The 72,089-nt window shown below is 37.2% G+C and overlaps 1 protein-coding gene and 3 pseudogenes across 2 annotated transcripts; 1 reads left to right on the forward strand and 3 right to left on the reverse strand.

Moving 5' to 3' along the window:
- Nucleotides 1-483: 483 nt before the first annotated feature.
- Nucleotides 484-1,226, reverse strand: LOC143579997 (14 kDa proline-rich protein DC2.15 pseudogene; annotated as a pseudogene).
- An 11,055-nt stretch (nt 1,227-12,281) lies between these two features.
- On the forward strand, nt 12,282-16,145 carry LOC143579994 (protein NRT1/ PTR FAMILY 6.3-like). The gene is made up of 4 exons (XM_077063151.1): nt 12,282-12,414; nt 12,507-12,724; nt 13,356-13,927; nt 15,106-16,145. Exons 1-4 carry the CDS (start codon nt 12,294-12,296, stop codon nt 15,971-15,973), a joined length of 1,779 nt encoding a protein of 592 aa, XP_076919266.1. The 5' UTR covers nt 12,282-12,293; the 3' UTR covers nt 15,974-16,145.
- Nucleotides 16,146-17,190: 1,045 nt separating this feature from the next.
- On the reverse strand, nt 17,191-20,613 carry LOC143579995 (oxysterol-binding protein-related protein 2A-like; annotated as a pseudogene). The gene is made up of 8 exons (XR_013143567.1): nt 20,374-20,613; nt 19,789-19,944; nt 19,538-19,705; nt 18,577-18,717; nt 18,275-18,496; nt 18,051-18,164; nt 17,303-17,490; nt 17,191-17,228 (listed from the first exon to the last, which is right to left on the reverse strand). The product of XR_013143567.1 is annotated as an oxysterol-binding protein-related protein 2A-like (transcript).
- A 22,887-nt stretch (nt 20,614-43,500) lies between these two features.
- On the reverse strand, nt 43,501-44,031 carry LOC143579993 (secreted RxLR effector protein 161 pseudogene; annotated as a pseudogene).
- Nucleotides 44,032-72,089: the final 28,058 nt, after the last annotated feature.

The raw sequence follows: 72,089 nt of genomic DNA on the forward strand, positions 1-72,089 counted from the left end.
TAATCAAAAACCGTTACTAACGGTCCGGCTTACAGTTTGAACCAAAAACATAAAAACCGGACTGTGAACACCCCTAAGTTGCAGGGCCGGCCTGGAAAAGTGATGAGGTGGGTCGTCGTGCTAGGATCCGGGAAAAGTGTTGGTTTATGAAAACAAAGATTTGGGGTTCAAATCCTAGGAGTGACCATCTTTTAAAATTTTTGAAGGACCTGTTTTTTACTCGCCCTAAAATATTTAGTGGTTCTCAGAGACGGCCCTAGTAAACTAAGCAGTAATTTCACTATTACAGTCAAGACTCATGACTAATAAGCTGCTGTCCCGATTGATGAATTATCGCTGAAATACATGTTTGACAATTAAGAGTGTCACAAACATCTCACCTCACTGGTGTAGTCAGTTAACAACCATTGACTTTCTAATCCTAGTATAGTTTTTGTGGCCACTGAATAAAGAAGTTAGAAAGTAGTACCAGAAAACCAAACACAACATAAACAAATGACTTTCATTTCCCCAAACCATTACAAAAGTCAACCAGGATTTAATACAATCAAAACATAATCACACGAACAATCACGCTAATTAAGCATACATACAAAACACACATATGACTTCATAAATAATGTAATAAGTAGCCGATCCAATAGTTAGCATACCCTTACTCGGATCATCCAGACAGACATGACCGAAAAGACTCAAACTTAAATATAGCATAACTTCGAATACGAGTGAAGTTACGAGCCATATGTATCCAATTTAATTAAGCACACTTGTAGCCACTTGGGACTTTCTTGCCACAAGCACTAAGAAGCAAGCTAAGAGAGACAGGCACATTTAGTTTGGTCCCCAAAACCTTAGCTTTGATGGCAGTGCATAGGCAAACCGCGGCCTCAAGGTCAGCAAGGTCTTTGATGAGGGTGCAACACGGTTTAGTTGGTGGTGAACCCGCTTCGACTACACCCAAACTTAGCAAACTGGAACACACCCCAAGCTTCAAGGTGTCTTTAGGGCAAGTAGCCTCGGTTGTCTTTGGCTTTGGCTTTGGTTTCGGTTTTGCGGTAGGGCTACCACAAGTCCCACAGCCACTCACCGTGGCAAAAAAGAATAGATTGAGTGCTAGAAAGAGAATTAGTGCAACATTGCCCTTTGAAGCCATCTTAAAGTGAGCTAATACAAGCCCTTTAAATTTAGGTATGATTGTGTAGTTGAGGATGATTTGTGGTTGAAGGGTTTATATAGGTGTAAAAGCTTGGGTTTTGGCCAAGATTTGCTGGCATCATGATCTAGAGGTACACATTAACATGCAAATCACCATCAAAGGTACACATTAACATGCAAATAGCCACTGGCCTAGCTTGTTTGTAATAATGAATAACTATCTTTTCTATACTAGAGATACAATTATTGAAATATTCCTCTAGATGCATTGCTAGGGTTATTGTATCTAAGTGTATGTTTGTGATTGCTAGCATGGTGGACCAATAAAAAGACAAATGTTGATGATGGTGATCATCATCATGATAATGATCGATATATGACGATAGCAACGAAAATGTTTAATCTTAATGTTTTATACCAATATACTTAATTACTATACCATGGACACCATGATTGTGTACAAGGAGAAAGTACAAACATAATATTAGGGTGATCATCATTTTTGTTGAAATGAAAAGAATAGAATGAATTATTGAATTCGTCCAAGCACTAGCTTCCATGGTTCCTTTTGTCTTGTTTAACCACTAAAACGAAAGTCTTTCCGTATTAATATTAGCTTCTTCGTTGTGGGAAGTCCTCTGGTTTTCCGGTTTTCCTTTTAGTTTTCTTTAATTAGTTTAGTATTTTGAAAAAGTATAGATGATAAGCACAAGTATATATGCTGTGAAGGCTTTATTTGCATGTTAATTAGGGTAGTTTCATAAATTGGTGCATGTTAAAAACAAGATCGGTGAGGTTTTGGTTAGGTTTAGTTCGGTTTATTAAAAAAATATCGGTTATTAGTTTGGGTTGGTTATTTTGTTTCACTTTTGTCGATTATTTCAGTTTCAATTCGGTTAGGCTAACCGGTTTTCCCTTGTCCCTAAGTCGAACCCTTTTCTTGCTACTTTCATATGTCTAGTTGGTCCAAATTATATGGTCTCTTGAATCAACTCCTTATCAGTTTGTAAGGTGACTTAAGAGAATATCTTGATCGCATGCATGTCTCGTATAGCTCAAGTCATCTTAGTCGTGCCTCGTTAATTCATAGTTTAGTATCTTAGTTTTCAGTATCCAGCAATGCTTTATGGTCTATGATATATCATACACAATGTAACTTTCTTTAAGTTCCTATTGTGCACGGATCAACCGAAAGTTGCAAATCTCAGTAAGTCATCAATCACCCACATCTTTTTAATCTCTTTATTAACTTTTAGTTCATCATTAACTATAAGTTATATTAGTACATTGGATATGATCATAATGTATTATAAATTTCTGGATTGACTCGAGATTAATAAGTCAACCGGGGTCGCCATTCTACACATGCAGTTTCGTCCTGGTTCTCATCGATTCACCCGACGATTGTGATTGATTTTGTTCATGTTTTGGCATCTTTTGAATTAAGTCGTCCCTCATGAATTTGGTCCTTTCAATTTGTTGTCCAAATTTGATATTTTCTCAATGGAAAAGAAGAGGCTATAAGAATTTGTATACTTGTTCAGTTGTTCACAAATCACAAGTTGTAGGTTTGTGGCATTATATGTGGCAATGTGCAATCCAAAGAATTAAATGGACAATAGAGATGTGTGGTCCTTGATGCTACGATTCGATGTTCATTCATTTCTTTGTGTCTTATCAATCTAATTATTATTTTTGTTAAGAATGCATTCCATGTGTCTGTTAATAGGGACCGCAAAACAACAAAAAGCCGATGAGAAAATCCGAAACTCTAAAACATTCCAGATGAATAAGGAGTGGGACGGGGTATTTAAGTACGAAACGGATATGAGATTAGTTATAAGTTTTTTATCTGAGTTTGGGACGGTATGGTATCAGGTGATGCTTAATTACCCAAAATTGGTCTCACACCCGTTTACTAACATTAAACTAAATTACTATACAATATAATCTTAAAATTAATGATTTGAAATTGCTAGAAACTTGGTATAATTGAAATAATCTTCATATATTAAATAAAATGATCTAATTACAATAAAGATGTTGTATCGCCAACGGGTGATAAAAAAGTAGTAAAAAATCACATATAATAGCAGAATATCACGGTATAGCGTCGTGAAGCGGGTCCATCAGTGATTGTATTTCGGTAAGTGAGGTGTGGGTAATGCATATACCAATTCAATTTACCAAATGATCATTGAAGGGGAACATAGCTAGGAATTGACGGTGTTAGTGATAGGAATAAATGTTGTATCACCGATGGGTGTTAGTGACAGGTACCTTTTGCAACCAAAATTGCGGTTGCAAAACCTCCATATAGAATAATATATCAGTTTGCAACCAAGTTGCAACTAACTTTGCGGCAGATTTGCAACAAAAACAATGGTTGCAAAACACCGTTGTGATTTGTTTTGCGACTGGCAGCTGTTTCGCGACTGGTTTTATCAGTTTCGCGACCGAGAGTTATTTTGCGACTGGTTTTAGCGACTGAGGTTGCAGTTGCAATATTATGACAGCCCTATTTTGCGACAGATTTTTGACTGTCTCTTTTTGCTACTAGATTTTTGTAGCAAATTCGTCGCAAGTTTGTGATTTATTATTTAAAAAAATTGCTCTTTATTGATATTTTTTACATACTAAAAAAAATTTCCGGTAGTATACATATATGATGCATATAAATCTATTCAGCCCAAAATGAAAAGGAAAGTTTTTATTGTGGGCAGCGCATTATTTTGCTCATGAGAATGCCACTTTGATTTTTTATCTACAGCTACAAGATAAGTAATTAAAGCTTGATTATATTATTATCATGAAATAATCTAAATTTCTTAAGATTGATCTTAGCAAGAATAATAGCAATAGGAATGCCAATAATAACACTTTTTTTTAACATAAACTATCGTTCATTCGTTCTTTGTCCTAGACCATCTTCGTATTGACCTTTTACGGGTTACTATTTTCTCGGAATCGAATCTAACGAATCGAATCAACGTGGAGAAGAGTCAAGTTTTCGACTTGCTTTCCTAGCTACTAGCTTCTCTCGCCAGCAGCCTCAAGAAGTTATAATTCTCAGCAGGCTTCGAAGGCCTTTTTCTCTTGTGGCCCTGGCCCACTTATTTCCTTAAAATGTTTCTTTTAGCCTTCACGTAACTAGCCTGTTAAAGCAGCCCACATGTAATTGCCGTAATTAATTCTAGCCCAAAGTATTATTAATGTGTGTTCAAACTCTCAAATAACCCAAAGTAACTTGTAAAATTTGATTTGGAGACATATTGATCATTTTAGTCCATTTGTTACGTTCTCTCGTCAATTAGCTAGCTAGTTATCGTTGTAAACCTGCAAACTATAATAATTATAATAATAATAATAATAATAACACTATAAAGTAATATCCATCTATACTATATTTAATAAAGATTGCATGAGCAAATTAAGTCGTCTTGTTTTTTAGTTTATACAAGTTATAATACGTATTTTACACTCCATAAAGCAAGCTAGTGTACAAGAGGAGCAAAGTTGTCTTTTGAAATGCCCCAAATCCAGAAACTGCTGAAATATTGGGTTTACACATGCAACGTCTTTTTTTAAACTTTGAATATATAGTAATGCAGCGGAAACATACATCTGATACTCATAGGGATCACAACCAAATCTATTACAACTTTCAAACCTTTTCCTAAACATAAACATAGCATTGCCTTAATAAAATAAGAACAATTAAAAACTTTTTTTACCTTAGACTTATTATATGTAAGTTTCTTTAGTAGGATAACCCGCCTCAACTCCAAGCACCAGCCATTCCTTATATAAACATCAAGTCTACCTGTAAATCTGATTTGCATACTAAAAGTCAGATACGATTAGTGAGTTCTAAGTTCAAAACATTCATTCACAACAATCATTATCATAGTAATAACCCATAATCTCCCAAAGGCACAAAACATAGCATAACATCAAATCTCATATTTCCGTACTTTTGGCATGTATAAAACCTCGTTTATACACGTTTACAAGTCTAAGTTCAATATCCAAAACTTTCACCTTTTAGAGGTCATGATCCACCTAAGAATGAATGTAGTCACTTACTTTTAGCTGTTTTACGTCTGTCAATGCCACAAAGGTATTGCCGTATTTTACATATGTCACTACTAAAATAACTAATCCTAGTAGTATAAAATAAATTGGCACCGTTTCCACGTCAACTAACTAATGCTCTAGGCACTTGTCGTTGATGAGTATTCTTATCACGGAGCGAATATACTTAATGTGCTCCATCTTAACATCTCAATTGCCCACAACAAAATAAATGTCAAGGTTATGAAATGCATAGAACAATCTCCTTTGAGGAATGTGTCACGTTTATCTTATGTTTCAAACATATGTTCATTATATGCCATTTTGAGTCTTGGGGAAGCCTGCTCCATGCTATTTTGGTCCACATAAGGTGCTTGCAAATGTAGGTCCAGTGACATATAAGTTAGATTTGCCATATTGATCTTAAATTCAGTATGTACGCATGGTTAGGCTTATGGAATTGCAATTTTTTTCACATATATGCGAAAGTGAAAGGAATACTAACTATGCTCAAGCGAATGTTTGCCTAAAACATTAGAAAACGCTCTTTTTTGGTCCTTTAACTTTTAACCATCCATAACTTTAAAACAAACTTTATTACATTGACGATAGCACTTGAAAGTTACATAGATAGAGAAGCTGATATGAATGCTCTGAAACATCTAAAATTTGAAGATTAGGAAAGATATAAAGACTTCAATCATCATCATCATCATCATCATCATCATCATCATCACCGTACTCAGTATATCCCACCAATAACAAAGCTATGGTAAGGTCTGAGGAGGGTAAAATATAGACAACCTTACTTCTATCTCATAGGGATAGAGAGGTTGCTTCCGGTGAGACCCCCGACTCGATATAGAGACTTCAATGTGAGTGCTAGTTAGGGACATCGAGTTATAATAAAGACAATAATGTGTTGCGAAGCATGTAGTCGTGCCAACCTGTTTATAAATTATTTAACTATGTTTAGCATGTTTGTTACAACCGACAAACATGTTTAGCATGTTTGTAATTTAATTACAACTTATTAAGAACTTGTCAACCTCATTTAGATAAATGAGTTAAACATGGTGTTGATATTACCTTGTGTCATTAATCAAGGTTTAATTATCTCTTAAACTTAGAGGTTAACTTGTTCACGTTACCCATTTAACTAACGACATGACAATTCAAAGATGAAGAACTTTATATTTAAAACCACAATGACCCTTAAACTGAGTGCAACTTAAAAGTTGTTTGTCCATGTCTACATTTCTTTAAAATGAATTAATAAGGTATTATCAACCAAATCTAGAAACTTCACGCAACTAAATTATGCAAATCTCATTAATTAGTTCACTTAGAGCTATATTCTTTTCCCTTTTTAGTTGTCAATAAAAGGCATCAAAATATCAACTAACTAAAACCAACTTTATATATACCAAGTAACTATATTGAATCAAATATGAAGTAAAATAAAGGCGAATTGGATTTTAATAATCTCACAATTTTTATGGTTAGTACTTAGTCGATAATAATCTTATCTTAAAAAATTATTGTCGCCAATCATATATTTCACCTATTTTTTCTCATTTAACCCCGTTAAGAAAAAACTTAAATATGTTTTTTTCAAATTTCATAATGATGTTTAGGGTTTTTGATCGGAAGTAGTATATAAGTCGATTGATGTAAAACTTAATTCAAAATTAACAGTGCTCCAAATGACAAAACGGTGCTTTAATTCGGGTGTTTAAACTCCAATTAACAAAATTCAAGTCATTTGGAGCATCGTTTCAAGATAAGTTTTATATCAATCGGCTCGTATCATTCTTCTGATTGAAAACCCTAAATCATCAGTTTGAAATTCAGATAAAAAAATAAAAAAACTTAACAGAGTTAAGTTGTTTTTAACATATAAATTATAGGCCCATGAGAAAAAAAAATATATGGTGAAATGTGAGACAAGTAACTTTTTAAGGTGCAATAAAATTCAATTTGCCGAAGTAAATGATGTGAATCTACCATTTATCAAGATAAATAATAACTATAATTCTAGGGGTGTCACATGTACACTACAGAAAATTAAATGGCTGGTAGGTGCAAAATAAGAAAGATTAGTTAATTGTTATGGTTGACTTTACGTAGTTTCACTTTTTTCCCCTTCAATTATCTATTTTTGTACGCCATAATTACTAACAAAAACTTATTTATAATATAGTGGATTCAATTGTTTTTAAGTCGACAATAGTATTACTATATAAAAGTAATAAAAAGTGATTTTTTTTAAAATGTAATATGCATCCATGGCGTAATGATAAAACACATATTGCGCAATCCTATTTTTGATTGCGTAATTATTTATATGTGTTTTGCAATATTGCGCTTGCTCATATACGTTCATTATTAGTTGTATATGTTTTTTTAAATTGTCTATAGTTATTTGAAATTATGCATAACCAGGCCCGGCCCATAGGGTGGGCAGGGAGGGCTACGGCCCAAGGCCCATCGATTTTTAGGGCCCATAATATTATTCTGGCATTTATTAATGATAGAGAAAGCATACTCAAGTCTCTAAAAGTAAGTTGGTTCCACTGGTAGTTTACTTTTACATCAAAAAGAATGCTCAAGTTCGAACCTTGCATTTCACAGTTTTTGGATTTTATTAGTTTAAAATGTATGGCAGCAAAGGTCTCACTGAAATGCTGAATATTGTGTCCAATTTTAAATTAAGCTTCCCTCCTTTTCATCTAATGAGTTTCATGTTTTGTTAATGTTTTTTTTTGTCATATTATTAAATTTTTTATATTTAAAGATCAAAAATACTTTTTATTTAAAACAAAAAATGTTTGAAGAGACTCATGATTCTTTTAAGTATTCAAAATAGATCGTTGATAGAATAATTTTTTTTTGGTAATTGTTATCATAATTAGCGTTGTAATGTCTGCTTTTTATATACAAATTATTGAAATTTTATTTTTGGGCCTATTTTTCAATTCGCCCCAAAACCTCGAATTTTTTAAGGATTCTCAGAGATGGCCATGTGCATAACTATGGCGTGATCGTAGTACCTATTGCACAGTTGCACCAAGTCATCTGCCGTATCATGGTGGCTTCACACTTTTGCACGCAAAATCGATTTCCTACCATAATTCACCCGTGTGTATAAACAATTATCATTTCGATTTTTTTTAAGTTAGAAAAAGTAAAGAATGGTAGCCACAAGAAGGTAACCCTGATGAATCCCGTGGTTAAGAGCATTGTCAAGTTAGTTGGACTTGATAAAAGCAACACTGACCAACATCTGTATGGCTTTAATTGTTAGCCGATGCTTCTTTCAAGTAAAATACAAGTAACTACAATTAAATTGGGGTCCAAGTGACTGAATTGTACCTTCAATTCTTACAAGAATCTAAAAATAATTACATTAAATGTTAACTTTTATTTAGAAGAGACTCGATCAAGAAAAGAACATTAGTCTATTTTAACCAAAAACCTTCAAATCTAAAGGATTTATCTTTGCTCTAGATAATCGAGTCAAGCCGAGTGACGGATCCCGAAATCTTTTTCCAGTGCATTGGCAATTTTAAATGCTCTAATTTCATTGTGTTGGACATATAAAAAATAGGGTTGGTTTGACGGTTCTGGTTCTAGTTAGACAGAGGCAGCTCAACCTTTCTAGGCCCTAGGGCATGAAGCAAACAAAAATCCGAAGCTTTTTACAAAATATGTGGGATGCAGGTTAAGTTATTACAACTTGTAAATGCTTACTTTGAATTTTCAATTTTTAGTAGGATATGCAATTAGGGGTGTTCATTCGATTCGAATTCGATCATTAAGATTCGAATTCGGTTTAAAAAATTCGAATTCGTATTCGAGTATTTAAATCGAATACAAATTAATAATTTTTTATTATTCAATTCGATTCGAAATTCTAATTCAAATTATATATACATGCATATGTGTTTGTGTGTGTAATTATATTTTTTTTTAATTTGTGTCAAATACATAAATAACACATGTCCATTACAAATTAATAAAACACATACTAATATGGGTGTTATTGACTTCTCATTTTGAATATTTGAATTTTAAGCTAATTGTAGTTTAGTTTTGAACTTATTTTCATGTGATATTGTAGTTACTTTAAATTTATATGTGCAATTATGATTATGGTTTTCAAAGTTTTTGGCATAGATGAACTTGAATCAGATCGAATTTATTCAAACTCAAATCGAATTTATTCGAATCGAATATCGAATTTTGCATATAATATGAATACGAATACGAATCGAATAGTTCAACTTTTAATCAAATACGAATAGTGGCAAAAAAAAGTTATTCAGATTATTTGATTCGATTTAACTCGAACATTCGTTATTCGATTCGATGAACATCCCTATATGCAATTAAAAATTGATCCGCCTATGGTCAAACCAACCTCAGTCCTCAGCTCATCTAACCTCAAACCTAACTCATTTAATTTAAATAATTTGAACTTAATTAAGCTCAATTTGCTTCAAGCTATATGTTATGCATAAACCTCGAGCTCAACTTATTAATAAATCGTCGGCTCAAGCCTAGTTTGCTTCAAGATATTGACAATATCTAAACGGATTTATAATTTTCATTAAACCTTAATAACCTCTTTTTCACTAATGCATAACCCACTTAATGACGTGAGTTACACTTAATATGTTGCATTATTCATATTTTGACGTGTCAAATTTTTAGCGGTGTTTCTAAAATCTACTTAAAATACTTCACGTTTTGGGAAAATAAAGTCGTTTTCTGTTAATCACTTTTGTACACAATTTGCATGTTAAGTAGAACGATCACATGATCATTTAATATAAAAGTGCATGCTACTGTTTCAATTCTTTTAAAGTTAAACAAAGACAAATTTTGTAATAAAACTTGATAAGTAATGGAAAATGTTAAATTATAATAAAACACAAGTAGTTTCATTTATTATTTATAGGTTTGCTTGTTGAGTTTGCGTTATTATTTTGGGATACATGCCGAGTATGAATTTTGTTTGATTTCTTGAAAACTATCAAACAAACCATCCGACAATAAATGTTTTTTTTCTCAAACTAGTGTACTTAAAAAAAGTATTTAACTACCAAATATGTTAACTTGACAAATTTGTTGTTTACGTTTTAATGTTTGGGTATTACCAACGTTGCTTATACCGTAACGAACGTTCTGATACTGATCTTAAATTCACGTTGACTCGTCGTCGTAACACTCGATTTTTACCCTAGGGTTTTAGCAACACCCTAGTTTCAACGATCGGGTGTTACTAATGTTGGGGGTTTATTGACCGAATAAATGTCGTTTCAAATATTTTAATTTTTTATATATATTAATCAACCGAACCCACATTAGTTCACCACTGCAACACAACGGGTACATAAATAGATGACTTACCTGGTGTGTTATGCAACCTGCCCGGCGCGACGCGCCGGTAAAACACAAGTTGAATATAACTAATAAAAGAATATTAAAAAAATAGGCGCGTTGACTCACTAGCCTTTTCAAGCCTGTTAAGTTATCCTCAGGCTCGTTTATTAAATAAACAAGTTGAAACTCATTAAAACTTAACTTAATTCGAATTATTAAAATACCGATCCCTAGCAACAATTCTCAAGGTAAAAAAAAAGAATAACTACAATAAATTACTTATAGAAAGTTTTGGTATATTCTTTTTTAAAAACTATTCTTTTAAGCCATGAATATTAATAATAATCCTTAGCAAAATGAAGGGGGATGAATAGGAAAAAAGTGATATTATGTAACACGTAAAAACTTTAAATGTGATATTGTCATGGCTATGCCTATGTGCTGAGTTTGTATTTGATTTACAAACACTTATTAGTTTTTATCCTAACACATAAAATATTATCATAACTATGTGTTGAGTTTGTAGTCATTTTTTTAATTAATAAAGTATACACTTTAGATGATGGAATATAAGTTTTAGGGGGTGTTTAGAATTTTTATTTTACCCTCTTATATGACTTTTTGTTAAAAGTTAATAAGTCAAAATATTTAGACTTATTAACTTACTCTCTTACAACATAAGCAATCACAAATAACCCCTTAAAGACTCAAACTATTAATAATATTATAATTTTATTGTGTATTGTATTTTGTTTATGTTTATAACTATTTATTATATGTTATATTTTATTAAAAACCACATGTAGTGCATGAGTCAAAAGATATTATAATATACCCCAACAGCATAGAGCTTGGGAAGCTCGGACCCGGTCAAGATCCGAACAACAAGGAGCACAACTCGTTGGCTCCGCGCTCTATTCGGTCGGAACCCGGTTCGTCGAGAACCTTTGTTTAATACCCATTTCCAGGAAGCTCAGAGATATAGCATATATTATTTAAATACTTTTTCATAATTATATTATATATAACAATGATAATATATAACATAACTATAATCTCAATACATTGAATATAATTAATAAAAGAATATTAAGAAAAGGCTTGTTGACTCGCAAGCCTTTTCGAGAATGATAAGTTAAACTCCATCTCGTTTATTAAACAAATTTAATTGTCGAAGCTCGTTTAAACTTAACATGATTTAAGTTTCTGGCCCTAGAGGCTGTAAAATTCTTGAGTAGGGTTCAGCGCGTCGTACGCGGAACCTCTTCAGCTTCTAGGTCACAAAGCTTCGTTTTTAGCAGGATTGGCTTTGCTATTCAAAATGGGGTTACGGCGCAACTTGTTGCCCGTTTGCCTGCCACTTTATTGTAATCGTTTTATAGTAAATTATATTCTATTGAATAAGTGTAATGAAATAAAAAAAATCTCAAGGTAAAAAAGAACAATTACAATAAATTACTTATAGAAAGTTTTGGCATATTCTTTTTTAAAAACTATTCTTTTAAGCCATGAATAATAAATAAGCAAAATGAAGTGGGGATGAAAAGGTAAAAAGTGATATTGTGTAACACGTAAAAACTTTGAAATGTGATATTGTCACGGCTATAAAAGACAGGTCAGTCTTCCTCCAATTTTATAGCCTTTGTACTTGAATATTCTTCATAGTTCACAAAACTATGGTTCTCTCTGATCCTGAGTCACAAGTCGCCAAAACCGTACCCGATGCTTGGGACTACAAAGGCCGGCCGACGGCTCGTTCCACCACCGGCGGCTGGACCAGTGCCGCCATGATTCTAGGTCCAATTAACACTTTGTTAATATTTTTTTTATTTTTTATTTCTTTTTGTTACGATTATTAATATTATCATATTTTGTATTTTAAAATGCAGGGGTGGAGGCATGTGAAAGACTAGCAACGTTAGGAATTGCGGTTAATATGGTGACATACTTAACCGGTACCATGCATTTGGGAAATGCTAACGCTGCTAACGACGTTACGAACTTCATGGGTACCTCGTTCATGTTGTGTCTCCTAGGTGGTTTTGTTGCTGACACCTTTCTCGGTCGGTATCTTACTATTGCAATATTCACGGCTGTTCAAGCATTGGTTAGTATTCTTTTTTACACTTCCAAGTTCCTAGGGCCAATGTTATTTAATTGTTATTATTATTACTTATGTTGTTTTTGTTTTGTTTTATTTTTGTCTTTATAAACTTTTTGTTTATATTTTTAAAGGTATGATAATGGTTTTTTTAAATCACTTGTTTAGTTAGTGGGCTAATGAGTTGAATTGTTTAACTTGAACACAACTCGTATTTTATCTGTGTCATAAGTATCAATCTTAACTCGCGCTAACTTAAAATTGTGTAATCAAAACACGAAATGTTTAACCCATTTATCTAAACGGGATGCCGGTTGAAGGGTGATCATAAACTAATAACCAAGTTGTAAAAGCGCAACCGAATTGGTGTGTTGCAAAAAAATTGGGCTAGATATGTCATAAACATGTTAGTGGGTTCACTTGCTTAGCTAAAAGGGAATATTTCATCTTGAACACGCGTCATTTAGTTAAACAGTTAAACCGGCATACAACTTGTTTATTAAACATGATAGTTATGTTAATAAAAATGATTCTTTTCATGTCATGTTCTCATAACTTCTCTATGTTTTAAACTTTTAATGTGTATGTTACTTCGTTAGTTTTTTTTATAATTTATATTTTGGTTAATAATCAACAGGGTGTGACAATATTAACAATCTCAACTGCCATTCCAAGTTTACAACCACCAAAATGCACCCAGACGGGCGGCTCCTGCATTCCAGCCACCGATCTTCAACTAGCCGTCCTATACCTCGCGCTCTACCTAACCGCTCTTGGAACTGGAGGACTCAAGTCCAGCGTATCAGGTTTCGGGTCAGACCAGTTTGACGAATCCAACAAGGAAGAAAAGGCACAAATGACCGCTTTCTTTAACTGGTTCTTTTTCTTTATAAGTATCGGGTCACTAGCCGCGGTTACGGTTCTAGTTTATATTCAAGACAATCTCGGACGTAGATGGGGTTATGGGATCGTGGCGTGTTGTATCGTGTTGGGGTTTGTAATATTCATGTCGGGTACTAGAAGGTACCGCTTCAAGAAACTGGTAGGTAGTCCGCTAACTCAAATAGCATCGGTTTTTATTGCGGCGTGGAGGAGAAGACATTTGGAGTTACCCTCGGATCCTAGTTTGTTGTTTAATGTTGATGATGTTCCGAATGCTGAAGATCCTAGGAAACTAAAGCAGAAGTTGCCCCATAGCAAACAGTTCCGGTTAGTCTTATTATTATTATTATTATTATTATTATTATTATTATTATTATTATTATTATTATTATTATTATTATTATTATTTCTTATAAGTTACTAAAACACAACATGTTTAATACGTGTGAGTTAAAGTAACGCATAATGATAAAACAAAAGTACAAAATTTATTATATCTTTGTACTTTTGTTGTCATATGTCAAGCAGTGAATCTATCCAAACAAATAGGCCAAGGAAACAAATGTGTCCAGACTATCAACAGTAACTTTTCAACCTTTGGATGGTTGTATAACATAAGTACATAACTTCAAAAGTTTTTTTATACCATCATGTGATATTACAGGACGAGAATGCATATTTTGACCCCTATAAGGTTTTATAAAAAATTACAAACTTTTACTGAAACTGAATGACGTGACAGTGATGGGTTAATATAGAAGTTATGCAGCCTGTTGAAAATTTGTTTTATATGACCTAATTTTATAGATGTGACATGCGATATGCAAAGGTTATACGAACCATATAATGTCACACGGTAAGTATAATGTGACGAAGAAGCTAGTGTATAGCATAACCCTTAATAAATCAATTGGCATGGAACTCATTTTGCATAAGTATAAAAGAATACATGTATAATAGATGTAAATAAAATAATTTTATTTAATATAATAATTGCACGTTACATAAGAAATATCTCATTAATACAATTAAGATAAAATTAAAAATATTTTATAACATATATAGTTATATATGGAAATAGTTATATGTATATATAAACAAACTAATTAAGAAAGGTCGAGTCTGAGCCAAACTCAAGATTGAAAAATTACTTACGGACCAAGCACAAGTTTTATATAAAATTTGAAAAAATCCATATTAATTTAACTTTTTGAGTCCAGCTCAGCTCCGACAAAGCTATGATACCTTTGAGTAGGAAAACATATATGAGTTAAAATTCTATCGCAAAGATAAATCTTTGTATTGACGTATATTATAAATCATATACCTACAAAGAACATGTTTAATCTATTGACGTTTTCAGTCAATTGTCAGTACTTTTAGCTAAAAATGTATTGATATGGTTGACTAACGAGTTTACAGATTGACCTATTTAAACTTTTAAATCATTTGTTTTTATATGTTTCTAAATAAATCACATAACTCATTGATTTCTATAATTGTAGTTTTCTTGACAAAGCAGCAATCAAGAACAACGAAAAACCAGGTGAAATTTCGAAGGCAAGCAAATGGTTCCTCACAACTTTAACCGACGTAGAAGAAGTAAAAATGGTGATCACAATGCTCCCAATTTGGGCCACCACAATCATGTTCTGGACCATATACGCCCAAATGACCACTTTCTCCGTGTCACAAGCCACCACCATGGACCGACACATAGGCAAATCCTTCCAAATCCCCGCAGCCTCCCTCACAGTCTTCTTCGTGGGCAGCATTCTCTTAACCGTCCCCATATACGACCGAATCATAGTCCCAATCGCCAAACGTTTCCTAAGAAACCCACAAGGGCTAAGCCCACTTCAACGCATAGGTGTTGGGCTAGTCATGTCCACATTTGCAATGGTTGCAGCCGCCTTGATCGAGATCAAGCGGCTCCACATGGCTCAAACCCATGGTTTGGTTGATGACCCATCAAAGGTGGTCCCACTTAGCGTGTTCTGGTTGGTCCCACAATTTTTCTTTGTGGGGTCCGGTGAGGCATTTACTTACATAGGACAACTTGATTTCTTTTTAAGGGAATGTCCTAAAGGGATGAAAACAATGAGTACCGGGTTGTTTTTAAGCACGTTGTCGCTGGGGTTCTTTTTAAGCTCGTTGTTGGTGACCATAGTGCACAAAGTGACTGGAAACGGGCACCCGTGGCTAGCGGATAATTTGAACAAGGGGAAACTTTATAACTTCTATTGGTTGCTAACGGTTCTAAGTGTTATAAACATGGGGTTATATTTGTTAGGGGCAAAATGGTACGTTTATAGGGAGCATAGGGTTGCTGGGGAGAATATTGAGTTGGAAGAAGAGCAAGTGAAGAAGTGACTTGAATATTTTATCCCTCTCCTTTATTTAACTATCTTGTCTAATATTAGTTGCTTTGTATAAGTTGAAGATGATGATGATGACGACCAAAATAATGGAGATGTAAAAGTGCACCCACCCATTATTTCGTGTAGCTTAAACAAATGATGATCATATTTAAAGTTTATATGTATATCCATTTTTATTATAGTTTTGTGGTGTGCTTTACTTTCTTTTTCGGTTAAGAAAAAGTGAAAACAAGCAGCGTGGTCATGTCTAATTCCGTCGGTTTTGATGAAAATTCTTGATCAAACCGTTAACTAGGCATTCGGGGAATGACAAATTGTAGGCAAAATGGTACCAGTACCAATACCGAGATTTTGAGAAAATTGAGATCGATACGGATCTCATCCCTAATTGAGATACTGCAAATGGTTGGGCCTAGATCGTTTATCAATTAATTAGAATTGTTCAGGCTTAGGCCCAAATTCGTTATTTTGTTTATCAATTAATTAAATAGTAAGGCATATGTTATCACTAATCTATTAGAATTTAGAAGATCCAAATTCATTATTTTGTTTATATTTGGGTTTTTTTATAACTTTTAGACCCTTTATATAAGCACATAGTTTTTTAATATATAAAAAAAGACCCCCAACAGAAACAGGATTGAGACGGCGGCCAAGCCATGTTTGGGGTCTAGGCGGGCCTAACAAAATGAACCGGCCGGTTTAGCTGTTTAATGGTTTGGCTTTAGTGGATTGAACAATTCCTTTTTTCAATATTAATATTTTTTATTAAAATCAACGGTTCATAACTATATAACATAAATAACAAAGGTTAAACTGCCGAGTCCACGTTCTAAACCGTACCGAACTGTAAATGTTTAGATCTTAAACCGACCGATTTACATTAGTTTACACTCTAGATATTTTCATTTATAAGAAAATCCTACATAAAGCTTGAAACCAAATGAAATTAGGGACTTCCCAAATGAGCTAGTAAAGTAGTAAACAATACCATACATAAATAATTATATATATATATATATATATATATATATATATATATATATATATATATTGACAAAAACATACACTATATTTTCTGTTTTTCTAAACAACTTGTGTGGACAATTTCCTTTTGACATTTTTGGGAAATTAACTCTCTTTTCCTTGTTTTATTTTTGTATACAAATAACTTGTAAATTAAGTAAGGCTAACTTAGTGAGTCTGAAGATCTTGAGAATAACATTCTTCCAAAACATAATTATGTCCTGCTGCATTCACCATGTTTTTTTAAGGAATCTAGCTTAAGTATATTATAAGATAAAGGAACAAAATTCATTACCTTATAATTCATGATCTGCTTTTGGAATCACTAATATCTTGGCTAACCTCACCAAATATATTTAGGCAACCGTCCCATCTACGCTCATCTCGTGTTTCCCAGTATCCGCCTATGTATCGATAGGCACCACTTTCACCGTCTTTTTGGAACCATCGCGGCTTCCATCCGTTTTCTTGTAATTTTCTCGACTGCAAAGTTTAGAGCAGATAACGTCATAACGATAAACTTTTAATAATAAGTTGATAAGAAGAGTTATTAGTAATTGTTACTAATTAGAGTAAACTGCGATTTTCGTCCTTGTGGTTTGTCCAAATCTGCGGTTTTAGTCCAATAATTTCAAATCTGCGATTTTCGTCCATGTGGTTTCATTTCACTTGCAATTAAACCCGACCTCGCTAACCCCGTTAAGTCCGATCGTTAAACTCATCAGCGTGCCCCTCACGTGAGGGGCAATTTTGTCCTTTTTTTCCCAAATACACCTCAGCCTCTCACGCGAGGGGACTTGCGAATTAGGGTTGGGGTTTATTTGGTGAGAAAAAGGACAAATCTGCCCCTCACGCGAGGGGCATGCTGATGGGTTTAACGACCAGACTTAACAGGGTTAGTAGGGTCGGGTTTAACTGCAAGTGAAATGAAACCACAGGGACGAAAATCGCAGATTTAAAACCGTTGGACTAAAAACGAAGATTTGGATAAACCACAGGGACGAAAACCGCAATTTACTCTAGTATATGTTATTAACTGTTACCATTCTCTGTCTGGTCTCGAGACGTAACTTTTCAGCGTTTGCCATGTCATATTCCCCGTTCTCTAGGTGACGCTGATCTGGACGGAGTCTTGAATCCGTAGGTGGAAGCTTCTCCTTAACCCGTTCTCAAACACCAAATATAATTAGAAACAAACACAAACTAAATATAATAACTAATAAATAAACATATATTTTTCATTTATCTTTCATCATGTCCCAACTACCTGCAATCCTGGTGTTAATTCATTCAATGTGATAGCAAAAGCCGTTAGATTGTATCGAGTGAGATTACTTGGAGGCAAAGATCTTTTCCATAAAAGATTCGCATCACTCAAATCCTTTGGCTTCACATTTGCAACTCCGTTTATGTAATACATGCTATCATCCCACTTCCCGAATAAAGTTGCATATTTCTTATGACTAACGTCTTCAACAAACCCGTGTACCTAAAAAAATAAATATTGATAAAAAATAAAGTAATCATTTGTTAAAGTCATGACTAGTATAGCATTTTAAAAGCGGTTACCTAACGAGGATTTCTTTCAAGAAAAGACTGTTTTTCGAACTTCAGTTGGCACGAGTATTCTCGGTTACCTCGGATATGCATTGTTCCATGATGATCACAATAAACTTTACCAAAAATAAGATTGTAAATGTTGGTTGTCACCTGACAGTAGATACAAAATTATACCAAGTAAAAAAAAAGGAAATTGCCAAAATAGCAAGTTTGACCATTGACTTAGACAAAACTGGCACATGACTTATTATTAACTCATATATCATTTGACTTTTTTTTAACTAAGAAAAGGTATGTTGGTTTTTATTAATCCCAACTATGATCTTTTGGTCACTGCTGGTCCCAACTAATGAATTGGTTGTTGACGGTTCCAAGTTTTAACGTATGGGTTCCTAACGGTCCGTGACTAACAGAATCATAACGGCGTTAGTTTCAGGTCACCGGAAAAACGTTTTTGGCCGGAAAACTCACATTGTTTTCCAAAAATCTTGGTAACTTTGGATCGGACCTTTAGGAACCTTTTTCTAGTAAAAGCCCCAATTATTAAGGTCGGCGTAACCCTAGAACCATTTTCGGAATCTGTTGATGGTGCTCAAGTGGTGGTGGTTGGTTGGCGGTGAGTCAATTGGTGGTGGCGGCGGTGGCGGTGTTCAGGTTGTGTTTTTCGACAAAAAAATGACTTTCCGGCCAAAAACGTTTTTCCGGCAACCTGAAATTAATGGCGTTAGGATTCTGTTAGTCGTGGACCGTTGGGAACAAATACGTTAAAAGTTGGGACCGTCAACAACCAATTCGTTAGTTGGGACCGACATCGACCAAAAGACGATAGTTGAGATTAATAAAAACCAATATACCTTTTTTTAATTAAAAAAATGGCACCAGATGAACTCAAATATTTATTCATGACACGAAAACGCGCCGTGTCGGACACACTTATAATTGTGTCATGTATGTGTCCTAATATATGTACCTTGCTCCACTGGAACACCTCTCCATCATCAAATTCTAGTGTAAGAACACCGACCGGATCAAGCTGAATAGACGGTCCCCAAAATCTTGTTCTGATGTTGGTATCCCCCCAAAACTTCCACCCTTTACCTTCCGAGTGACACGCTATCACCGTCGGATGATGACTAACCTGTTTTCAAAAAAAAAAACATGACCTTTAAAATTGTAACAATAAATAAATAAATAGCCTGCACACTTTGTAAAACAACAAACCTTCTCGGAAATAAAACGAACACCTTTCTCAGGATAATCAGCTTCATAAGTTTCCCCTAATAACGGATTAAACGGTTTGCAATGTCGTCCTTCTGAAGAAGCGTATCCGGAAACCGCGAACGCAGCAACATTTAATATTCTTTGGAGACTATTTCCCTATAACCACATCATAAATAATATTAAAACATAAGTCCATACATATGCATAAACGTAACACGAATGGTCTCTGACATGGACGGACGGACCAAGGGTATTTTGGTCATTTTGAAAATTTTAACAGAAAAAGTTAACTTCCACTCAACACGAATGGTCTCTGACATGGACGGATGGACCAAGGGTATTTTGGTCATTTTGAAAAATTTAACAGAAAAAGTTAACCTCCACTCACAACGAATGGTCTCTGACATGGACGGATGGACCAAGGATATTTTGGTCATTTTGAAAAATTTAACAGAAAAAGTTAACCTCCACTCAAAACGAATGGTTTCTGACATGGACGGATGGACCAAGGGTATTTTGGTCATTTTGAAAATTTTAACAGAAAAAGATAACCTCCACTCAACACGAATGGTCTCTGACATGGACGGATGGACCAAGGGTATTTTGGTCATTTTCAAAATTTTAACAGAAAAAGTTAACCAACACTCGTGTCAGAGACCATTCGGGAAAATAAACGGGAAGACACACTCGCGTGAGATCCTTACCGACATTGTCTTTGATCAGAGACCACAGACTCACCCCCTTTTCTTTCTCTGATGGATCCGGAAGCTTATTTCGCCTTTCGACTTCACACATTTCATCGGGTCGGGTTTTTAATTCGGGAAAACAATCTTGCGTGTCGAAAAAGTAAATATAAATATTCTCATGTTCTTGTTTCTCAACCTGAAACATGCAAAATATGCTTGCTTGATATATGATATATATATTATATAAATATGAATAATATTATGGTATTATGTTACATACCAAATGTCAAATGCATGATCAAACACAAAGTTGATCAACCAGCATATCAACTACTTATAATATATATACAAGTGACCCGTGTACAACGTGACCGATATAATGAAATGACAGTAGTAAGTTTTTTTAAAAGTGTTGTATAGAATTTATTATTGGAAAATTGGATTTTAATAATCCCAACTTAATGCAGTTGGCCGATAATAATCCCAACTTTGAAAATAGCTGTCACTGGTCCCAACTTTCACACTATTTGTTTTCACTGGACCTCTGTTAAAAAAAAAATTTCAAATTTCAAACTGATATTTTAAGGCTTTTGATCGGAATGAGGATACGAGTCGATTTATGTAAAACTTACCTTCAAACGGTTGTCCAAACGACTAAAGGATGCCTCAATTCTGGTGTTTAAACTTTTATTTAACAAAAATCAAGTTGTTTGAAACGGCGTTTCGAGTTAAGTTTTACATAAATCGACTCGTATCCCCATTCCGATCAAAAGCCCTAAAATATCAGTTTGAAATTTGAAAAAAACTTAACTTCGTTAAGTTTTTTTTAACGAAGGTCCAGTGAAAACAAATAGTGTGAAAGTTGGGACCAGTGACAGCTATTTTCAAAGTTGGGATTATTATCGGCCAACTGCATTAAGTTGGGATTATTAAAATCCAATTTTCCTTTATTATTTGTGGTTCTTAAATGATGAATTATTAGAGTTAGATAAGTCCAACCACATGGGTGGGCCTTCAAATTTTATACATGTATAGGATTTGAAAAGGTTACACCTTTGATGATATATAAATCTTTGTTCATATTAGACAACTACCAAGTAAAAAAACACTGGTCCAACTTGTAGATATTTTTTGAAAAATATAAAAATACAAGGGTTAACGTAGGGGCGTCAACCGTTGATACAACCTGAACCCGAAACACCACCCGAGTCCGACACGAAAAACAGGTTTTTGGTTGACTGACACGACCCGTTTAAAAAACGGGTTGAGTTCGGGTTGACTAACACAACCTGTTTAAAACAGGTCGGGTTCGGGTTGACCCGTTTAAGTAGTTCAAATCAAGCGTAATCAAGCGCTATAATTATATTTTTGTTTTTGTTTTTGTTTTTGTTTTTTTCCGTTTCCCATTTTCCGAATATAATCTTGCGATTTCCAATCAATTTCATGATTTTAATTATTTTTAAAAAAATAAAGCCATCATATTACTCATTTTTTCCTACTGACTCTAAATTATATCCATTTAAAAAAAATCTTTTAGTTTTTTTTTTGTACATGGGTCAAACGGGTCGTTTTTGGGTTGATCGGAATTTGGGTGTGTGCGGGTTAGGGTTGAAATATTTGACACAAATAATAATATGGGTCGGGTTCGGTTGCACATTGCAACCCGTCAACCCGCCAATCCGCAATCCGTCAACCCACCAACCTGACATGATTGGTACTAAAAGAAGTTTATAAAGTTCAGATTATGTTTATAACAATTCTGAGAAATAAAAACAGGGAAAATCATGAAAATATGCATATTGACCGATAATATTAACAAAATAAACTTGATTTTTAGAAATTACGAAAATAGTCGTTTGACTTCTTTTTATTTTTAATTTCCAATAATTTCCACCTATCACTTGACACGTGCCACCAATCATTGACGAATCTGAACCTCGATTCAAATCTCCCGCGCCACGTTTTAACTTTATAGCAAAACGTTTTTCTGATTCGTGGGTCCTATATGGCTATATGGATATGTGGCGCCAAGATGAATCTGTAGTGCCAAATGCCAAAAGACACTTGTTGCGCTCTGTTTGACTTTTAGTTTTAAGAAGTCAAGGCTATTTCGTTAATGTTCTTGGTTGAAAAAAAACTTACTAGTTAGTTAAAAAAAATTATAAAGCACTAAAAAGAAAAGAACACACCTCTAACTGTCGCACCGCACTCGTTCCTTCTTCTTTAATCTTTCCGTTGACAACGATGCATTAGTTAACTGATTTAAAGATTAACAGATTTTCGGTTAAGGCCCGAGCTTTAATCCAGACAAACCTCTCTTTATTAGAACTTGTTCTGAGATAAAGTGTTTTTGTAGCTGTAAATATATAAACTCTCCTTTCATCTGATCTGCTTTCGCGGAATGATAACACCTACCAAAATAAATAATAAAATTTCAGTAACCTTTTAAGCCAAAACACCATTTCAATTTATATACATTTCTTCTGTTCTAGTATTTCATGTTAGGATCTCGGTTATGCAAACACACGCACACAATCAAACTGCAGAAGAAAAATATACGAACACGAGACACAAGGGTTTACGTGGTTCAGTCTAACATGTCTTACGTCAACGGTCTGCAACCAGGATTTTATTATTGCCTCTCAACACTACGAATGAGAAATTACAAGTACAAGGATTAAAATATATAGAGACTAGCAGTGTTGTAAAAGTTGGTCAACTCGGCCTTGGAATCGGCAAGTACTCGGAACTCCGGGGGGGGGGGGGGGGGGGGTGTTCCGAAGCTCTTTACACAACTCGGTCAATAATACTCATATTCGATCAACTCTGTCTGAATCGGTCAACTCGGCACGAAACCGCCAACTTGGATTCGGTCAACTCGGTTTGAATCAGTCAAACTCCGCCTTGGAACCGGTCAACTCGGAACCACCAACATGTATCATTTTGATTTATATTGATATTCGCGTATTTTGTTATAAATATCAGCAAATTATGATATTTAACATGTATGTCTATAATCTACCAAAAAATTATTTTATTATAACTTGCCATATGTCCGAGTGCTCACAACTCTCAAGTCAACAAACTTGGGAGTGTCTGACGACTTCTGTAACCTTAAGTACTTATACAACTAGTATAGAAATTTCTAGCTTCCACCGTTAAAAAAAACAATATAGCGTTTCTACCTTAGGGAACAAGAAAACATAATTGTAATGAACTAGCGTTGCAGGTTAGTAAAACCCGAGCAATGGTACAACCCAAGCGATATCGGTCGCAAAGGTTGAGGCGGTAAGTTGACGCGAAATCGGTCGGTTTCAGTCACGTGTGTTATTGTACCGGAACTAAAGCCAAAATAAAAACAAAAAATAATAAAATTTGAGGTGGACCAAGTGGCGTCGGCCGGTAAAATTCAGTCGTTGGTAAAACCCTATCGTTGTCAATCTCGGGCGTTGAGACGGTGAGTCTTAGCAAATTAAGTTGGTTTCTGTCACATTCGTTACAGTATCGGAACTAAAACAAAATCGACATTCGGTCGGTTTTAGCTACGTTTGTTACACTACTGAAACTAAAACAAAACAAAAATTGACATTCGGTCGGTTTTCGTCACGTTTTTTACGAACCGAAACTAAAAAAAAACCAAAATGGACCAATAAGTGTTCGGCCGGTTTTCGCTACATTTGTTACGGACCGAAACTAAAAAGGACCAATAATGTGCCGCAAAGTTGCCCAGTAGGGACTTCGCGGCACGTTTGTTACGGACCGGAACTAAAACAAACCAAAAAGTACTGATAAGTGTTCGGCCGGTTTTCATAACCGAAACTAAAACAAACTAAAAAGGACCAATAAGGTACACAGAGTTGCCCAGTCGGGACTTTGCGGCACCAAACTTTGTAATTATATTATATAATAATAATAGTAATTAGATTAATAATACAACCTGCACTTAATCAACTAATATGGGAACAACTGGCAACTGAAAAAAAGATTAAAGAAAATAATGGTTTCATGGAATTACAGGTCAAGATATTATTAACAAGATGAAGAAACATTAGCAAAAGAACTGGTTACAATTAAAAAAATGTTAAGTATGACATATTGTTATTGTTTGTATAAATATTTGTATATATAGTATATGTAAGTATGAATCAATCAAATCAATCAATCAAAGGAAAGATATGCAAATACTCACCAAACACAAACACAGAGACAGTGCAAACTCCCATCGAGGTTTAAATGAAGTGACTTACGAACATATGGTGTTTCAGTAGTTGTATACACCACAAGTTTAAGCCAGGCTGTTCTCAATACGACCCACCACAAAATGGTATCTATACGACTATACCGATTCAGCATATTCGGTACTCATTTTTGTTGAATTTTGATACAAGTACTAGTACGTACTAGTACGTACCTGGTTGGAATATGTAAGAATTTAATTAGGATTCTTTATATATAATATATAAAACAAATTCTTCAACCATATTATTATTAAACAAAAATCAAACGTATCTTGACTTCTTCAATATTAAATAATATAACATTTAAGAGTCGAACAAACAAACATATCATTTAAAGTCGACGACCGGATTAGGGTTCTTCAATATTAATAGATCACTCAATCGGAGACCAAGTTGGTACTTGTAATAATTTGGTACATGTCACATACATGTACTCGTACCTATACCGGACTAATTTAGGGTGTTTGTTACTCGAACTTGTATCGGTTTCAAGATTGTCGGATATTTGAAAACAAAAATGAAAATGGTACAAACACGAGTACCGTACCAAAGTACCCATACCGATACCCGTACCATACCGATAAATTCGGTACGGGTATTGGTACACGTTTTTATTGATTTTCGATACGGGTACAATCTGGTACAGGTATTTGTGCAGGTACTAGGGGTGTTCATCGGTTACGTTAATGATTTATTCGATTTGTTCGATTTGATTTGTTTGGATATGAGATTTTTTTCACCCCTAATAGAAAATCGAATCTAACTGAATTCAATTCAATTTGGTTTTGGTTAAAATCAAGCAAATCGATTTGAATCGTATTAATCGAATTCATCCAAAAGACCAATTTATTATGTTTGTGTTCCAGATTCAGACAACCGTTTGGGTTCCGTACTACATCAAAATATTCAAACAAACCCAGCATATACATCTTAAAACCAAAAAGTTAAAGACAATAATAAAACATCCAAATCGACGAATCATTAAATAGTTTAAACATACAACTAGTCAACCGTAAAAAATCCATCCTAAAACATCGAAAAAAAATCGAAATATGGATATGGATATGGACCATTGGATTACATATTAAACATGGACTAATATTTGGTCATATCCAAAATAATTAATACAGTTCATATTCTAATCGATTAACCGAATAGATCGAACTAATCGCTTAAAAGTAAAAAACATAACTGAAAAGCGAATTCGGAATTCAGTTTTCGGTTATAACCAAATCGAGAATTGAAATCTGAATTCAGATTCGGTTTTTTCGATTACGGATACATTTGGTTTTTTCAGTTGTTTTGGGTTTTCGGTTATTCTGAACACCCCCTAACAGGTACCTGTACCAAACTCACTCATCTCTACATAAATCCATATTTACTGTTATCTTTAGATTAATACGGGTACTCATCCTAAATAATTGTAAAATCATGTCTCATACCCAACAATATCTGTCGGATATTTGATTGTACAAGCATCTATCATACCTTGGAATGGAATATATATCTCCATTATGGGAGAGTTTAAATAAAAACCACTAAAATACTTGAAAACTCATAAAACCACTTTTAAACACTAATGTATTTATTTTTATTTTCATTCTATTTATATTTATTAATATTTATATTAACAAAGATAAAATAATTTTTTTAAAGTATATTTTTGAATTGCGAAAGTACATATAGAAAGTACGTATAGGGATGTAAGTGGACCGAACCGAATTGGACGAGACCTTGTCGGTGTTCGTCCGTTAAGCTTTTGTCGGACAAATGAACGGTTCACGAATATCCTACCAAACGAAAAATTTGTGTCCATGTCTGTTTGTGTCTGTTCGTTAGTATTGTAACTGGACGCTAACGAACACTAATGGGCAACCGAACAATAACAGACACTAACGGACAACCTAACACTAACGGAAATTGATGGACAAACAAACACTAATGAACGTTAATGAACAAACAAACGTAAATTTATCAAAATACTAAACGTAAACACTAATGAACATTACACCAAATGATATTAAAAAATACTTAACATTTAAGTATTTAACATAATAACCAAACACATAATCATATCAAAACAATGTTTTGGTATTCAAACTTAACAAATTTCTAGTATTTCATAAGAAATAAGCTTAATATTCTTTAATCTACAAATTAGAATTTCAATATACACAACACTAGTAAGCAGACGTTACCATACGTAATCGGACGGACGTTCACGAACACTATTGAACGAACACTGCCTTATCCTGTGTTCGTCTGTTAAGCTCATCGAACAAAAATTTTGTGTACGTGTGTGATTCATTTATTAAACGGACAAACAAAAACGAACTTTCCACCAAGGACAGCCAGACGTCCGGTTCGCTTACAGCCCTAAGTACATATATGTAGTTCGTATTATGCATATATTTACCTCGTATGAGATACACATATGATATATGTACTTCCGCAATCTACATACAGTACCTTTTTATTCTTTTTGGATTTGGCAAAGATAAATTACATATAAAAATAATGAAAAATTAAAATAATTAGTCAAGTTCAACGGGTCATGCACAGTAATGTTATAACTCAAATATTATTCAATGTAGTGTTTAAAAGATTGAGTTTTGTAATTTAAAAAGTGCCGGCGGCGCAACTTGTCCGCTTGGAAAAAATTTTCAAATTAAATGCGATTTTTATTGGAACACTCCGATACCTATTAGTTTGTTAAAATAAAAGACTCTGATTTTCATGTATGTATTTTTTTTCTTTTTTTTTCTTAATTTCATATATAATTTTATGTTTTAACTACTATTATCAAATTATTTATAGTTAAAGAAAAAATAATGGAATAAAATAATAGAATTAAGTACAACTAAATAGGCTTATTGGATTTTAATAATCTCAATTCTAGGCTATTTGATAATAATTATCGCAACCGGCGGTTCCAAATTTAAAAAATTGGCTCTCAATGGTAATCTTTAGAAAAAAACTTAACAGTGTTAATTCTTTTTAGAATTTCAAACTGATATTTTAGTGCTTTCAATGTATGGAAGATATACTCGATTGATGTAAAATTTAGCACGAAACAATTCTCCAAACGTTGGCCTTTTAAGATAAAGCATGTCACTTGATTCAAGAACTAAACGGTTTAGTTCACTATTTGGTCTGGTATAAGACTTGGAGTTGATCTTGTAACTTATAGTATTTTTATAAATAATGAGGATTATAAACAAACATGAAAAAATAAAACATAATAAACAAATGTAAAAATAAAACATAATAAACTGTTTGGTCTGGTATAAGACTTGGAGTTGATCATGTAACTTATAGTATTTTTATAAATTCACTTGATTTTTCTCATGAATTTCTCTTTAATTTTATGGATAGATAATAGACCACATGCTATGTTCTTAATCACACAAGACAAACATAAGTTACTTTAACTCTATATTCCTAGCCAAGACAAATTGTTCCCTAACTTAATTTCACTACTTCTCAATAAGGAGCCCCTTGAAAAGATATTACATCGTAAGTCATAACATTCACATGTAATAGTAGTATTCTATATTTCTCTTTGTTCAATCTTTTCTCACCCGGGACTTAGAAGGTAATGTCCCCTCAAATACTATAAACCATTATATGCAACAAGAGATAAAGTATTATATGCATGTGAACTTCTGCTAATGACTTATCACCATGATTTGTAGCTCATGTTAACTTCAATGTCACATACCCTCACATCATATAAGCCATTTAATGCATTGCTGATGTACCATTACCAATAAGAACTAGTGTATGATTATTTTTAAATAACTCAAAGTTGTTGGTTTTTAGTGTCATATAACTATTTTTGGTAATTAGGATTATTTGAAGATACAACGCGAAACTATAATAACTATTGGTATAAGTTAAGATGTATGGATCAGTATGCGCCCGTAAAACATATTATTGTCACTTAAGTACTAAATAAACCTCAGGTTTAAAGGGCAAAGTCTCTAGACTTCCAAGAGGCACCGTCCCCTTAATGGGGTTAGGAACTTAGGGGCAACACCTCGGTGGTGATCCGGAAGCTAGCCCCATGCGGGGTTCAAGGGGCAGATAACCTTGCCAGGTTCACGTTGTTAAAAGATGTTTCATTGTAAATGCTTTGGATCGTCATGGATGACTAAAAGTTATATAAAAGATCATATTCATAAGTAACTGAAAATCAATAGCACATTGTTATTGATTGGTAGCTACAAAGTTACTTTAGATTAATAGCAACAAAGCTACTGAAACATAAGTAGTAACAAATTTACTACCGATAGTGTTCATGTCAAATGATAGCTGCAAAACAGTTGTAATCGCCCTTAGTTATGCTCCACTATGATGCCCTTTTATGAAGGGTTGCAATGATTCAAAAAAAAATCTTTGTGATGGTTTAGCCTTATAAAAGAGAGAACAACAACTCATTATACACATCGAGGTTATGTGAATTCTTGTTGAAAAGGACGTCTTGTTTTTTGAACTATACTTTCTAACTTATCATATTATTGATTTCATGAACACGCAAAATAGTATAACTTGAAAATGATAAACGCAATTCAAAAAGCTATCTAATTCCCAAGTAATTCTAAACCTACATAAGTTTGGAATGTAGATAATACCAAGAAGAGCTACATTGAATGTAGACTAGACTCATACATAAACAATATAATTATATGCATATGTACCTACTCTCACAAAGTGAATCCTGAACTCTCATGCGATTCTAAGATGTGTTCTCAGATTAGTCTTTGACCCAACATTAACATCATTTACTACTATAGCAAAATGTAAGACCCATAACCAAAGTAAGCTTTGTGTTACAAAGAGAGATTGTCATAGTTTTTTCATGGTCCTTCCAATTAGATTTATGATAATTGTTCTATGCTCTTCTCTTGAGTTTGATCCGTCTCGAGCAACATTTAATAGAATCATAGCATATAAATTTACATTTATAAAACTTATCACAAATGGATACTTGGGTAGTGTAATGAGGAAGCAAATACCCGATAAAATAAGTATGCAAGAGAGATAGTATTAAGAGAATGATTAACATGATTTGTATGTCGTCACATTATATACTAGGTATTGTTACAAGTTACATGTCATTATCAATTGAAATTGGCCCCTTTAGAACAACCATTTTAGCAAGGATTTTCCTACAATATGGTTGGTCGTCAAGTAAACATACACTCTATACAACCTACCACATTGGTAAAAAGTTAAAAATATCGGTGTTGTTAAAGCTAATGAATTCCAACACTAACATTACATTTTTGTTGTAAATATTCCAAGATATTAGCATCTACATTGCAACCCTTCCTCATTTGGTCTATAGCTAATTCAGGGTGGGGATTGCCGACCACAATAAAAACAACGGTGGTTGTCATCGAATGGTATATATATATAAATCATAAGTCAAAAATTAACCAAACAAAATAAATCAAATCACATAATAAGTTTTTTTTTTCAAACTGTAAATTTTTATAAACAAAAAAGTGAAAGACACAAAAGTGCTTTAAAGCAAGGCACCCTCCAGATAACAAGTTAATAACCACTTTGCAAAGATAATGTTTTTCGAAGATATATTAAAAAGAAAAATGAAAATTAACCACGTGTCTACAATAGGATGAATGGGTGATGCATAATTCCACTTGTAACCATTATAGCCACGGGCCCGTTGATTAAATGTGTTACAACTTACAACTAAAAGAAGAATCAATAAAAAGGTTGAAACTCCTCCCATGACCTACAAATCAGTTTGTCACATTAAAAGAGTTGTATAAACAGCTCATGGATGTCATTCTAAATTCATTCAAAAATAGGTAAAAATAATTTGTCTGACATATTATCTCATATAATTGTCTCGTATAATTTAGTTTGAGCTAAGAGAGTTTGCTTGAAAAATGTTGATAGAGACCGATTCAAGATGGTCAATAAAGTGGGTTAGGCTCCAAGAACAAGAAAGAAGAAGAGAAACCAAATTTAAGATAAATTTCTTATAACATTTGCAGTTTATATTTTCTGATTTTTTTTTCTTTTTATTTTCATTTTTATAAGAAACATAGATATTACATCAACATAGCAGGTAGGCGGGTAACAAGCTGCGCCGCCACCCCTTTCTGAATTGCAAACTCTAACCTGCTAAAGACATACCCCTGCCCTTTTGGAGTCGACACATTGCTATGCACAACCCGTTGGACCCTGGTTAGGAAACGGATAGCTTCCGGTGCCAAGGAGCCAAAGGTATCAAAAGCCAGAGGGACAAAAACATGTTGGTTCTCTTCGCAGGCTTTAGCATGTTTCTCCACCTTCTTCGTTTCAGCCCTTTTCATTGCTTGCCCAGCTACAAACCCATTATCCCTCAAACCAGCTAAAGGAGATACCCCTGTGAGGTCAACACAAGCGTGTTTTCCCCGGCCCAACCAAAGACGAGCAAATCTGTCGGTCGTAGAGTGGATCTCCCTTCCGTGGGGACTGTAATGAAGTTTACGGGGGCTTCCTTTTTAGCTGATATCCCAGCTCGCCTTAAGATGTCCCAAAGAATTACAATTTATTACTTTTCTTCTTAAAACAATAACAATTTATAGGAAAATAAGACACATAAAATAGGAATGGATAAACAAAATGGAAACACAAGTAACGTATAATAAGGAAACTAAATAAAATATAAACTTAATCAGTATATATTAATTCGATTACTGATCAATGACGTATCAATTACTCGCCCCTTCAAATTGTCCTTGTCCTCAAGGACGTAATAGGCTTTCCATGGTGGTCGCCATTCAATTCGTCCAATGGCATTCGAAGATGTTGGAACGAGCCGCCATGGTGGGCGCCTCTCTCTTTTTCCCGCTTCACCTTCGATCGATGATTCAGAGTTCACTGGTATTATCCATGCAATGCGTTGGAAGGTTAGGAAAGGTGTTGGTGTTGGTGTTGGCTTTGGTTTGTGTGATGGGTTTAACAGGATGTTACAGACTTGAAGTGGTACATGGTCTGCTGAATTTGGGTTTGAGGTTTTAGGTGTGATTATGTTCAACTTGGTGATGGTTTATGGGAATTACATTGGAATTTGGTTTTATTTTTGTAGACATTTGGTTTTTGTTGTTGACAAAGAGAGCTAAATGGATGGTCTTTTTGGGTGTCGGCATAAATAAGGGTCGTGGTGGTTGTGGGGTTGTTGGTTCGGCTAGGTTTTGGTTAATTGTGGAGATGTATGCCTTGGTTTGTTCGGCTAGTTTTGGGACGGTTATTGGTGGTGGTATTATGCTTGTTGAGATTGTTGGAGTTGGCGGTGGTGGCACTGGTTGATCCGAGGCGGTAATTTTGGTGATGGCGGCTGCGAGGAATATGGTGGAGGCGTACAACGCTTCGATGTTTGCGACTCGTTGAGCAGCCATGGCGGCATTAAGTTGCAGCAACCGGTCGAGTCGCTCGACCAAGCCCATAATCATATCGTCATGCGACGAATGAGGCATGAGTACGATTGATGAAAACACCAAACTGATAGAGACCGATTCGAGATGGTCAATCTCCCAATAGACCCGTAGAGTGGGTTAGGCTCCAAGAACAAAAAAGAAGAAGAGAAACCAAATTTAAGACAAATTTCTTATTACTTTTCTTCTTAAAACAATTACAATTTATTAGTAGAGTAATAAATTATTATTATTATTACAATTCATCGTACCAATAGACCCGTAGAATGAGTTATGATATATCATCATTATTATTTTTGTTTATTAGTAGAGTAGGATTAATAATGATTCATTTTCATGTCACCGAATTAAAAAATTATTTGTATTCTTTGACTTTCATATAGTTTAACTAAAAAGGTAAAAAGAGCTATAGGAATAATATTAAATAATATATAATTTATGTAAAGATGGGTAATGAATATAAAATACGAAAGTGTGATGATTTGTGGGGCGATGAATTAGACATGGTCATGTGATATTAAGAGTGGAAGTAGAGATGGTCAAAAAAACCGGTCTGGGAACCGGTTTGCCGGTTTAAACCGGAAACCGGTTTTTCGAAAACCGGTTTTTAAAAACCGGTTTGACCGGTTTACAAACCGCCGGTTCGTATTTCGGTTACACGTTTTAGAGTCAAAACCGGTTAACAAACCGGTTATTAAAAAACCGGTTTTTTTTAATAACCGGTTATGGAAAAACCGGTTAACCGGTTTTTTTTATAAACCGGTTTTTGACCGTTGTGGAAAAACCGGTTAACCGGTTTTTCCATAACCGGTTAACCGGTTAAAAACCGGTTTTTGAACGTTGTAACGGATATATGGCCGTTTTTTTTTTACCGTTTTTTTTTTTTTACCATTTTACCCCCACAAACATCTATATATAGTTTAGGTTGGGTATTGGTTAGATCACACTCGATTATACGACTCCAAACGCTCTAAACGTTTATTTCATACGCGATTATTTTGTTATCTCACGCTCAATTATACCACATTACCACTCCATACGCTCTTATTTCGTAGTCGATTATCATGGCCTCCCAAAGTGCTGCTTCATCCGTCAACATGGGTGCCTCGAACACGGGAGAAACAGTCGTTCGGGTCATCCCCACGAAACGAAACCAAGATGTTTGGCAACATTTCGACCTATGCGAAATGTCTAACGGTAGCCAAAAAGCTCGATGCAAACATTGTTTGAAGTTTTATGGCAAAGATGCAAACTCCACTTTAAAAGCGCATATACAAAGGCCCTTTTGCAAGGCCTTGAAGGACGAATCGGGAAGTAGTTCGCAGCCGGAGATGACGAATCAAGGAACGGTGTTTACGTACGACCTTGAAGCGGTACGTCAAAAGTTTTCAAACTTTGTGATTCAACAAACACTTCCTTTCAACCACTTCGACAACCCTCAATTCACGGAGATGATGCAAAAGTATGTTCAACCACGCTACCAACACGTAAGTCGTTCGACCCTTAGAAGAGATTGTCTTAAAGCATGGAAAAACGCTAAATCCGAACTAATTTCATACTTTTCAAACTTACAAACTGGTGTAAACTTAACAACGGATATGTGGTCGGTACCTAATGGTTTAGGTAAACTTAACTTACTTCCACTGTGGAAGTAAGTTTTTCCTCATGTTTTAGGTCTTTGAGGACGTGGGCTTTGTCTAGTGACTCCTTCCTTCAATTTATGATTTGACATTTTTTTTTGTATTTTTGTTGTTCCCGTAGATATTGCATAATATGATTAGTATATAGAAAAATAAATTAAGCTTTATAGAATTTTTATTTTAAACAAAAAAGTTATAAATTTACTTTCAATGTTATAAACTTTGATTTCCATGCTAGTTACAAATACAATGACTTTGAATAGTGACTAAGGGCACGTGTGTTGGGCGAGAAGGGGCTACAAAATCATGGAACACCCCCCCCCCACCCCCGGCAGCGATAAGAGGGGCAACAAGTGGGGGTGGGGGGGGGTTGACGGGTTTTTAATATGTTGTGTGTGTAATATATATATATGTGTGTGTGTGTGTATTGAGCTACAACACCACTGCACCCTAAAACAAAAATCTCTCATTTGCTGACTAGAAGCCACATGTCAAAAATCGCCAATTTGTAGCCTCTCACTACACATAGCCTAAGTGTTAGTGCATAATTTGTTGACCGCAACTGATCGAATAAGTTAGGGGTAATTTAGTCTTTAGCCTATATTAAAATATGACCCATTCGCTAGAGATTGTATAACGAATGGGTCCATTTGTTAGACTACCTACTCATTCATTAAAGTATGAGCTTATACGCTAAGGATTTAGCGTATAAGGCTCATTCGTTATTTATGGAAGCCCATTTGTTATAGGATTTATCGGATGCTCATTCGTTAATGGGATCACCCATATTTGTTAGTGATGTTAAAGAATGGGGTTTGTGCCTATAAATAGGCAGATCTTATACACATGAGCTAAGTGATCCGGGTTTAAAGTATTAAAGTAACGTTACCACGTCGGATTCTCTCTAGAACCGAGCTTAACGTATGTAATGTATGAATCCTTTAATGTATCAAAGTATCGTTAACGTAATCATCTGGTATACGTATCATGTTATGCGATTAGATCTTGCAAGATTGAATAATTAAATAAAAAGTTTAAACAACTATAAACATTTATTTATTCAAACTCATATTATTGACAATCCAAATCACGTATAAAAGCCTTTTTCGGCCTGAGAATTAATTAGAGATACAAATTCTTGAAGCTAATCGGGTGTCACTTAATCTTTAATAGGAATCTTTCACAAACAAATGTTGATAGTGGTGGTTAGGCATGTTCAAAACGGTTTGGGACTAGGAACCGGAACCGGTTCCTAACCGGTTCCTATATTCAAAACCCTCTTTTAAACCGGTTCCAGGCTCGAACCGGTTCTCCCACCCTCGGACCCCTAACCTATCTAACCGGTTCTTACCGGTTCCTAACCCGGTTCCTGTACCGTAACCGGTTCCAACCGGTTACTGTGTAAAAATTTTTTTTTTTTTTCGTTTTTCGTTTGCGATTTGGATTCTAAACTACGATTCGTATTTGTATAACATGAAAAATAAAAAAAACAATTAACATAAAAATAAACAATTAACTGATGAAGAAAAGACAACTACTGAAGATGTTTGCCACTGAAGACAACTACTGAAGGTTGCCACTGAAGACAACTACTGAAGGTTGCCACTGATGACAAGTTGACAACTACTGAAGGTTGCCACTGATGATAACTACTGAAGGTTGCCACTGATAACAACTACTGAAGGTTGCCACTGATCACAACTACTGAAGACTGCCACTGATGAGGAATACTCATCAGTGGGAACAGTCATCAGTTGAATCAGTGGGAAAGCTGCAACTGATGACAACTACTGAAGGTTGCCACTGATGAGGAATACTCATCAGTGGGAACATTCATCAGTTGCGACTTCTTCCTCGGAATTACTTGTAGAAATGCCTTCTTGTTCGTCATGCACTCGAACATCAAGTGGTGTTTCATCTTCGAGAGTGGTTACGTGTTGAATACGATCGATTGAGTCCAAGTGATCCTTTAAGCAAATGCACATCTCCACCGACTCCGAATTTAGTCTTGTTCTTCTCACCGATATTACCCTGCCACTAAGAGAAAAAGCGGATTCCGAAGCTACCGTAGAAGCTTGGACGGTTAGTAAATCACGGGCCATGGTGGCAAGATTCGGAAACTCGGTTTCCTTTACCTTCCACCAAGCCAAAACATCAAAAGTGTCATATTCCTTTTCGGATAAACCGGTAGAGTAATCATTTGCACTATACCTTCCTAGTTCGCTTGAAGGGGTGTTACCCCTTTGTTTTTTAGCCGTTACGTTGCGAATGGTGTTCATAAGGCTAATCATGGGATCTCGTACTCTAGTAGCACTTGAACTTGATGAAGTCCCCCCGGCATAGGCATGTGTATGTTGACCCATATTTATTTAAATAAAAGTCATACATAAATTTAAAATTCAAGTTAAAATCATTTTTTGCCTCTGTTGAAAAGTTTGGGTCAACTTCATGCATATCTAAGGCTGAAAAAATTTCGTCTATCACACATTCAACCCCCGTAACATTTAACATTGGGTTTAAAGCGGCGGCGCAAGTAAAAACCGGTGGCAATTCAAGAAAGTATTTTTTTAATTTAAACTTCATTGGTAATATGATGTTTGAAAACATTGGACTTTTATTTTCAAATTCTTTAAGATTGTTAACGATTAAAAATAACTCCGAAAGAACCAAGGGACTTGTCGGATAATACGTTCCCGATAGTTTCGTAGTTGATGTTTTAAAAACTTCAAGAAAAGTCGATAAGTCATTGATAATTTCCCATTTCTCATTTGAAAAGGGGATTGCCAAATCATTCTCGGCAAGACTAGAATGAAACATTTGTAAAGTTTCTCTTTGTTTCAAAGCACTTTGAAACATTATGCAAGTGGAATTCCATCGATGAGGTACATCCCAATTAGCTCCCAAAGATTTTCTTCCCTTATCTTTACAAAATTTTCTATATTCCATTTGTCTTTTTTTACTTTTCTTAAAAACTTCATGTATCATTAGTCTAAAATCGTTTATAACCGATGTAACCTCATCCAAAGAAAGTCCGTCTTGCACGATTAAATTAATGATATGTGCAACACACCTTGAGTGAAAAAATAAACCATTGCAAATCGGCGTATATTTTAATTTTAATTTATCAACCGCCGATGTATTATTCGACGCGTTATCAAATGCCATTGAAAATATTTTATTTTCTAGTTTATAAGTTTTTATAACATAATCTAAAATTTCAAACAAATTATCTCCCGTATGTGGATACTCAAAGAGTTCGAAAGCAATGGTGCGTTTCATCATTTCCCACGATGACGGGTCTACCCAATGAGCGGTGACACAAAGATAAGATTCGGGTAGACCATGTGGAGCCGACCAAACATCACTAGTTAAGTTTATTCCCGTATTTATATTTTCAAAATATGCAATTAGTACCTATTTGGCATTCTTCCACAATTTTAAACAATAACGTTTAAGAGTATGACGACTTACGTGAGTGTATTGTGGTTGAAGCGTATCTCGAATCATGGCGGTTAAGCGAGGGTTGTCGAAGTGGCTAAACGGAAAAGCTTCTTGAATCACAAACTTCGCCATACGATCTTGAACTCGATCAATTTGGTATGTAAATATTCCGCCTTCACTATCCATTTGCGTTTGTTGCGAATCGAAGTTCTTTTTCAACGCCTTGCAATACGGTTTTTCGATGTGTTTCTTCAAATTTGAATTCGAAAGTGGGTTTAAATAAATCCCACAAAACTTGCACCGAGCCTTCAATAAATGGTCACTCAATTCAACCAAATCCCAATTGCACCAAATCTCTTGATTACGATTATGAGGTACAATACGAACGAAACTTGGTTCGGCGTTGGAACCTTGACCAACCGATGATTGTGAGGCAGCCATAACAACAAATATGAATATAGAAGAAGAGAAAACAAGATATTAGAGAACTCAAAACGTTGTAGTAGCGTTTTTTTGTATTTTTTTGCTTTCGGGTTTGCGTTTTGAGTGTTGTGATGAACCCATGACACCAAATACCTATTTATACTAGTAGTGGGGTGCTTGGGGGAGCCAAAAAACGGCTATTTTTGACCCCAACGGTCAAAAAACGGCCAAAAAAACGATTTCCAACGGCTATATTCGATCCAACGACTAGAACCGGTTAGGAACCGGTTCCGGATGGTTCGGTTCCAGAAACGGTTCCGGTTCGGTTCCGGTTCCTACCCGCCCTCACTCAGAAATGCAAGAACCGGTCACGGATCATCGGGTTGAATCAGATAGGGTCCGGTTCCTACAAAAAACGGGTAGGAACCGATTCGGGTCCGGTTCGGGTCCACCGGTTCGGTTCCAGGAACCGGTTTCGTTGAACATCTCTAGTGGTGGTAGCGTGATGGTGGTGAAGAGATCTCGCTAAGCGTGAAAGGAGTGAGATAATGGCGATGGCAGATAGTGGTATGACAAAACTGTGGTGGTGTCGGTTAGGCGGTGATGCTATGGTGGCATGACAATGTTTTGCTGCAGTAGCATACAATGGTATAATAGAACTCTAGTGGTGCCGTGGTGGCAGTGATGCTATGGTGGCGTGGCGGTGCTTTTGTGTTGTGTTGATGCCATTTCCAGCCGTCTATGGCAGTGACGATGGCAGATGCCTTATTGCGTTGTCGGTTTCTTTCTTAAATATTGAGTTTAGGCTATGATGACGCTACACTATTTGCGTGACAGTCTATGTTGCAGTCATGACGAAAATCTGAGCCTCGAGTTATACCTTGATTCACATTACTCGAAAAAAACTATGTTATGATTTTTTTGTTACGTATTTAGGGTTTGATGTTGTTATAGTTGGTTTTGTATATTTTTTCATTTAGTTTTTCAAATATTGACCGGTTTTTTATTTTATTTATTTATTTGCTAATTACACATGGCGTAACAACAATGTTTGCAATAACTAATCAACTTAATCACTTTCATAGAAATATACCTCGCGCAACACGCGGGTTATAAAAGCGCGTTGAATATTTAAATACTATGGTTGCGTTTGGTATGATGGAATGTGTGCCGGAATGAAATGGATCATTACGAATGAATGAAAAAAGAGTATTTGGTTGGTTCATGGAATGTAATGATCTATTACCAAGTCTATTTAATTTCTTCTAGAATACCCCAAATTCATTCCATCCACTACCGTGTGAGGCTGGTGGCAGTGATGGTAATGGAGGTTTATGATGGTATATCATGAGGGAAAGAGAGGTACAACATTATAAGGAAAATGTGCACATAAGGAAAGCATTTTTCTAACGAACAATAAAAAGCATAGAAAAATAAAAGCTGTTAAATAATATGTGGGGTAATATCTAAACATGATTAAAATATACCTCGTCAAATCTAACAGTCTAGTTCGGTTTTATATGACCGTTTTTCGATACAAAACCATAAAAACTATTCTCTACGGCATGCATTTTTTAAACCTGTCGACTGACAGATTTAAAAAAAAACAATAATGAAAAAAAAACAGATGACTAGTTTTGGTGGTTTCACATTTTCAAACCAAATCTTGAACACCACAAGTTTGAGCACAACTGATTCATAACTTTTCAATGCTCACCAAGTGATAAAGATATATTAACTTTGCTTCTCTAGAATTATATGAAATATGGAAAGGAAACTACAATTACTCTATATTGATATGCTTGCTATTTGTCAATGTTTGATATAAACTTACACACTGACCAACTCATATTTATTCTTTGAGTATTGTTTCTCATGAGTTGGAATGTTGGATGGTCCTAAAGCTCTATAAATACATTAAGGATTGTGCTGTAAAAACAATTTTCTTACGAACTCTACGTATATACACCAAATAAGTTTAAAATTATAAGGCTAGCTTTCAGCATAAAGTTGTAAAGAAAAACAATAGTGGATTATCAAGACACAACTTATATGATTGCATCAACAGTGAGATAGTCAATATCTGGGGACCATTAAAATGAATTATGGAAGAGGCTTACAAGCTAAAGGCCACAGGATGATTTAATGGAATAATGGTTTAATATCCTTTGGCAGGTTTTCGTTAGTTGCGATGGGAATCGGGGCCATCGATCTAACTTGTTTCCAGCAAAACAACACGCACTACCACTTAATATCGATCTTAACAATACTAATTAACATGAAATTGTAACGTGAAGCTTAAAACTAAAAAGCATAGATTTAATTAGCATGTCTCCCACCCCACATGTCACTTCACATCTCAATTTCATAAAGTTAATTGTGTCACAAAATGTGAAGTCATTATCTAAGGAACATGAATTGCATTATACATAACAATAAAGATCATCAAGAAAATCATTTACACTGTAACGACTGAAGATTTTTAGCCAATCGACACGAAGAAGCACATGATCATGATCAAGACAGTAGTTACTTTTAACCTAAGAAATTTGCATTGTTATACAATAGCATATACTGTTTAATTAACCCATTGAAGATGCAATAGGGTCAATGATCTACCGCTGGAGAAAGGTAGACTAAAATCAAATTCACATCAATGGGAGCAGTCCCAGAAAATCGCTAAAAACTTATGTGTCGAATACCATAAAAAACTTGGGCCTTTACTAAAAAAAGTTTTTTTATAGAGCTTAACTATTAAATTTTTAAATGGGCTTATTGGCTATATATAATTCATGTTGTACCATTTTTTTAAACAAAAATGGGATTAATGAGTTGAGTAATTGGGTTTAAACATTAAGGTTGTGTTTGTTTTTGTTTATAAACGCCCTGCTTGCGGTGCGCGCATATAATGTATATATGTGTGAATCCTCGGGTGGGCAAAAGTAAAATTGCACTAATTTTGACGTTATTTTACTAATCTCGTGAAAATAACGTTAAAAGTGGCGGAAGGTTAATCAGACATCATGTAGTGGCGTTGATAGCCGAAAGACAAGGGCACATGCACCAATCAGCCGGTGTCCCGATGATTGAGTGCTATGTGCCTTATGTCCAAGGCTTGATGCAAAACTACTATCGAGCCGGGGGTCTCACCGGAAACAGCCTCTCTATCCCTATGGGATAGAGGTAAGGCTGTCTACATCTTACCCTCCTCAGACCCTACTATAGCATTGCTATTGGTGGGATATACTGAGTACGATGATGATGATGATTTGAGCCTATGTCTGCGGGCGCGCAGACATAAGCTCTTGAAGACTGTTTGTTAAAAAAAAGATCTGAAAACTGCTTTTATGGTCTTAAAAAATAAGTTTTTTTCACTATCTTTACACATCTTCACACTTCTTAACATCATACCAAGTACTAACACCCAATGTCCAACACCACCACCACCCACCGTCCCCCGCCACCACCACCCGCCGCCGCCGCCAACACCCACCACCACCGTCCGCCGCCACCACCACCACCACCAACACCCACCGTCTGCCGCCACCACCACCACCACCACCGTTAACCACCCATCACCACCCCCGTCGGCCACAACCACCATCTACCACCACCACCACCCACCGTCCGTCGCCACCACCACCCGCCACCACCATCCACCACCACCCACCGTCCGCCTCCACCACCACCACCCCGCCAACACCACCCGCCACAACCATCCACCACCACCATAGTCCACCACCCATTGCCGGCCACCATCACGGTCCACCACCCACCACCACAATCGTCCATCACCACCACCCACCGTTCACCGCCTACCACAATTGTCTACCACCACCCACTTCCATAGTTCGTACACCATTACCAATTATTTTAGCAGTCTATAAACGTTAAATGACTTTTATCTACTGTAATATATATGATAGGTAACTATTTTTCAGCTTATGCAGGCGATATCCAGTTTATAAAACAAACAGTATTATATTTTCAGATTGCAGACCTTTAGACCACATCTTCATTTGCAGACATTAAATCAGATGAAATCAGATTGCAGACAATTTTTGTCTTAAAAAACAAACAGCACCTAAGAGTACATATTTTTTAAAAATATATATTATATAAAAAAGTATTTAAAAAATTGGCCTTAACATGGTGTTTAGGCCAGAAATGGTCAACGCCAACCCCCCCCCCCCCCCACCACCCACACAAAGCCGGCCCTTATGGGAGCGTTATTGTCAATGATATACCGCTAGTGACAGGCTCAAGTGCACATGAATACTTATCCTCTCCAAATACACATGGATTATGATCCTTCTATTCACTGTCAAGGGTGGACCTCCACTTATTGTGTAGTGTTCGGTCTAGCATGTAAACTTTTTTTAGAAGTATGTATATGTTATCGAATCAATCTTAATGAAATTTTGACAATGACCCCCTCTGACCCTGTGAGAAAATTTCTTGGGTCCACTACTGTTCACAATGGACTTACTTTGGTTTCATACCAGCGAATATAGTGTGTTTTGTTGACAATAAACTTACATATTGGTTTTTTCTTTTCTCTGAGTGAAAACTTCCTTAGACTGTTCTCTCTTGGATTTCAACTTGGAAAATCGAGTTTTCAAGAGATCCAATTTTCATTTGGATTTGATTTGTAATTTTCATTTTATATAGAATAAATTACTACATTTCAAAGTTTTAGGCGATTTTATTCAGGCCTCATTCAAATATCCAATTAAATTTTTTGCTTTGTCATTGTGTTGAACAAGAGAGCATATAGGGCTGGGCTGGGCTGTGGGCAGAAACTTGTTGGGTTCTTGCAAATAATTCTGTTTAAGCCTACAGAAGTCATAAATAACTAAATAAGGTGTTAGTTATAAATTACATTTAAAAACTGAATATATAAATAAAATTATAGAATATATAAAAAAACTATATTGTGGGCCTTAGTTTATATAAAGGGCCTAAAAATTTATCCAAAAGTCAAATTACACTTACGTTTTGTGCTTCTGGCACGTATGTGTTATATATATAATAACTGAAGTAATGATTAAATGTCGTAAAACTAGAACTCAACCAGCGAGACTGACTTTTAGTGTGCACATCAGGTTAATAGGTAAGCTTGAAGCAGGATAGGGAATGTTATGCAGGCTGAAGAATGAGTCGAATGACATTCGTTACAGTTGAACTTTAGTTGATTCGTTATGTTTAAAGACAATGTTTATGGTGTTATGTTTGATGTTTGGCTTCGTACAAATTCCGCTGCTATTATGTTCAAATTTGAAGTTTAAGAACTATATTGCATGTGTAAACCCAAATTTCTAAGATACTCTGGATCAAGAATGATAAACGATAATTAACGCACAACTTATAAATAACCGACTTATATTATAACCAGAAAATATAACTCAAAAAACTGATTACAATAACTTTGGTAGTGATGGTGGTGATTGTTGTGTTTGTTGTTGATGTTGTTGTTGTGTCTAACACTAACTTTGTACATGTATTTATACTAGCAACCCAACTTGGTCACCAAGCATAATATGTGGTCACCACTCAACTTGGCCACCAAGGTGAACTTAGGCAACAAGGTCAACTTGGCCAACAAGGTGAACTTGGCCACCAAGCATATGGAATGTTTCATAATACCCCTTAGACTTTAACCGACTTGTTTAAACCTCTTAGGCCCGGTTCGCCGACTTGTGACCCGGAATAGAAATTAATCCAACATTCACCCCCCTAATTTTTGATTCGGATTAGTAAGGTCTTCAACTCCAAGTAACTCGCGCATCTCCGTGAACTTGATTCTTGCAAGTGATTTAGTGAGGATATCGGCTCATTGCTCTTTCCCGCTAATGTGCTCAACATCGACCTCGCCGTCATTGTAGCAATCTCGGATAAAATGAAAGCGAGACTTTATATGCTTTGTTCGGTTGTGAAAAACCGGATTTTTCACAAGGGCTATTGCAGACGTGTTATCAACTTTCAACATAACTTTCTGTAATGCTTCTCCAGTCAACTCGCTCAACAACTCTCGGAGCCATACAGCTTGACATGCAGCTGCTGAAGCCGCCATGTACTCGGCTTCACACGATGAGAGTGCAACTGTCGCTTGCTTTTGTGAGCACCATGTAATTGGAGATTGCCCATAATAAAACACCTGCCCCGTGGTACTTCTACCATCATCCTCGTCTATGTTGTGAATACTATCACTATACCCGACAAGTCGTTTAGACCCATTCTTCCCGTACTTGATCCCATAACTCGTCGTGTTCTTCAAGTATCTCAATAGGTGTCGTATTGCCATACCATGAGATTCTCGTGGGCTTTGCATATATCGACTAACAATACCCACAGAGTACGCCATATCTGGACGAGTGTGTAATAAATACCGTAAGCAACCCACTACCTTTCGATACTCGGTTGCATCGAGTTCGACTTCATTCTCGGTTTTGAGTATTTCACACCATGATCCATCGGGACTTGAGACGGATTACAGCTTTGCATACCGGTCTCCTTTAGAATCCTTTTGGCGTATCCTTCTTGTGTAATTACTATCTCGTCCTCTTGTTGGATGTCACACCCGGCCCTGAGCGGCGGAAACAGCCGGGCGTGCACGAGTGGGGATTGATAATTAAGCACGGGCCATTGCAAAACATTCAAAGATTTTCATTGCGCATGAAATGTTTAATACAAATACATTACATTGTTTAAAGATTACATAAAAACATCCAAGTATAAAAACTGTTGAAGATTTCCACGCCATATCCCCTTTGCGCGGCGGGTACAACCACGCGCATCGAAGGGATAGAACTAAAATCTTCCAAAAAGCTAGTTTTAGATGTTCAGCGTGAGGTGCTCTAAGTGTGACTCCATGCGCTACCTAGTTATCTCCTGAAAGACACGTAAAAATATTTGAATCAGTATAAACTGAGTGAGTTCACAAGTTTTAGTAACTTGATAAATCGTATTGCATCATAATCTCGATACAAATCATTCTGAAACATAATTCTGATAGCATTATTAAACACATGCTTGGTAAAACATAGATCTATCAACATATTCTGATAAACTCGTTGCGCGGTTTACGCGCGAACATTTCTGGGAACTGTGCTCGTCTGTGTAAGTGGCGCTGCCACTACGAGCTAAAATAATGTAATACCGTCCCGCGGGTTACGCGCGGACACTTCTGGAAAACTGTGCTCGTCTGAGTAAGTGGCGCTGCCACTACGAGCGAATAATACTGTAATACCGTCCCGCGGGTTACGCGCGGACGTTGTGCCGGAAAACAAGGCGCTCGTCTGCGTAAGAGGAGCGACCTCTACGAGCGGGCTCAAACCCATAGTACTGCCCCATGACCATACTAGGCACTCGTCTGTGTAAGAGGTGCGACCCCTACGAGTGGGCGGATCAAACCAGCAGTCCCTACCCTTAGAGTTCCAATGGTAGAGTGATCACTTACTCGAATCTGGTGCACTAACATTGAAATACCATAGATAACTGTTCGCATTGCTCATCATGAAACATAACTTAAACACGTAATCGTTTGCATAGCTTGTAAGTATACCATGATAAAACATTATTTAAGTACGTGTCCCTCGCCCCGAAAGTAGTTTAAAAACAGTGAAAACAGTGAAAATAGGGGCTGTGAGACTCACCTGTGGTTCTTGTTAAGGGATTTAGTCGAGATTCGGGTTTTCTTGGTGTTGGTCTTTGAATTTGAAGGTCTAGAATACGATGAAATAGCAAGAAGTATATAAGAAATAGGAGAATATAAGGTTTGGAAAGTAGATCTCAAGTTTATAACCTCGGCTTACCTAGTAACTGGAACGGAATCGAAAATAATGGATGCTTGGGAGATGATTAGTGCAAGTTTGCAGTTCTATGAAGTGTGTTTTGAGGGATGATTTAGGTTACATATTTATAGGCAAACTCAAGGGAACACAGTCCCTTGCTTTAGGGGATTGAAATCTTTTCATATCTAAATGTAATGATGATAAAGTATGGAAGTTATTATTATTTACTTAAGAGTGGAGTGGTGGATAAAAGATTTTGATTTGATTTGGACAGAACATGCAGGTCTGGGGTTGGTGAGAATAGGGTGGCTGACAGTTGACTTTTCATGTTACAGTGTGCTTTTTCAGGTACTTTTGTCAGTGTACAGTAAAAAGTGGAAAATCTCTGAAACACGCTACTGTTTCCTTTCGGGCGGGAGTAATCTCCTTATAACTGGAGAATAGACTAAGTGTTCTGCGCGTATAACTTTGTGCGCATAGCTTTCTGCGTGTAGGACATTTCTTTGCTGCGGGTAGATACGTAACCTTCTCGCAGTTAGGGACATTTGAGTTTCATTTGTAGATTCTCCAGGTGGTCTTGGTATTTCAACATAGTGATCAGTCATGTTGAAGTCAATTCCATCTTGGAGCTTCAGACAAACTAGCTCTCAACGTTCCCGCCATGCGGGTAGGTTAGTTCCCCTCCCGCACGCGCATAATTGGTTTTGGGATGCACCCGCCTTAGCCTCATGCGTGACGGTCAACCCATTTTGGCAACATAAAGTTTCATGAAAAACATAAGGCCAAAACGTTCACGCATGGCGCATATAACAAATGCTCACGCTGGTTCTTAACATGGTGCGCTCGCGCAGGTTGCACATAACAACTGCACGCGCTGACTAACATGGCGCGCTCGCGCAGGGCGCACATAACAAATGCACGCGCTTAATATTTACAATCACCTAATTATTAGGTTGATTACTTAGCTTATGGGTTTGGGAATTTACCGGTTGTCACATTCTCCCCTCGTTAAACGAATTTCGTCCCGAAATTTAGGAGACGTTGCTGTCAGAAGCCATGCTCTGAAAGAGGTGTGGGTATTTCGTGCGCATCTGGTCTTCTCTTTCCCAAGTGAAATTCAGGCCCACGCCTCGAGTTCCATTGAACCTTTACTAACTTGATTTTGCTTCTGCGTAACTTTTGTTCTTTCCAATCGGTTACTGCTATAGGTTCTTCTACGAAGTGCAGCTGTTTGTCGATGTGAATCTCTTCCAACGGCAAAATCAACGTTTCGTCAGATAAGCACTTTTTGAGGTTGGACACATGGAACGTATTATGAACTCCACTGAGTTCGGCGGGTAAACGGAGCTTATAAGCAACCGGACCGATCCTTTCCAGGATCTCAAATGGTCCAATGTAGCGTGGATTCAACTTTCCTCGCTTGCCGAAACGGGGGACTCCTTTCCATGGAGAGACTTTCAAAAGTACTTTATCCCCTACTTGAAATTCCAATGGTTTCCTTCGCACATCTGCGTAGCTCTTCTGTCTGTCGCGCGCTGTCTTAAGGCGATCCCTTATCTGAAAAATCTTGTCTGTTGTTTCCTGGATCAATTCTGGACCAGTCATTTGCTTGTCACCTACTTCAGCCCAGCATAGTGGGGATCTACACTTGCGCCCATACAAAGCTTCGAACGGCGCAGCCTTAATGCTTGTGTGATAGCTATTGTTGTAAGAAAATTCAACCAATGGAAGATGAGTATCCCAGCTACCTTCGAAATCGATTGCGCACACGCGTAGCATATCTTCCAATGTCTGGATTGTTCGCTCGCTTTGCCCATCCGTTTGAGGATGATAAGCCGTACTCATGTCCAGACGAGTACCTAAAGCTCCTTGTAACGATCTCCAAAACCTTGAGGTGAACCGACTATCTCTATCAGAAATGATGGACACTGGGACTCCATGTTTTGAAACTACTTCTCGAATATACAATCGGGCTAACTTTTCCATCCTATCGGTTTCCTTGATCGGCAGGAAGTGCGCTGACTTAGTTAGCCGATCCACAATAACCCATATTGTGTCATAGCCCCCAGGTGTCCTTGGCAGTTTGGTGATGAAGTCCATAGAGATTTGTTCCCACTTCCACATGGGAATTTCTGGCTGTTGAAGCAATCCTGATGGTTTCTGGTATTTAGCCTTTACCTTCGAACACGTCAGGCACTTACTGACATACGTCGCGATGGCGCCTTTAAGATTGGGCCACCAATACAGCGTTTTAACATCTTGGTACATCTTGTCTGCGCCAGGATGTACGGAATACCGCGTCTTGTGAGCTTCGTTTAATACTTGCTCGCGCAATCCTCCCTTGAGAGGGACCCATATGCGGTTAGCGAAATATAGATTGCCGTTCTCTTTCAGTTCCAAACAAACTTCTTGTCTTTCTGAGTTAGCGCGGTCAGAGGTAGAGCTATCTTGGAGAAGTTCTCAATGAAGCGTCGATAGTAGCCAGCTAGTCCTAGGAATTGCCTCACCTCAGTTGGGGTTTTTGGCGCTTCCCAGTTTTCGATGGCCTTGACTTTGGAAGGATCAACGTGAATTCCTTTCTCGTTTACAACGTGACCGAGAAAGTGAACTTCTCTAAGCCAAAACTCGCACTTGGAAAACTTCGCATACAACTTTTCTTTCCTCAACAATTCCAAAATCGATCTCAAGTGTTGCTCATGCTCGGCCTTGGTCCGAGAGTAAATCAGAATATCATCTATAAACACAATCACAAACTTGTCCAAATATGGTTTGCATACGCGGTTCATCAGATCCATGAATACAGCCGGCGCATTAGTTAGCCCGAAAGGCATCACTAAGAACTCATAATGGCCGTATCTAGTTCGGAAGGCTGTTTTCGGCACATCTTCCTCATGGACCCTAAGTTGGTGGTATCCTGACCGTAGATCTATCTTCGAATAATAACTGGATCCCTGCAACTGGTCAAATAAGTCGTCAATCCTCGGTAAGGGGTACCGATTCTTGACTGTCAGCTTGTTCAGCTCCCTGTAGTCAATACACATTCTGAACGAACCATCCTTCTTCTTAACAAACAGTACTGGAGCTCCCCAAGGTGAAAAGCTTGGGCGTATGAAACCCTTATCCAATAGTTCCTGTAACTGATTGGATAGCTCTTGCATCTCAGATGGAGCTAATCGATAAGGCGCTCGAGCTACTGGCGCAGCTCCTGGGACCAAATCAATACGAAACTCGACTTGTCGCGGCGGCGGTAATCCGGCAAATCTTCAGGAAAAACTTCTGGAAATTCGCGCACTACTGGTAAGTCTTCAATTCTTCGCTCGTCTCCTTTCTTCTCTACGACATGCGCCAGGAAGGCGTAGCACCCTTTCCTTAGGCACTTTCGCGCCTTTAGGCACGAAATCAGTTTCGTCGCAACTCCCCTTCTTTCCCCTTGAATTACCAAGGTTTCTCCGTTCAACAGTGGGATCCGAACCTGCTTCTCATGGCAAATAACTTCCGCGCGGTTCTCGACTAACCAATCCATACCTACCACAATGTCAAAACTTCCCAAGTCTATTGGCAACAAGTTAATATTGAACCCGTGACCTCCCATGACTATTACACATTGTTCAGTTCTTTCGTTCGCGCATAACTGCCTACCATTGGCTAGTTCTATAGTATAAGGCGTGTCTAGCCTACTGGTTGCTAAGCCTAGGGAGTTTTTAAACTCAGCAGATATAAAGCTCAGGTCAGCGCCAGTATCAAATAAGACAGATGCAAAATGGCCGTTAAGCAAAAACGTACCGGTTACCACATTCGGCTCTTCTTTAGCTTCACCCGCGCTGATCACAAAAGCTCTCCCGCGAGCTTGGTTTCCCCTTTGCGGGCAATCCCGACTGAAATGCCCTGGCTTTCCGCATGCGTAGCAGTTGTCATTGGCTCCAGCTTCTTTAGCACGGCAATTCACCGTCTTGTGTCCTGGCCTGTTACATTTGGCGCACGTGACGCTCGCGCATTCACCCTCGTGGTGAAACTTGCATTTGTTGCACCATGGGTAAGGGCCACTGTATCCTTTCCTTGATGGCTCCGCGGCTTGGATCGCGTAAACCCTTGCGCTTTCCTGCTTCTTGAACGGTGGCTGCTTGGAGTCGGACCCTCGGTGGTGAGAGTTCCACTTCCTCTTGGGATCAGAGGTTCGCTGCTCGATTCCGCGCGTAGTTAACATACCCGCACGGACCGTATCCCTTGTAAGGGTGATGGCCCGCGCTACCCGCCTCATCAAAGGTTGGAGGCGCTGCGGCGTTGAGCGGAACCCTAACAACAGGAGGTAACCCAAAAATATACCTCTCGATCTTCTTTTCCTCCGTGTTTGCCATGTCTGGCACCAACTGGCAAAGCTCATTGAACCGGTTGTTGTAGGCGTCGATATCCGTTCCTACCATGGTGTGGTTCCAGAATTCCTGCTGCAGACTCTGGATTTCTGCGCGAGAGCAGAACTTTCTCATCATCATTTCCTTCAGTTCCTCCCAGGTCTTGTGGAGAGCAACTTCTCGCCCCAAAGTTTTCGTTTGAAGCTTCCACCAAGACGAAGCTGCCTCTTGGAACATGCAGGTCGCGTAAAGGACCTTCTGGTTCTCACTACATCCGCTAATGGAGAGAACTGTCTCCATCTTGTCAATCCAGTTGTAGAGCCCAATGGCCCCTTCGGTTCCCTTGAATGGCCAAGGCTTACAGGCCATGAATGTCTTATAGGAGCATCCTTTGTCCAAGGCTCCTGATTCGGGTTCTGGGGTCTCGTTCTGACGACCCTGACTTGATTCGGCCTTGCTGGCCTCATGTGTTGCGATCGCTTGCGCGATTATTTCCGCGAGTTCCTCGGGCGTCATGGTAATTCCCTTGGCTCTGGTTGGAGGCATTCTTGCTTAAACAGGGTGAAAATATATTAGACTTAGCGCATGTACTCTGGGTACATTATGTTATCATTATTTACTAGACAGTGTGACCCGTGTTCCTAAGTGTGTGTACAGTTTCTTTTGAAAATATTTTCTTTGAAAAATATTTCATGCGATTCCCCAACGGTTATAGTCTAGGTTAAAACTTCTTTTCCTAGTTCGCTATAACCAGTGCTCTGATACCAATCTGTCACACCCGGCCCTGAGCGGCGGAAACAGCCGGGCGTGCACGAGTGGGGATTGATAATTAAGCACGGGCCATTGCAAAACATTCAAAGATTTTCATTGCGCATGAAATGTTTAATACAAATACATTACATTGTTTAAAGATTACATAAAAACATCCAAGTATAAAAAACTGTTGAAGATTTCCACGCCATATCCCCTTTGCGCGGCGGGTACAACCACGCGCATCGAAGGGATAGAACTAAAATCTTCCAAAAAGCTAGTTTTAGATGTTCAGCGTGAGGTGCTCTAAGTGTGACTCCATGCGCTACCTAGTTATCTCCTGAAAGACACGTAGAAATATTTGAATCAGTATAAACTGAGTGAGTTCACAAGTTTTAGTAACTTGATAAATCGTATTGCATCATAATCTCGATACAAATCATTCTGAAACATAATTCTGATAGCATTATTAAATACATGCTTGGTAAAACATAGATCTATCAACGTATTCTGATAAACTCGTTGCGCGGTTTACGCGCGAACATTTCTGGGAACTGTGCTCGTCTGTGTAAGTGGCGCTGCCACTACGAGCTAAAATAATGTAATACCGTCCCGCGGGTTACGCGCGGACACTTCTGGAAAACTGTGCTCGTCTGAGTAAGTGGCGCTGCCACTACGAGCGAATAATACTGTAATACCGTCCCGCGGGTTACGCGCGGACGTTGTGCCGGAAAACAAGGCGCTCGTCTGCGTAAGAGGAGCGACCTCTACGAGCGGGCTCAAACCCATAGTACTGCCCCATGACCATACTAGGCACTCGTCTGTGTAAGAGGTGCGACCCCTACGAGTGGGCGGATCAAACCAGCAGTCCCTACCCTTAGAGTTCCAATGGTAAAGTGATCACTTACTCGAATCTGGTGCACTAACATCGAAATACCATAGATAACTGTTCGCATTGCTCATCATGAAACATAACTTAAACACGTAATCGTTTGCATAGCTTGTAAGTATACCATGATAAAACATTATTTAAGTACGTGTCCCTCGCCCCGAAAGTAGTTTAAAAACAGTGAAAACAGTGAAAATAGGGGCTGTGAGACTCACCTGTGGTTCTTGTTAAGGGATTTAGTCGAGATTCGGGTTTTCTTGGTGTTGGTCTTTGAATTTGAAGGTCTAGTAACTGGAACGGAATCGAAAATAATGGATGCTTGGGAGATGATTAGTGCAAGTTTGCAGTTCTTTGAAGTGTGTTTTGAGTGATGATTTAGGTTACATATTTATAGGCAAACTCAAGGGAACACAGTCCCTTGCTTTAGGGGATTGAAATCTTTTCATATCTAAATGTAATGATGATAAAGTATGGAAGTTATTATTATTTACTTAAGAGTGGAGTGGTGGATAAAAGATTTTGATTTGATTGGGACAGAACATGCAGGTCTGGGGTTGGTGAGAATAGGGTGGCTGACAGTTGACTTTTCATGTTACAGTGTGCTTTTTCAGGTACTTTTGTCAGTGTACAGTAAAAAGTGGAAAATCTCTGAAACACACTACTGTTTCCTTTCGGGCGGGAGTAATCTCCTTATAACTGGAGAATAGACTAAGTGTTCTGCGCGTATAACTTTGTGCGCATAGCTTTCTGCGTGTAGGACATTTCTTTGCTGCGGGTAGATACGTAACCTTCTCGCAGTTAGGGACATTTGAGTTTCATTTGTAGATTCTCCAGGTGGTCTTGGTATTTCAACATAGTGATCAGTCATGTTGAAGTCAATTCCATCTTGGAGCTTCAGACAAACTAGCTCTCAACGTTCCCGCCATGCGGGTAGGTTAGTTCCCCTCCCGCACGCGCATAATTGGTTTTGGGATGCACCCGCCTTAGCCCCATGCGTGACGGTCAACCCATTTAGGCAACATAAAGTTTCATGAAAAACATAAGGCCAAAACGTTCACGCATGGCGCATAAATGCTCACGCTGGTTCTTAACATGGTGCGCTCGCGCAGGTTGCACATAACAACTGCACGCGCTGACTAACATGGCGCGCTCGCGCAGGGCGCACATAACAAATGCACGCGCTTAATATTTATAATCACCTAATTATTAGGTTGATTACTTAGCTTATGGGTTTGGGAATTTACCGGTTGTCACATGTTTGAACTCAAATCAAAGACACAAGTAATTAGTATGTAACAATATCAATTCTAGTTATCATATCATTAACAAATCAACAACAATCATATTAACACAACACCATAAGAAAATCGGCAGCTAGGGTTTGTAGTTAACCCAACAAACATCAAAATCAAGTATAAAGGATGCATAGGATAATCGATTATACCTTCCTAGCACCTAATTCTTCAATCAAAAGCTTGAATTGATGGTTGTATGTGTGTGTATAGGTGACGGCAGCCAAGGGTTCACAAGGAAGGAGAGGCCGATCGGAATTCTTGTGGGGAAAGAAAATAAGTTAGGGTTAATTGTTAATGATGTATTTATAATAATCTATGTTACACTCTGGCCCCTCCACTTCTAAGTATTACTTTTCCTAGCTTAAACTAACTTGTTTACATCTTGAGTTAACGTTTATAACCATGTTATCACATAACACATAAGTCTAACACATAATTATCACATAATTACTGTTTTGACGTTTTTCGTTTATTCACCAATCGTTTGCGTTAACTCGTTTGCGTTCCGGTGCAAATCCCGAAAGACTACACATGTAGTAAGTGTTAAGCGTCATTTAAACCCTAGTTTAAATGTAATGAAGTGTGCGTTATAGATTCAATGATCTTACGTTTGAATTGATGGAGTTGAGTTAACGGAGTTAACCTGAAATTGACGATTGTCACATCATTCTCATGTTAAAGAATTTTCGTCCCAAAAATTTGAGTCAAGTCGTGATGAGTGTCTGAAAAAGTAAGAAAAATTTCAGTTTGTCATATCATCCCATAGCAGAAAGAAATTTCGTCCCGAAATTTAATTCATAACTCCGGTGATTTCTGACGGTTTGCCGGGTTTCGCGGTATTCTGTGTTTGGTTAGCCCTTCAAAAAGGTGAGGATACTTTTTCATCATTTGATCCTCGCGTTCCCACGTGAACTCCGGTCCACGTCTCGAGTTCCATCGAACCTTAACGATTGGAATCTTGCTGTGCTTGAGTGTTTTTGTTTCCCAATCCAAAACTTCGACTGGTTCTTCAATGAAACGCAACTGTTCATCAACTTGTAGTTCATCCAAAGGGACTACTTGGGTTTCATCGGACCGGCATTTCTTCAAATTGGACACGTGGAATACATTGTGTACGCCACTGAGTTCTGTTGGTAGGTCCAGTCGGTACGCCACCGGACCAATGCTCTCAGTTATTCGATAGGGACCAACATATCGTGGGTTGAGTTTGTTTCGCTTACCAAAGCGAACCACACTTTTCCAAGGTGAGACTTTGAGTAACACTTGGTCGTTCACTTGAAATTCGAGAGGTTTTCGGCGCTTGTCGGCGTAACTCTTTTGGCGATCTCGTGCTGCTGCCATGCGAATTCGGATTTGAACAATCTTTTCCGAAGTTTCGAGTACCAGTTCTGGACCAGTGATTTGGCTGTCACCCACCTCTGCCCAGCAGAGTGGTGATCGACACTTTCGTCCGTACAGCGCTTCAAACGGCGCTGCTTTAATACTTGCGTGGTAGCTGTTATTATACGAAAACTCTACCAAAGGTAAGTGAGGTTCCCAACCTTTTCCGAAATCCAACACGCATGCACACAACATATCCTCCAGGGTCTGAATAGTTCGTTCACTTTGCCCATCCGTCTGAGGATGGTATGCTGTACTCATATAAAGACGGGTGCCTAGTGCGCTTTGCAGCGACTTCCAAAATGCGAAGTGAAACGAGGATCTCGATCAGAAATGATTGAGACAGGCACTCCGTGTCTAGACACCACTTCTTTCATGTAAACACGAGTCAGTCTCTCCATTTTGTCTGATTCCTTAATCGCTAAGAAGTGTGCAGACTTAGTCAACCGGTCAACGATCATCCAGATGGTATCGCATCCCGTCGGTGTCTTAGGTAAACCCGTGATAAAATCCATTGAGATGTGTTCCCATTTCCACATTGGGAGTTCCGGTTGTTGTAGTAGGCCAGATGGTTTCTGGTATTCTATTTTGACTCGGGCGCAAGTCAAGCATTTTCTCACGTAGGTGGCAATGTCGGCTTTCATGTTCGGCCACCAGTAAAGTGCCTTTAAATCATGATACATTTTGTCTGAGCCAGGGTGGATAGAATATCGGGACTTGTGGGCTTCGTCCATCACCAGAGTTCTCAACTCTCCGAACCGTGGAATCCAAATCCGGTTCTCAAAATATCGGACCCCGTCCAATCTGGTTTCAAGTTGCTTGTTCATGCCCCGCATGAGTTCCGATGGAAGATTATCATCTTTCAAAGCTTCAAGTTGCACCTCGCGAATCTGGTCGGGTAAGTTTGCATGAATCGTGAGTTGCAATGCTCGCACTCGTCTGGGTTTATCTGTTTCTTTTCTACTGAGTGCGTCGGCCACTACATTGGCCTTGCCAGGGTGGTACTTGATGGCACAATCGTAATCTTTAAGCAGCTCGACCCAACGACGCTGTCGCATGTTCAGCTCCTTCTGATCGTAGATATGTTGGAGACTCTTGTGGTCGGTGTAAATGGTAAACCTGGTACCGTACAAGTAATGCCTCCATATCTTAAGGTCGAACACCACAGCTCCAAGTTCCAAATCATGGGTCGTGTAGTTCTTCTCGTGAACCCGTAGTTGTCGAGAGGCATAAGCTATAACCTTCTCGAGTTGCATCAGCACACAACCGAGACCTTGTATAGATGCGTCACAGTGTACCTCAAAATTTTCCGTCCCCTCGGGGAGGGCTAGAATAGGGGCGCTACAGAGTTTGGTTTTCAACAGTTGAAAAGCGGATTCTTGCGCGTCACCCCAATTATACTTAGTGCCTTTGTGAGTCAAAGCGGTGAGGGGTTGAGCAATCTTTGAAAATCCCTCGATGAAACGTCGGTAGTAGCCGGCCAGTCCTAGGAATTGCCGCACCTCAGTCGGAGTCTTAGGTGCTTCCCAATTTTTTATGGCCTCTACCTTACCGGGATCGACATGGATGCCATTCTCGTTGATCACATGTCCTAAAAAGTGAACTTCGTGAAGCCAAAACTCACATTTCGAGAGTTTAGCATACAGTTGTTCCTTCTTCAACAACTCCAGAATTAACCTCAAGTGCTCTTCGTGGTCAGCCTCGTTCTTGGAGTAGACGAGAATATCATCAATGAAAACAATCACAAACTTGTCGAGGTACTCGATTCATGAGATCCATAAATACGGCTGGTGCGTTGGTTAGGCCAAAAGGCATAACCGAAAACTCGTAGTGACCATACCGTGTTCTGAAAGCCGTCTTTGAAATATCCTCTTCGCGCACTCTTAGCTGATGGTAACCGGATCGCAGATCGATCTTCGAGTAGTAACTCGATCCTTGGAGCTGGTCAAACAAATTATCAATTCGGGGTAAAGGATAACGGTTCTTGACTGTCACCTTGTTCAACTCCCGGTAGTCGATACACATTCGGAAAGTCCCGTCCTTCTTTCTGACAAATTAGACAGGGGCTCCCCATGGCGATGAGCTAGGTCGGATAAAACCCTTATCCAACAAATCTTGCAACTGAGTGGACAGTTCCTGAAGCTCCGCCGGTGCGAGCCGATACGGGGCTCGTGCTATGGGTGCTGCACCGGGTGTCAACTTGATTTGGAATTCGACTTGACGAATAGGAGGGAGTCCAGGCAAATCCTCCGGGAAAACTTCCGGAAAATCTCGCACAACAGGTATATCTTCAATTCGCTTCTCCTCCGCGGGTTTCTCAACAATCTCTGCCAAAATTGCCGGATGACCCTTTCGTAGATACTTCTGCGCCTTCATAAGGGTAATGACGCTGGTGGTCATGCCGCTTCTCTCACCCCGGATTGAAATGATCTCGCCGGAAGGGGTAGTAATGTGAACTATCTTGTCGTGACATATAATCTCCGCTCGGTTCTCGGATAACCAGTCCATGCCGACCACGACATCGAAACTACTAAGCGTAAAAGGAATAAGGTCGATATCAAAGACATGACCTGACAGTTTTAACTTACATCCCGCAAGTACATGCGTCGTTACTATAGTCTTACCGTCAGCTAATTCAACAGGAAACTTAGCATCTAACGGAGTTGGAGTTAAGTCTAAGAGTTGGCTAAAGGCTTTCGACACAAAACTCCTATCAGCTCTAGTGTCAAACAATATAGAAGCAAAACAATCGTTCACAGGGAACTTACCAGTCACCACGTGCGGATCATTGCGGGCTTGACCCGACCCAATTACAAAAGCTCTTCCCTTGCCATTGCTTCCACCACTACTGCCACTTCCATTACCTCCGTTGTTGTCGTTCTGTTTTAGCTTGGGACAATCTTTCCTGAAATGACCTTCCTGCCCACATTCGAAACATCCCTTCGTCGTCATAGGTGGTTTAGGAGCACCCTTTGCCGCAAGGTCTCCTCTACATTCCTTCGCCTGGTGACCCATCTTTCCGCATCTCTGACACTTGACACGGTCACACGGGCCAACATGATGATAGTTGCACTTATTGCACTTCGGATATTTCCCAGCATATCCGCTCGAACCCTGCCCGCTACCGTTGTTATTGTTGTTGTGACTTTGATTGTTAAAGCACCGAGTGAATTCGGGCTTACGGTAGTGTTGTTGCTGTGGGAGGTTCGAGGACGAGGATCTGGTGTTGTCGAACTTCCTCTTTCCGCTGCTCGGGTTGCTGTTGCTGTTGTTATCATTGCTCGGGTTGTCACGGGCTTTAGTGGTTGAACCCCTAGGTGGTAACGCACCTTGGGTCACAGCTTGATCCATCAGTTTGTGAGCTAAACGGATCGCTTGTTGAATCGTGGCTGGTCTGGAAGACGTCACCATGCCCTGAATTTGCGGTGCTAACCCATCAATATACATTTCAATCCTCTTACTCAGCGGATCTACCACCCGCGGACACATCACCGCTAACTCGTGAGAACGAGTAGTGTAGGCTTCGATTTCTGAGCCCACCATCTTCAGTGACCAAAATTCTGACTCTAACTTCGAAATCTCCTCTCTCGGACAGTACTCCTCTCTCATCATGTTTTTGGACTCCTCCCAGTTCATCGCGTTAGCCAGTTCCAATCCAAGGATCTGTACATTCGAATTCCACCAAGTGAGGGCAGAATCCTCAAGTGTTCCAGCAGCGAATTTGACCCTACTGGCAGGGGGACAATTACACATCTCAAATGCCGACTCGGCCTTCTCAGCCCAAGGCAGGAAGCCTATAGCTCCCTCAGTGCTCTTAAACGTACTATCAAGGTAGTTCTTGAAGGTACACGTTCCAATTGGACCTCCAGCTTGGTTCTGAACATGTGCGGCTAGAGCGGCCGCCGCATGGTCGTTCATCAGAGTTTGGAGTTCTGCTGCAGTCAAGTTGATGTTACCGCGACCGTGTCCAGCGTTTCTTCCAGACATCTAGGTGTTATCATCCGGAGATGTCGTCGCCTAAGAACACCTCTGAGTGTTCCTCTGGCTCAGCCGGTTCGTCCTCCGGTTCCTCTTCGGGTTCCACCTCGGGATCCTCCTCAGGTTCCTCCTCGGGATCTTCTTCGGGTTCCTCTTCAGGCTCTGCCTCAGGTTCTGCCTCAGGTTCGGCTGCGTTCTGAGCAATTTGCATTTGTAAGACATCGCAACGCTCTAAAGCCATCTCGATCCGGGTCCTTGCTACTTGGAGTTGCTCTTGCAAGTCTATCATCTCGGCTTGCATCTTTCTCATAATCTTCATCTGTTGATCACTAGCCTCTTGCATTTCCTTCATTGCCGCTGCCATGCGGGCAATCTCCTCCTTAGTCTCGGTTCCATCTTTTAACAGTCCGGAAACGTTAGCTCTCGTGTAGCGCATGTAACCCACGTCACGCTCCAAGCATGAGACAACAGCTGCGAGAACTCGCTCTATAGGTTCGGTTATGGGTGGTAGGGTGTTGGGATAAGCAGGGTGGTTCGGGTGAGGTAACGGGGGAACTTGCTCGCGATAGACCATACGTCTAATCATGTTAGGGTACCAATCCCAGCTAACGTCGTTTTCGTATATGCCTCCGGATAGGCGGTACCTCTTCGGTGCGGGAGCTTCGAGTTCCGGGATTACTCGGGGTTGCGATGCGGTAGGTAACTGCGGTTCCTTCCCGTGAGCATGAGTCATCGGATCAGATAGTGATGAGGATGGCGGCGTCCACATTCCTACAGGTAAGCCATGTATGCGCCCGCGTATGAGTGAAAGAGGTAAAGAGATAAGATAACAAAGACTACACAAATCTATGCAGTGCGTATCATTATAACTAATGGGTCGTCGCGGTTATAGTCTAGTATGCGTGCAGCTTCTAGTTCGCTATAACCAATGGCTCTGATACCAATCTGTCACACCCTAAAAATCCACTAACGGAGTTTTACCGTCAGAGTGTGTGAACTAACAGGATCGGAATCATTAGTTATAATCAAACCATAAAACAAAGTTTCAAAACCATGAAAACGTTTACAAGTAATTAAATGTGGAAGCGTAAACCATAGAAACCAATGTTGCGTCACGCAGGACGACTTAAAACCCAATGATAACAGTTTAAGATAAGTTTGCATAATTAAAAATGTTTCAAGCAATGCATGTTCCTAAACCGCGCACCCGCCTCGGCTACCTGAAAATAACATACTAAAAGTGTCAACACAAGGTTGGTGAGTTCACAAGTTTAAATAAAATAAAGCGTTTAGCGTTTGCGTTCAGCGTTTTGCGTTACAGCGTTTTTCGTTACAAGATAGTGTTATGTCAATTATATATCTATAGGTAGCTAGCCTATAAAACAAGTATCACTAAGTGTTCGACACCGAAGCTGACTGTTTATCAATTTGCCTTGCCACCAGGTCATCCAGACCATGGTATGTGTTTAGCCAAGATTACACCCACTCGACCTCCAGTCGAGTTTAGCGTTGGGTGGGGTTTGTCAAACCCAGTAGTACTACTCAACAATGACTCGCTATTATCCAATATTAAACGGTTCGATGTGAATGAAGGACTTTAGTTAACGCGTTTGCCACTTAGTCTTTACAAGTGATATATAATCTATATTAACAAAATCTTAAATGCGTTTCGGAGTATGTTATCTCCCCCAAGTGAAAAGCGTTTAAAAAGTTTAAAAAGGGGAAAGTGAAACTCACTGTTTGCGAAGAAATTCCCAAATTAAATCACCAAGATGCGCGTCACAGAAAAACTTTCTCTAGCGTTCTAAAACAACAAAGAGATTTTTCTAAGTGTCGGAATATTATCGAGTCTCTAGACCCGGCACATAATACCTATGCACATAACATGTTTCGTGTTTCGTTTGTGAATCGTGTGTGACTTTAACAAGTGTAGTTGTGATACATTACATGTGTAAGCAAGTATTTTCGTGTCATGTATTCATAAAGTACATCACTAGCAATTTCTCCCCGTAAGGGCATTTTGGTCAAATCATGACAATTAACTAGCCATTATTCCCCATAAGGGCAATTTGGTCAAATTATGACAATCAATTAGCAATTATTTCCCACAAGGGTAATTTGGTCAAAACATAACAATTATATAGCAAGTATCATGTTTCATGCATTTTCACAAAACTCAGCAGCTAGTTTCACCGAGACAGAAATTCTACTTGAAAGATTGTACTATTCCACCGATCATAGCATCTCAATTAATTTACCAAAAATCATTACAGAAGCGTATATGTCTTAGGTTTCCAGAACATATTTTATTATATTTTTATTCCGCATAGTTTTCTCACAATCATCAAATCATTACAGCAAACTCATAACAGTCAAATTCATGCGCAACAGTATGTTATTTGCAATTCCCGTTAAACGAAAAATCCAATAAATTCAAGACCACTTGGGTTAGGTTCCTAACTCAATAAGTCAACTTCCAGAAGTGGAACCAACCCAATTGGTCTCGTAGTTCATGAGATATAATATTTACAAAACATCCTAACAGCAGGTCTAACAGCTCAGCTTTTCACAACGTTTTTGTAAAATCATAAAAGTTAACTTCTACTTGTCCAAAAATTACAAGTTTATATTCTTTAGAAACTAGACTCAACCTAGTTTACTGTAGTATCAATAATCTCAACCAATTTTCATATTTACACATCGTTACAGTCACTTAAACATCAATAACACATTCTGTCCAGAAACTGTTTGCATCCAAACTCAACATATTAACAATCTATGAACTATCATGCATTCATATAACACTCTAGACTCCATAAACACCATCCATGCACATCAATTACACATTACATACATGATTAGGGTTTTTGTTTGAACTCAAATCAAAGACACAAGTAATTAGTATGTAACAATATCAATTCTAGTTATCATATCATTAACAAATCAACAACAATCATATTAACACAACACCATAAGAAAATCGGCAGCTAGGGTTTGTAGTTAACCCAACAAACATCAAAATCAAGTATAAAGGATGCATAGGATAATCGATTATACCTTCCTAGCACCTAATTCTTCAATCAAAATCTTGAATTGATGGTTGTATGTGTGTGTATAGGTGACGGCAGCCAAGGGTTCACAAGGAAGGAGAGGCCGATCGGAATTCTTGTGGTGAAAGAAAATAAGTTAGGGTTAATTGTTAATGATGTATTTATAGTAATCTATGTTACACTCTGGCCCCTCCACTTCTAAGTATTACTTTTCCTAGCTTAAACTAACTTGTTTACATCTTGAGTTAACGTTTATAACCATGTTATCACATAACACATAAGTCTAACACAGAATTATCACATAATTACTGTTTTGACATTTTTCGTTTATTCACCAATCGTTTGCGTTAACTCGTTTGCGTTTCGGTGCAAATCCCGAAAGACTACACACGTAGTAAGTGTTAAGCGTCATTTAAACCCTAGTTTAAATGTAATGAAGTGTGCGTTATAGATTCAATGATCTTAAGTTTGAATTGACGGAGTTGAGTTAACGGAGTTAACCTGAAATTGACGATTGTCACAGTTTGGGCTTTGGTCATTGGGCTAAAATCCCATCTTGGACTATGAGGTCCATTAAGGCCCAAAACCAAAACTGTAACTTTGTTGCTTCTTCTTTTACAAAAAAAAAAACATATCCTAATACATTTTCTCTAGTAAAAGAAATACAACTAATCTACTTATTATTACAAACCAAAATGAAATGAATAAATAGATTACAAACCCAAATAAATGAATATTACAACCAAATTGAATAAACAGAATAAATCACAACACAAACACACATCCAAAGGTCATGGCTAGGTTATGAACATCCAAATGCACATTCAAATATCAAGGTCTTAGAAGACCAAAATGGTTCCCCGCTTACCCATAAAACTTTCGACCAAGAGGAACAAAACCGTAATTTTCGGGTTTTGTCCAAACAAAATAATTAATCATCCATATGACTTTATTCTTCAAGATTATCACATGCATGTAAAGTATAATCTTGAGGAACTAAGGGGTAACCAAAAACCCAAAAAAAATTTCGGCCATATGGTGAACCACACCATAAAACCCGAAAATTTTAGATCTATGAAGCATGTATCAGTATAAGAGGCTCTTGATGCCATTGTTGAGTTTTAACAAGATTATCAAAGTCCATATAACCCATTATATAGAAAAACGCAGCAGAAATAATTAGTTTTAAATCTTGTTTACCAATACATATAAAACACGTTTTATATAAAAAAAACCCAATGCCCGGATACATATACGAAGTACATGCTATCAAAGACAACCATAGGGTGTTGCATGAATCATACCTTCAAGTCCGAAATATAAAGAGGATGAAAGATATGAACGGCTAGCTTCCAATGGAGGAAACCTCAAGCTTGTATACCCAACGAGCTCCAACAAACACCAAGGTGGCTAGGGTCCTTAATACTTGCAAGAACAAACCCTTTTGTTCTTCCTTTTCTCATTCTTGTTTACGGCTCCAATGGAGGAGAGAAAAGAGAAAGATGTGTGTGAGAGAGAAAGTGTGATTTACTTGGTTCAAGAATTATGATCCTCCAATACTTTCTCTTGCATGTCTTGAAAGAAATAAAAGGAGGAGAGAGAAGAGGGAAGAGATATTTCCCACCCAAATTTCAAATTCACTTTTATTACTTACCATTTATTTTACTTATTATGTTTATGTTATAAAACATAACATAAGTAACATGCAATATGTTATTTAAGCAATTTAAATAACATCTCTATAAATTATCCATATAATTTATTTAACACACAAATGTAAATATTTAGAAAACCATTTTCCAAATATTATAAGTGTTGATATTTATTAACTAGATAATATCTAATGATAAATATCGTGGCGTTTGTCTAGCTTGTTATTGGGTAAACCGACTTGGATCAATACGTACTAGCCACATCAACTCTAATATGTGTCTTGGGCAGATCGATTCCAACAAAAAGAACTATTAATATTGCCGATACTATATATTCTCCATTGAAGGAACAATCTATATATATTTTCCATAGAAAGAACTCTTTATATATTATCCATAGAAGGAACACTACACATTATCCGTAGAAAGAACGCTATACATTATCCATAGAAGTAACTCTATATACTATCCATAATAGGAACTCAATACATTATCCATAGAAGGAACCCTATATATTATCCATAAAAGGAACACTATATAAGATCCAAAGACCTTATCTGCACTGTCACTTCCCGGGTCTACATCCAATAGAGATTAGAGGGATTTTCCATCCTAACCTACTATATCAAACATAGATCCCGCATACCGTTCATACACTTGCTTCCATATACCATACGTACAACTATAATCACCTTCCGTGTTAATGCATGCAATATCCAAAGATCGTTCACGTACCGACAAGCTTCCATTCACATTCAAGACATACATTACTTAACATATAAATCTTACATGGCATACACTTACCATTTAAGGTGAGTGTATTAACTCCCACGTCGAGTATGCACACAGCCCCGAAAACATAGCAAGGAAGTGGGGCTAGAAACTCACCTGGTTCCTGTTTCGCTATCCGTTAATCGTTATCCATTTATTTAATTGAGCTCTGCTAACTGTATAATAATAACACGTATCAATACTTTTCCTAATTATATTGTTCATATCTCAGCCAAAATGGCTAAGTTTGGTCTAATCTAATGGTCTTGTTTTAGATTACATTTTACTTAGAATATTTTACCTTAAACCCCAATGCATTTGTATTCTAATGAGCACACTGTAAGCTAATGACCACATTGTAAGCTAATGACCACATTGTAACCTAATGAACATTGTAAGCTAATGGACATTGTAAGCTAATGAACACGGTAAGCTAATAGACATTGTAAGCTAATGACCATATTGTAAGCTAATGCACATTGTAAGCTAATGGACATTGTAAGCTAATGGACATTTTAAGCTAATGAACACTGTAAGCTAACGGACATTGTAAGCTAATGGGCATTGTAAGCTAATCGACACACTAAGCTAATGAACATTGTAAGCTAATGAACATTGTAAGCTAATGGACATTGTAAGCTAATGAACATTGCAATCAAATGATAGATTGTAATACAATGATACACTGTAATCTAATGAGAGATTGTAATCCAATGATACATTGTAATCTAATGATAGATTGTAATCCAATGATACATTGTAATCTAATGATAGATTGTAATCCAATGGTACATTGTAATCTAATTTCACAAAGTGATCGATTTTTACAAAGTAATCGATTACAACAATGTAAGCGAGTTTCACAAAGTGACTGATTTAAAACGTAAGCGATTTCCAAATTGTAATCGAGTTGCACAAAGTAAGTGAATTGTACAAAGTAAACGAATACAACAAAGTAATCGACTTGTCCAAAAGTAATCGAACGAGCTGAATACTTAGCTACGGGTTGGTCCTTTAATATCATTATTTTTACTCGTTTTTAACCCAAACAACTTATTACGGCTCGGTATGGACCCATAAATGTTTCCCCAACCGTTTTCGGCCAAAACTTGACCCCAGTGACCATAAAGTTTGAACCTTTAGGGCTAAATATGTTCAAAACTAAATCTAGGGTTTCTCTAAACGAGCCGTTCATAACCATAAGTTTGTTAAGTCCATTTTAACGTCAAGTTTGCTACCTTATGGTTCGTTTATACCCGATCTACTCTAGGGTTTAATCTCATAACAAACCGTTTATAAAAAGATAAACTTTATAGATCAAGAACATACTTTACTCGTTCTTAGGTTACGGTTTAGCTTGGTTATGAACAATGACCTTGTAGCTTGCTTGAGAGGTTAAAATTTATCAAGATTTAGGCTAGGTTTTGATCTTGGATCCTCTTCTTCTTCTCACGGCCTTAAGGAAGGGTTTATGTGTGTGTTTTGAGTGTGTAGAGATTCTTGAAAGATAAGATGGATGGAAATGGAAGGGTTAGGGTTTAAGGGGGTATTTATACTCCCTTAAGCCCATGAACGTAACCATCTTTCCTTTTTGGTCCATACTTATGCCCTTTAATTAACCTACTTAACCTTCCATCTTTATTATTTTATTAATTCTTTATTATTATTTCTCCTTTTATCTGACTAAACTATTACGCCATAATTAAATAATGTATTAAATATTATTCTAGGAAATATCGGGACGTTACACATCCGACGATCTAAGTAATTATGGATGCATACATAATTACCAAAGTTCTCGCATGAAAATCATAATCCGAATAATTGTGTGTCATAATATAGAATCGTAAGTAGTTGAGATAATGGTACAAATGTAAAGATGATAAGGACATGGTGGATACGCCGATGGTACATCCTATATATAAGCGCCCTTACTGAATTTTCATTTAAATCGTTGTTTCAACTATTCAAAGTTATGTATTATGATTAATTTTGGATCATATTTAAAACTCTTACTTTTCTTAAAAATTTAACGGTTTTGTTATAGTTTTATTTAATATCGGGACGAAATTCCCTAAAGTATGGGAGACAGCAACAACTCGGGTTTTCGAAATTTTATTTTTATTAAAAACCCGACTCGGTTCGATGTTCGGGTTATTTATTTAAATATTTCGTTTATTGAGGAGATTAATTATTAATATATTATTGTTTAAACTATTTATATAAAATATACAAATTATACTTTTCTTGTTTTGGCACTTTTAACCCAAAATATAAAGTTTAATCCCTTTTTTTGTGTCATCCTCCAAACCTCAAGGACTAATGTGGTAACTTGGTTATAACCCATTTATCAAACCGGGTTACCAAGACCCAAACCCTGATCCAATCCCAAATCCAAACTAGTTAACCCGAATCCATATTATAATACCCAGTTTTAATTTCTTGTTCAATATTTTGATAATTCGCGAAATTGATTTGGAGATACGAATATTCACTTTATGCTCGGCCCAACGACGGACTTAATTAAGAAACAACACCAAGCCATTCGTGATTCTTATTATAACACAACCGACCTTAACCCTAAATCGCAATTCGTATTAAACATTTATATAAATCCAATTAATCTTGCAGATACTTTCACATAATCCTCGCCGTTCTTAACAACACCATTAATTGGATTATCGTGGTTGTTTATTCGTGTTTCCGGATCCCGTAATGTCGGCTTTGTTTTTATCAAAGTAGCCGTGGTTACTTCATTGTTAAGGTAATTATATTATACAGATGAGTTCGTCTTTAATCATAAATCAATAACCCTAAGGCTAATTAATCGATGATTTAATAGATTAACGGATTTCGATTGCTAGGGTTTGTTCTTATTTTGGGTTCGCAGCTAGTAGATTTTAATGTTTTAATCTGGTTACTGCAAGAGTTAGCCATCTGCCCCAGTGGCAGGTGCACCTTCATTTAATGCACTCAGCCATTGGGGGTGCGGGTTCGAAACCCCCAGCCCATTCTTTTTGGAAGTTTTTGTTTAATTGTTAATTAACCATGTAAAATGTATATTAATATAGTTAACTATTGTATATACATTAATAAATCATTATTTTACTAGTTGTTTTCCGAAACATTAGTTAAAACCATATATTATGCATGTATTTAGATATATAGATGAGTATATATATTTTAGTTATTAAAATTTTTTAAAGGTTTTAATTTATAAATTTAAAATGTAGATTAAAAATTCATCTTGTTATTTAACATATTAGAATATAATATAAATTCAAGTATTTTTATAAAATAACATATTATTATTTACAATATTAATTTAATAGAAATCTTTATAATATATATATATATACATTAAATGTATTTGTTTTTTAGTTTAATATAAATATGTTGGGACTTATGTTTTAGACCGACGCATCGAATTTATTTGTGGGTGAAAAATACATTATTTGGTCTCAACCAAGGGTGGATGGCATGAAGACCAAGTCATGCTAGACTAGTATAAGTAAATGTTTTTATTCATTTGTCTAGTATGAGTAACTGTATTGTGTATGTGTGAGATTTAGGGTTTTATCCTTTTGAGAGAGTCTCCGCCTCCAGGATGAGCTCTCCTGGTGGCGGCTGATATTTCTTAATCAAATGTATGTATGAATGTATGTATGAGTGTTTCATCTTAATGAGAATCATTCGGCTAATATTTCATACTACCGTTTCTATCTTTTGTGTTTTGATTACAATTGTTCACCTACTTTATTGTTGATTGTAAATCAAATCAGGCTCTCTTCCAATACACCTCATCCGTCCAAACATCTTTCAACAGTGAATACGAGTGAGATTCGATCCTAACCCTAGACCCGAGCTCCACCACCGTTAATACCGACTATATTCACGCTTCCGCACCGGGGCTCGGACTTATCAAAATATTTAATAAACAAATATCTTTATATATTCTATTCCAAATTTTATAAATATTATTTAAGTATTTTCTTAATTAACATATACTATTTATTAAAGTAATAATTTAAAATAATAAAGTAATAATAAATCTAAATACTATTCAACTTTCGCAAGAACACACCCGATCATCAAATCCCGAACATCAATCTAGTATAAGCTTCGTCATTCTATCCATATTTATTTCCTCAATTATTGTAAATAGGATTGTTGTCGGTAAATCCAGAAGAGTTTGACTTGCCGGTTTCTAATATTTAATCATTATCTCTTCTTAATCGCGAAGGTGAGTAATCATTCCCCTTTTTACTTATTTTAAATATTTTGGGGATATATGTGTACTTTATCTATTTACCTATTATTTAATACTCCAATTTACAACTGTTAGTCTTGTGTGTTTAACAGTTTATACCTAACGTGTTATATGCTTATATGCTTTCTTGAATACTTGTCGAAGAGGTCAAACATATTCTCAGTCTTGTATGATCATACGCCCGTCGTGTTAGCCATCGTTCATTTTATCTTATATCGAGCTTACCGGCAACTCATTTTGGTAGGAAATGCCCATCCGCATGGCAACAATTTAGTTCTTGCTTTATATTTGTGTGATTTGTTTATATGCTATGGTTTAAATTGCTTATCTCACTTGACACAGTTTGCATTTTTCTTTATTTATTAAATATTATTATTGTTTTGTCTTAAACTAGTGCTCATCGGTCCGACAAACTATATTTTATTGCTAATTCTTTAATTAGTTGGGATAATCAAAATGCCATGTAACACTTATGGGCTGTCCGACTCAGCTGTTTTTATTCGTTAGTTTCGGGGGGCCATTCAAATTGCCATGGAAAGCTCATGGGAGGCCAACGTCCACAAATATATTTTGTTAATTTATTGTGAAGTTAACTTAATCAAATAAAAATCTAAAATTTAAACTGACTTATCTCCTCATGTAGTCATCACACATTAATCATATTGACTACATCATCTAATAACTATTTACGCAATGTACCCCCTCATCTTATAATCTTTTTACTTTTAATCTTTGTGACGCAAATCCCCTTAATTCTTAAGGCATCATTGTTATAAGTTATCTACATAATAAAATATTTATTATTCTAATGCTTCCTCAACTTATCCTGCAAACTTATAAATCTTTATTTTTGTTTCTCGTAGAATGTCTCATCTAAGAAACTACGGTCATCCTCAACATCAATCGTTTGATTCTCACGACCACCATATGGCTGCCTGTATCGTCAAATAGATAGCTGCTGCCATCCCTAGGATAGGGACGCAAATTCAAAACATCAATGCAAGCGATTCAACTTTTCCGACTAATTCCTTTGCTAGTAACTACGAATCATCTCCTCGATAAATGAAATATCTAATTATGGGAAAACTTGAATCGTGGGAACCTTGCCTTTGATGTTACAGTCTATCAATGTAAGAAAGTAGATCATAGGCATGGTTGTTAGGATACCGTATCCCCAAATCAGGTTTTCCTTTTAAATATCTAAAGATCCTCTTGACAGCAGCCATATGAGACAGTTTTGGACATGATTGGAATCTTGCACACTCACATACAACAAACATAATGTCTGGTCTTGATGTAGTGAGGTACATTAGTGATCCATTGTTTGCTCTATATTCATGTTCATCTGCAGTCTCCCCATTTTCAAAAGCTATCATCTTCTCATATGTGTTCATTGGAGTGGAAGCAGTCTTCAAGTCTTGACATTTGAACTTGTTCAAAATGTCTTGCACATACTTTGATATACAAATGAATATAGCATCCTTATTTTGTTGAACTTGCAATCCCATAAAGAAATTCATTTCACCCATTGAGCTCATGCAATACTTGGACTTCATAACTTCCTCAAACTCCAAACACATGTTTTCATTTGTAGACCCAAAGATGATATCATCAACATAAACATGAAAAAGTAGAAAATCTCTTCCTCTTTTCTTTTAGAAGAGGGTCTTATCGATGGCTCCCCTATGAAAACCATTCACAAGTTGGTGGTTTGATAACTCATCACACCAGGCTTTTGGAGCTTGATGTAGTCCGTATAGAGCTTTGTTCAATTTATAGACTCTATTTGGAAACTCAGGATCCTCAAAACCTGGAGGTTGAGTCACATACACCTCTTCTTCAAAAAAACTCAGGATCCTCAAAAAACTGGATGTCAAATCATCTTTCCATTTAAGAAAGCAGATTTGACAACTAGTCGAAATACTATGATGTTCTTAGAAGCAGCATAGGCCAGAAAGAGTCTAATTGCTTCAAGCCTTGCCACTGGAGCAAATACTTCCTCAAAATCAATCCTTCCTCTTGTAAGCATCCTAGTGCAACTAGTCTTGCTTTCTTTTTCATGACAATCCATCTCTCATCCTTTTTATTCCTGAAAACCCTTTTGGCACCTATTGCAAACTTTCCTCTTGGCTTATCCACAAGTTCCCATACTTGTAAGTTTATGAATTGAGCCAACTCCTCTTGCATTGCTTCTAGCCAACTGTTGTCTTTCAATGCTTGAACAATGTTCTTGAGCTCAACTTGGGATAGGAAGTAGGAGTACAAACAAATGTTTGCAGATTCAAATGCACTTCTTGGTACTCTTTCATGAAGGTCACCAATTATGTTCTTAGTTGGATGATTTCTTTCCACAAAGGAAGATTGGATGATTTTATTTGAAGTAATACTTGAGTCAAGATTTGTATTATTGAGATCAGGTCCTCAATGACCAAATCTGATGCTGTATTGTTCATTTCAGCCTCTTCTTCAACATTCTGTTGGGATGTTGAAGCAATGTTATTTCCAGTGTTCAAAGTTTGAAACAAAGTTTCAAAAGTTGATTGCCTTTCAGCTTGTTCTTGATCATTCTGGTTATCAGCTTGCACATCATTCATGACAGGACTTTGTTGAACATGTGGTTGTTCAAGATCATCATTTTTCTCTTCTTCTGATTCAATGTTAGAAGCATTTTTATCAAAAGAGTATTCAGCACTTTTGTCAGCAAACTTGGACCATAATTTGTCCAAATCAACCTTCTTTTCTGATTTTTCTTCATGGACACTTGTTCTGTACAAAGTCTTCAGGATAAATCTTAAAAGAATTGATTAAATTCTCAAGATCAAATAACCAGCACGCTCCATCAACATTATTGAATTGATTTTCATTAAATATCACATCTGAAGATTCAATCACACTTAAATGATCTTTCACATAGACTCTATAAGCTTTTGAGTGTGTGGAGTATCCAACAAAGAAACAATCTAAAGATTTTGATTGAAACTTGTTTAGTTAGTCTTTGGTATTCAACAATAAACACTTACATCCAAAAGGCTTGAGGAACTTGATGTAGGGTTTTCTTTTGAACAAAATCTCGTATGGAGTTTGGTCTTGATTTTTGTGGAGAAGAACTCTGTTATGAACATAGAAAGCAGTGTTGATGGCTTCTGACCAAAAAGTAACAGGAAGATAAGCATCTGCTATCATGGTTCTTGCAGCTTCAATTAATGTTCTGTTTCTTCTTTCTGCAACTCCATTTTGTTCAGGAGTTCTAGGGGAACTGAATTGTTGAAGAATTCCTTTTGCTTGACAGAATTCAGTCATACCCCATTCTTGAACTCAATCCCATTGTCACGTCTCATTACCTTCACCCTTACATCTAGTTGATTCTCAATCCATGTCACACAACTCTTAATTAACTCAGCAACCTCATCCTTGGAATTCAGAAAGTAAACCCAAGTATATCTTGAAAAATCATAATAATCACTAAGCAATATCTCTTCTTCCCAATACTAGGAACACTCACAGGACCAAAGAGATCCATATGAAGCATTTCCAGCACTTGTTTAATGGAATTTATGAGCTTTTTCTTGTGTGATGATTTATGCTACTTTCCTTTTGACATGAATTGCACTTGTCATCCAGCTTGAACTCCCTTGTTGGTAAGCCAATGACATTCTCACCTTTAACAAGTTTGTTCATATTCTTCAAATTGACATGACAAAGCTTTTTATGTCACAACTTTATTTCATTTTCAATGGCCTTAGATACAAAACAATTACCACCTCTAGAAATGACATCTTTCATTCTCAGTTGGTATAAGTTTCCATTTCGAGGAGCCATCATCATTATCATATCAGAAGGAATTACACATTCAGGTTTAAGGATGAAACAATGAGAATCATCAAATCCAACCTTAAAACCTTTATCACACATCTGTGATATGCTCAATAGGTTATATTGTAATCCTTCCACATAGAACATATTATCAAATGACACTTTGCCATTGGTGAGAATGCCTTTCCCCATATTTTTCCCTCCATCTTCATCACTCCCAAATGCAACTGGTCCTTCAAATATTTCTTCATAATTTACCAGTGACCTCTTGTCACAAGTCGTGTGCCTAGAACATCCACTGTCCATATACCATACATAATTATTGGTGTGGATTGTTCCTGCACAAATCAAAGAAAAGGAATCAGTTAAGTGACGAAATACAAGCTAAGTTAGCTGGCAAATCAACAGCAACATGACCAACTATTGCATGTG

The sequence above is a fragment of the Bidens hawaiensis genome, unplaced genomic scaffold, assembly GCF_021521415.1.
Source record: "Bidens hawaiensis isolate Kalapana, Puna unplaced genomic scaffold, B.hawaiensis_p1.1 tig00030191_1, whole genome shotgun sequence".
Taxonomy (NCBI): Eukaryota; Viridiplantae; Streptophyta; class Magnoliopsida; order Asterales; family Asteraceae; genus Bidens; species Bidens hawaiensis.

Coding starts and splice junctions, on each gene's coding strand:
- LOC143579994 (XM_077063151.1), top strand. CDS start 12,294: ATGGTTCTCTCTGATCCTGAGTCACAAGTCGCCAAAACCGTACCCGAT. Junction 12,725..13,355: donor TCACGGCTGTTCAAGCATTG/GTTAGTATTCTT, acceptor AATAATCAACAG/GGTGTGACAATATTAACAAT. Junction 13,928..15,105: donor CCCCATAGCAAACAGTTCCG/GTTAGTCTTATT, acceptor CTATAATTGTAG/TTTTCTTGACAAAGCAGCAA.